We start from the raw sequence: 72089 nt of genomic DNA on the forward strand, positions 1-72089 counted from the left end.
TTATAGGTCTAAAAGCAAAAAAAAATCAATATTGTACCGATATCAGCAAAATATTTTGTAACGACCAAAAAATTGGTATTTGTACTCATCTAAAATGTACTAGATAAAATATTGGATTGTACCAACCTATACAAGTAATTTTTTAGGAGTTTTGGCCAAATAACTCACATTCATGAATTTGGGCTTATAAAATATGTGAATTTAAATAATATTTTTATAAAAAAAAGATATATATATATATATATAATACACACACATTAGTATATAAATACAAGTAATCCTGAAATATTGATCAACTGATACCGAAATATTTCATTCTTCTAACCAAACCTTAATGGACTCCTTTATAAATTTGACCCTATTGTCTAAAAGGCCATCTAATTCTAATTGTAGTTTTAAAATTTTCAAATTAAATCATTAAATTTAAGATTGTTATACAAATCAAACCTTGTAAATTTGATAGTTTCAAATTAAATCCTAAACTTTTAAAATCATATCAATTTAAACCCTAAATTTTTTGGGTTGGTTTGGGAGGGGGCTTTTAAATTGATATGATGTTTAAAATTGTGTTTGATTTAAAACTAGCAAATTATATGGTATAATCTATAAATTTTTTGAACTTCAGGATTTGATCTGAAACTTTGAAATCACCCCGAAAGTATAAAGTTTAAAATATAATTTGATTTTGTGAGGGGAGAGGGATTGATTTACCTATGTGGAATGTCTTTATAACTATTGTCATTTTGGTACTGTTAATCTATATATATATATATATATTTTGGGGGGGGGGGGGTTTAGTATGGACATATCTCCAATCACTCTAATTTTTCCATCTTGCATACTTTAATTATGCATTCATAAATAAAACCAAAGGAAAAAAGACATTGACATACGAAAATTTATCCGTATAAGCTACAAAATTCTGTACCATTTGTAAGCCAATAAAAAATTATTTATGGGACTTTTAGGCATGAAAATTTTGGGGGGAAAGAATGATTCATGTTACTTTTAGGCATAAAAATTTTGGGGGAAAGAAGATGTGACCTCATAATAAAAAATAAATTGAAATGAGTTTCATGAAAGTGAAGTTTAAAACTTTTACTGCATATTTTAGAGGTTGAAAGAAATCGATAAAAGAATAGGGCTTTGGCCTTACAAAGGTTCAGATAACACCAAAAACCATTTTCATTTTCAAAGCACTAACCAATCACCAAGAGCTTCTATGGATGCATCAATCTTTCTCTTGAAAGATACCCAAATAGTTTATCAGAATCTTTTTTGTCGTCAGTTTCTATTTACTAAGTTATATGCTGGATGTGAAGAAAGAGTGAGAAAGCACTCATGGTCATGGGCTACCAAGTGAAAGTTGATTTTCCTATTTTTATCTTACTTTTACACACACAACCGATGATTTTAATCAACAAATTAATCAACAAATTTCCTTTGTTTTATCTCAAAAAAAATTATCGCGATATTTGAGTATGGGTGTCATTTTCTTTCATTGCACTTGATAAGACACAGCTAAGTTTATTCCATGTCCTTGAAGTCACACAAAGTCACAAATTGACAATATAAGGCTACCTCACAGATGGCTTTCTTTGTTGCAGACTTTATAGGGCCATTCTCACTATCATCTAAAGGAATCATTATCTTAAAACCACACAAATTAAATGGCCTTAAATCACATTCCTTTCTTAGGAAAGAGTACAAACAACTTTATAAAAATTTCTCATCATAAGTGCTTAGTTTTGGAATAGATATTGAAGCGATGAAATGCGTTATTATTTCAATCCACTTTAAAGATGGTGCTTTAAACAAACACTAGAAAGCTATACAAATCTACTTAAATTTGAAAGATATCTGTTTTTGCTTGTCTATCAAGATACCTATACAATTATACACGTAGGGATATACAAAATACGTATACTCAACCAAAACAAAAAAAAGTAAATGCAAAAATACAAAAATACAAAAAAAAAAAAAAAAAACATTTAGAAATTTAGAATTGGCTCACTACTTCCTAATTCAATTATGCGCTTCTCTTTCATACCTAGAGGATTATAAAACAAAAACAATTTGAATAATTATTAACGAGAGAGAGAGAGAAAGAGATAGAGAGAGATTTGATGGATTAATTTCATTATAGTAATTGAATCAGTTTTAAAATCCTCAATAAAAGAAACTCCTGTTCATGCTAGGAGAGCTTTCGTTTTCATCAATTAATTAAGTTACACAAAAAATGGCGTATTCATTGATGAGCTCCTCTCCAGCCAACTAAAATTTAAAAGAAAATAGGGTCCCCTAAAAATTGAATTGAAAAGGAGTCGAGAAGCATAAGGGTCTAATTTGAGACTGACCCACGAATTGACGGTTGCTAATTAATAAAGCAGATGCAGGTATATACAACAGTCAACACTCAACAGTAAACGTTTCCGACACAAGGGGCTCGGAACCCACATTAATAATAGCATCTGTCAGTGCATTGTATAAATTATAAAATTTAGGGCAAATTTCATTCATATATCGTCGGGTTTAGACTAATGTCAATCAAGTTCAAATTTTTTTTAATTTAATTTTTCAAATTAACCAATTTGGTTCTTAAAGCTAACTTAATTCATAAATATTTAATTATTTTTCTCAACTGTTTTAGAGACTAAATTAACTTTAAGGATCAAATTTGTTAGTTTTGAAAAGTCTTGGACATAGTTGGTATTAGCCTAAACTATAAAAGTGTGAATGAAATTTACCCAAAAATTTAAAACCTAAATAAATAAATAATAAATAATAAATAATTTAAGACTCTGATCCTTTTAACGTGTTTCAAATTTTAATGCATCTCCTCAATAAGTCCTTTTTTTTAATATATAATTTGATAACTACCAAGGAATAATATTTAAACTTCAAATATCTTTGTTAGAAACATTAAGAGGTGTCTCCCATATCCATTTGGATTATTTGGATAACTAGAAACATGCTTGTCATAAAAAATAAAGCCTTTATCACAAATGAAATCTTGAAAAGGATCCAATTCCTCTCCGCGGAACTCTTCTTCTGCTTATAAATCAATGAGAAAATGCCCTTCAGTGACAGTATCCACATCAATTGAAGCTTCGAATTTCTTTAAACTCAGCACTTATGGTTCTGTGCATGGTAATCCGAGTAAAGCTAGTGCAGGTGGTCTCATTAGAAATTCTATGGGCTTGTGGGTTGGAGGTTTCTCTAGAAGTATAAGGATCACTCATTCTATGGCTGCTAAGCTTTGGGGCTAGGGCCTTCGAAATGGTCTTGTGTTAGCAAAGAATCTGAATATCATAAAACTCTACATTGAGCTTGATGCAAAAGTTGTTGTCACAATTCTCACATCACATAATGTCTTATCTAATTCATCTTACCCTTGTAGTACCTTGATTTCTACTTGTAAGTCTCCTTCCAGTTTTTTGAGATAGCCTACATCCATCACATTTACCGCGAAGGGAGTCAATGTGCAGACTTTTTGGCAAAAGATGGATCTCCTAGTAGTGATAGTTTTATTTTGTATTCACAGCCCCTTGCCTCTATTTTGTACTAGTTATTTTCAGATGCTAAGGGTATTTCATGCCCGAGACTTTGGAATCCTTAGTTTTGTTGACTTAAATTTTCATTTACCAGAAAAAAAATTAAGAGATATCATTATTTTGAACTGCAATAAATTACTCATAACTAAAAGTGGTTAAAATTCTCTATTATAAAAATAAATAAATAAATAAGTAAAAAGTTGTTAAAACTCAAATGAAAAATGTTCATAAGACTTATCTAAATGCTATGGGTACCTAATGACAGGTCACATAAATACTACACAGTATTTTAATTATTAAAAATAAAACCCATAAAGTGATCACAACTTCATTAATTTTTTATTAGGGACTTTACCGTTGTTTCGATAATTAATTCACACTAAGGGAGTTTTTTTTTTTTTGGCATCCAAATAATTTATAACTAAAAAGTTCATAATTTTTTTTAGAAAAACAAATTTCATAAATTTTTGTTAAAGAGATTTACTAAAGGCCTATATTGCGATGATTTTAAAATTATAGTATTAATTAATGAGATTGATACAGTTGAAACTATATCGTTCAATTTAAATATAAGGCCAGAATTTGCAGATTGGTAAAAAAAAGGGTCAAATCTAGGGAAAGCAGTTTATGACTTGAAGGCTTAGCTGCAGCAGCAGCAAGTCGGCAATGGGTTGAGATTAGGAACTGGAATTGTGAGCAGGCCCAATTAGGGCCCAATAAATCATTTCTTCGATCTTGAGCAGGCGATAGATCATTTCTTTGCTACACTCTTATTATTATTATTATTTTAAGTATATAGGATTCCTTTGCTACTCTTGTTTCTTTTTTTTGAGAAACAAACATATTCACAAGGGAGATGGGATGAATCTACTGTATTTTTTGAAATATGGCACACCATAAACTTCACTGTATTTTTTGAACTGTGGCAAAATAATATTATTCCAAAACTATATTTTATAAATTCCCAAAACAATGCAAATCCGTAGAGGATGAACCCAGTGTCAGCACGAGATATATAAATTCCCTTTCTTCATCTCTTTATTTAGCTCTAAAACACACAAAAATCACAAACATGTGAAGAGCTTTATAGTTTAATAGCATTATTTAGTGCTTCCTATGGCAACATCTAAAGTTTGAATTATCCATCTCCCACTTACAATATATACACACAATCACATGCGCGTAGAACGGAAAGGAGAAAATAGCTCCATTCAGCTAGTGTTAAAATCCCAGCTGAAAGAAAGAGAACCTTATTTCAAAGATGTAGCTACCATATATGCTCTCCACCATTAGCAAACCTGTTAAATTTTTGTGTATGAATGGAGCCAAATCTTCCATAGCCACTCTTCATCTTGGCAAATGGTTTCAATTAGACAATCACTATAGGCCCCGTTCTTTAAATTGTCAAACCTAAAGAGACCTAAATGCAAGTGCCTCGATGACCTATATATATATTGCGTTTAACTTCTAAAGCTTATTAGTTGAACAGGTTTGTGGGTGTTGAGTTAGGATCTTAGTGTATTGGCATACTCCATGTCAAATCTATATGTATTCTTGAGTTCTTAATTTCATTGTATCATGTTCAATTTTGGGTTATTTTGTAATTGGCTGAAGAGGCCAAGAGCTGAAGCTGAACTGTAATCTAAAAAATCACAGTCAAGCCAATTTACATGGGTCATGTCAAGTGATATGTTAAGCGAGTTACATAGTTTGAAAAAAAATTAGCATCAATATCGCCTCTCACCTCGATTGAGCTAAATTGTCAAAACCTAACACAAAATTGTTATTCCTTTTATCTATAGTACCTATCCATAAACCTCTCTACATAGCCCTCATTTCCCACCATATTCAATAGTGAATTCCTATAATGAAGAGCTAGAGGCCAACCATAAACCCTAGAGAAAAATTGGCTTTGTTCTCTCTACCTCCATGCTCTCTATTTCCAAATTCAATGAAAGGAAATTCAATACCACACACATTGAAACCTTGAGTGTTCTAAAGTGTTGTTGGTTCTGGGAATCAATTGAGCAGTCCCAAATCTTCAAGATGCCTTAGAGTAGCCAATGAGACTTACATTTTAGATTTAGTTCAATTCTCAAATTTGGTAACTAACAAAAAGAAAAGATTCTAGAGTTAGTTGCTAGTAAGAGTTGGAAGCTCAAGTACTCAGTCGTTACTCGGAGGGTTTTGTAAGAAAATCAGGTTTTGTAAGAAAATCATAATACAGCTATTCTTATTAGTTTTTTTTTGCTTAATTTTTGGGCTTTTCTCTCCTTGAACATTTCCGGTGGTCTTGTGGGTGTGATTAATTGTGAGGTATTTTCTGTTTTGATTATCTATTCATGCAAACATTAATTGACTAATTTTATGAATAATTGAACTCAATCTGATAATTAACTTTAAATTGACAGCCATAAAATTGGAGTCTAAATTAGTAACTGTCATTATGAACACTGAATATTATTGCAGCTGTACTATGAAACAATTTTCTTGTCTTCATTTAAGTGCATTAATTTTGTTGTTCTTCTGTTTGGATGATAGTTAATGATGCAACATAGACAATCCTTAACAGCCTAATATATGATGGTGATTGGTGATTCCTCTGTTTGTGAAGCCTATTTTTAAGCTTGTCACAAGCTCAAACTTTTGATTTTTTCCTAACGAGCTAAGCTTGAACATACATTACTCGACAAAGCTCAGTTCGTTTACAACCCTATATGGCATCCATTTATTAAGGTTTTTTTCTTTTTTTTGCAACATCCAAAATATATTACTTATGCGACTGCAATCTTGTTAATGTCTTATAAATGGGTTGTACACAAGCAATTTGGTAAAAATTATAAAATCATGACTTGGTCAGTGGGTTGGGCAGATTGAACCATTGACTCGGTCTTTATTTTCTAACCCAAAAACAAAATATTGGTCTTTGATTAGACCCTTGATCTTTTCTGGTTTATAATCAAATTGAACAATGTTTGACTACGAATCAAATTCTTAGATCGGCCTTGTGAACCGGCCAATGCCATTTTGTCGGATTTGAAAAGGTTTTATATATATTCTGTGTAAGGTGTCTGACGTTGTTCATTCTATCCATGAAATATACGATATATAAACGATGAAAAAAAAAATTCTTTATATTAGATATCCTATATTGCAACTATGGAAAGATAATTATATTTTTGAAAAACAATTAGTCTAAGGATAAAACGGTCATTTCACATAAATGCCACATTGCGATAATTTGACAGTTGGATAATTTGAATTCTACATCATAGTGGGTCATCATGAAATTTAAGGGATTATCGGTCTTTTTAGATTAGATCAATGTTTTGATTAAATGAGATAAAGGAACAATTTTCATTGGTAGCAAAGGTGATTTTTTTTTTTTTTTTTTATTTGAGATAGGTAGATAAATAGTGGAGGGGGGGGGGGGGAGAGAGAGGTGGTTCAAGTCATGTACAAATGACAGCACAAAAAATGTGCACTACAAAGTTTAAAAAGTACATATTTCTTATTTGTAAAATAGTTATACTAAGGAATTCAAAGGACCACCACGGACCCTTGGTGCAATAGTCACTCTACAAGTATAAGTATTTGAGGGATATGTGGAATAAGAGCTAGGATTCAAGTTTTTAGAAGAGAACTTCACACATATATACACTTAAATTATACTAAAGTAAAATTCTATCTCAAACAATCTCTTTGAGTTCTTTGGTATAACCATTCTACGAGTAGGAGTCATATGTACTTTATAGACATATAGTTCTTCTTATTTTCTCCTTTTCTTCTATTAATAAATTACTTTTAGAATTTCTTTGTTGCAAATTTGGCATTCATGTAAATGGCATGCCCAAGGTGTTCTACATGATTGTTAGGTTAAAATAAATTGATTCCGGTTAATTAATTAAAATACCCAAGTTGATTAATTAGGTCAAATTACATGCAAATCATAGAGGCACCAACAAATTACTAAATAACTAATATGCAGTGAAAAATAAATAACTCGGTGATTTGTTGACAAATGGAGAAAGTCTCTTGCAAGGCAAAAACTCCATCAAGTGAATTTAAGGCCACCACTCCCAAGAATCCATTAATCAATAATTAAGCAATTACAAGTATGAAAAATCTTACCATTGCCCTAGCTTATCCCAAAATACCAACTTACAGTTTAACCTTCATTTCAATACCCAATTGAACTTAGTCTTGTAGCAGACTTCTTTACTTTGCACAAACCTTCAATCTGTGACTAACTTCTTTGCACAGATCTTAATACGTGACTGACTCTAACAACTTAATTGATTGTTCTTAGCTGCAAAGTTGTTCACTTCATAAATGGTGAAGATTAGAAAGCACTTGGTTACAAAACCCTAAAGCATACAAACATAGTAGCTTTACACAGAGTATATGAGTTCTAGGTCTCTGTTTTCGTATTTGATGACTTTTAAAATAAGCCTCATATATGACTAGGAATGTAGAGAGAGAAACCCTATAATCATTCAAGTCACCATGGGTCAAAATTCAGATTTGAGAATTTTGAATTTGTAATTCTTGACAAATCAAGCTTGTGTCGAACTTCTCCACACACACACACTCAAAATTGACGAAGAAGCATTTTCTCCCTTTATGTTTGGAGTAGTTCATTCCCCCCTAAACTAAAGTTGAATTATTTCATCTTTTTTATTTTGTAAATGAGCATATATCCCTATCGTTACTCTCTTAGTTTAACCATAACAAAATCTTGTAATCTCTAAAATATTCCATTGTGCAATGTCTAAAATGCTCCTGCAAAATTTTAATGTCCCAAATAAATTTTTCTTTTATTTTGAATTTTATGTGGTAGACTGGTAGTTATGTTTGGAAAGTTAGAATGATGATATATAGTATTCTATTTGTTACTTAGAGAAAACTAATTTATTAGATTTAGATCTTCTAGACTTATAATATTATCTAATGGAAACTTTGATGACAGATGTCTTTTGTTACCTTATTCTTTTTTAATTTCTTTTCCTGTTTAAAGGGGTATTCATTAAAAATAAGTAAGCTAAACATCGTAGTTAAGCTCATACAACAAGATGATAAAAAAGGAAGCATGACTAATTTGATGAAGAGCTTCAAATTGTAGCATATATCATTATTTTATTGCAAAAATTTAAATATTGTGAAAAAATAATGACATTTATTATCATTCTTAGTAGCATTTTTTAGTGAATAGATATTACATTTAGTAAATAGGTTTTAAGAAATTATCATAATAAATAACTATTTTATATTTAAATACATAACTTCGTACTTCTTCCATAAAAACAATCTATTTTAATTTTATCACAGGCAGCACGAGCCTCGCACGTGCAACCAAAAGTGGAGATACTTGTTGGGAAAAAACCAAACATGGGGTTACGTGGAGACCAAGTCAGGAATTGCGGCTGCCATTCAAACTTCAAAGGGCCTGGAAAGTGGAAAACAGTGTTAGTGGCTGGTGCTAGGTAGTATCTTTCCACATTCCAAGTCTAGAATTGGTCAAACACTCCACGCCGACCTAACCTTTCTAAAGTCTGAACACTCAGACAAAGTCTTCCACTAACCCCTCCCTCTCTCTCTCTAAGTCAATTCTCTCATATCATTCATTTGCATCATTCAACCCTTTAAAATGTATATGCCACCACTCACCCACTCCATATCTGAAGAATCTCAAAGTCTCAACCAATTTTCATCTCAACCCAGCAGCAGCAGCCCGCACTCAAAAATAAAAAAACTCTATTCTTATTAGTTGATTACTTCTACAATATGCAAAGGATTCCTCACAAATCACTAGCTGCACAAAGGCTACAAGTACCAGCCGGGAGGTCATCACTCAATAGAGACGCCATGGAAGGACATCGAGGGCTACGAAAGAATAACAATTATGCCGTATCATCATCTCCTAGGCCTCGGCCGGTTTGCACTTGCTCGAACCATCCGGGGGCGGTCAAGTGTACCCGTCACGGCTATGCAGTGCCTCATGCGGAGACATTGAAGAAGCGTAGTGCAAGAAAAGAGGTATTGAGGAGAGCATTGACACCACCACCACGCAGGTTGAGCCTCCGGTGGTTTAATTTCAGGCCAACACCAAGTCGACTCTCGAACATGTCTGTGGCTAATTAACATTTTTTGTTTTTGTAGTTATTTGTTTGGTTAATTAGTCCGGGTATCATCAAGTATATATGGCTGCAAATCTATTTCATATTGTTACCAAAACAGCAACGATTAAGGGATTGGATATTGAGAGTGCTGTCCTACACTTTTTCTTTGTAATCCCTACACTTTTTCTTTGTAATTACCAAAAAGGAAAAAAATTTAGGCTCCTATTTTTTATTCTCTTTTTCTTTGTGTGTGTAAAAATTATCACCTTCAAACAACCCGCTTTCCTTCTGCAAAAGGGGGTAGCTAGAAATAATTACTTGGGAGTCGGGTTGTAGTAGAGATATACTAAAATATAATTCAACCAATTTTCATGTGATTCAAACCACGAAAATTGAAAACTACGACGATAATTTTTCGGTCCTTTGTATGGATACTTTATATTTTTAGGTTAATATGGACCTGTTATAAGATAAGCAAGTTGAATTTCATCTTGTTCGTTGATAGGGAATTCATATATTTATTTACGTGATCCTGGATCATGGTCTATCCCTTTAGATTGAATTCTTGAACATTTAGAAGGATGCTCATCAGACATTGAAGTATCAACATTTGTTTCTACAGATTACTTAAGTTTTGAATGACATACAACTTTTTCTTAAAAAATGCATTAATTGTTTGTCATTTCTCATTATTTGGCACCTAATTTCAATGCCAAAAAAAAAAAAATCAATTCAAAAAATGATAAACTAACTTGGAAGAGAGATATAATAAATTATCATATAAAATTCATTCTTACACAGTCTCTTGGCCCTCACCCCACTTGGACCCACTCAAGAGACAAACAACACAAAAGCCAAAAAGGTTGAGACATAGAGTCAATGGGTCAAGAATAAAGAATCCAATAACAATAAACACAAAAAGATAAAATCAAATAAATATAAATTGCTTTACTGGCAAAAAATATCACACACACATACTTGATATTTCTATTACGCTATTTAGTATTTAGTTCAGTTCTAGAGAAAAAAAGAGAGAACTGAGATGAGAATGACTGAATAAGATACCTTGAGGAATTGAGGTAAGGGCCTTAGGATTTGAGGTTGAGCAATGAAGACTAGGTCAGGTCAGTTGCTAGTGAAGCTATAGCGTCACGACGAGCTGGAGAGGTGTGCCGCATGATGTGAGGACTGGGAATTCAAGCAGCATGAACTAAGGTCGTCAAGCAGAGCGTAGAGGCGTGACTACGTGAAGACTAGGAATTTAGGCAAAAGTGTGAGGTGATGATTAAAGAGTTTGTTTCGTTTGATTAGGATTAGGGATTTCAGATTTGGGGTTGGGCTGGGCTGGAAGTGCCTTTAGTTTAGAGAAGAAGAATTTTGTATGATTAAGGATTTTGGGCTGGCTAAATATGGACAAATATTTTTGTTTTATTTGAAGTTGTATTGGACTGGTTGTTGAAAATAATTTTGGGGGGTGGGGGGGGGGGGTTGGATTTAATTCTTGGAGGGGCCCATGTCTTTTTTTTTATATACTCTAATGGAAATTTTAAAAATTTGGGGGGGGGGGGGAGGGGGGGGGCCCAAGTAGCTTTGCCCTTGCTTCCGCAATTAAGTTATTAATACCTGATCATTTCTATGCAGCTAAGTGATTACAACTTACAAAAATATGGATGACTATATCGACGGTAATTTCTATTAGAGTTCTATTAGTGACATCAAAAAATTCTGTCCACTCACTCTTTTTGAATCCACCACAAACCTAATAAAGATGATTGGGTGTGAAAATTTTCGGGAAATTATCTTATATCTCTTGACTTTTCCTTAATAATAAGACACACCCTACACACGTGGCAAAATCTAACAACTCAATAGATGGCATCCTATTGAGGTGTCATGCTCTAGAGTTAACAAGTGGACTTATGTAGAATAGACCTTCATGGCTTTCTTGGACTCTCATACGTGCCTGAAATCATTGCGCAAGGTAAAAAGGCACTAATAGAAATCATGGGCCTCGAAGTTGGAATCACATGAAATTTGGCAAGCTAAAGTGAAACGGCCTCTTGAGTAATAGTCATTGTCTTGCTATAAGGTACCCCTAAAAATGGCGAATTCCTTCATTGAGGCCCCAAAAACTGTGATTTTGCCGTTTATAGTAATTTCTACTTCTTTAATAACTTTTTACTCAAAAGTCAAATTAAGATCCTGCTTGTTTTAAGACAACACTTAAGGTCAATAGTTTATGATTCTGCATTTAACTCAATTTTTCCATTTTTGGTAAATTTTGGTATTTTGTCACCTAATCACATAATTAGTGCGAATTAGGCTTCTAGACGTTTTTCTCAATATTTATATGTTTTGTAGTCGTCAGAGGCAAAATGGGCTATTATCAATAAACATAGACTTTTGTCAAATTCTTTCTCTGGTGGATTTTAGTCTATCTACTTGTGGATTCAGGAAAACCCCTCGTGGATTCGAGATTTATTGTAACTTCCAAAAATCATAAATAATAAAAGTCTATTCAATTTAAATAATTCATAAAAAAAAATATTAAATAAAAGCAACCAGCAACCTAAAATCTCATTACAAATGTCAGAGCTCTAATCCACCAAAGATAAAGCATGCTTCAAATAATTCTTCAGTACAATATTTAATACCATAAAAATAATAATAAAATCCTTAGTTCCACAGAATAATTCTTAACTGTTGTCTTCCAAGAATCTCTATTCCAATAATCCTTCTAATGTATTTGTACGTGGAAATAAAAGAAGGGGGGGGGGGAGATAACTCAATAAGTAGAATTCACTAACATTGGACTGTGAGAACAAACCTTTCAAATAAATAATTCTTACAACAAATTCATAACTTGTAACTTATCAATATTTTATCATCAAATATTTCATATAAAAAAATATCTTTATATTGTGAGCCATCATAACATATATATATCCATACCATCATATAAACAATTTCTTCGGCTTTTCTCGTGATCAATGTTTACGCCCCATTGACAGAGTTGTGTTGTCCCCTTTTAAGACTAGAACCTTCGTTTCATCCCTTTTCTTAAGGATGGCTCCTTTGAAACCTAAAGGTGCACTCCCTTGCTAAGGAGCTTCCTTTTTGGATCCTTAATAGTATACTCCCTTACTAAGGAGCTATCAAATGTGCACTGTCCCCTTTTTGGGACCATCCCTTACTAAAGACTAAATGCTGTATGATTGTCCCCTGTTAGGAACTAAATACAATATTGAGCTTTTAATCACGATTGGCCATAGGTTTTCAAAACATATTCAATATGCTCACAAAAATAATCCATTCATAATTCTAAAAAATATAAAGATATATTCACACATACAAGTTTAAATAAATTCAGGTTGTCCCACAAGTTTTTTATAAAACAAATAGTCAATGTGCACATCAAACATTTGTAAAATATCAATTTATATATAGGATATCAACATATTTCTTTGATATAAAATAGTTTAATAGTCAACACTATTTTGGGAAAACCTCTAAAATTAGTAAACACCACTTACCACTTAGTTGCAAAAATATGAAACCAACCTCCCTTGAATCACAACAAACCCGTAGAATTAGAACCTCGCAAAACCAAAGATAGGTCCATCAATACACAATTTCCCACTTAGAATCAATTTTCACACTTAAAAAAATTTTATCCTATACCACACTGATATATCCAAAATTCTCTATTTATTCACTTTCAGCTTTGATCAGATTTTTGGACTTATATTGCTGCCTAATTAGATTTTCCATTAACGTAATCATAAGTATTCATGAAACTTCAATATGGGCAAATAATGAATATCTGATCAACTTGAATGTAATAGCCATATAACTTATTCATATCTATCCACCCTAACATTATATCTATCCAATCTAATATTGGAAGCCACGTATAGTATTCTTAATTTATCAATCCAGTTGCCTATTATTCCCTTGATGCCGCTGGACATGAGGACATTACTGGATACGAATATGGACAATGACAATGGCGGTGAATTAGTGAGACTATAAACAATTATATATAAACCACAAAGCACCCTCGTTCTAATATAATAATCCTAGCTTTAGATCCATAACAGCAGGCCCTATTTTTTTTCTATTAGGTACGCTAATAATAGATGCTATAAGAGTGGGAACAAAAGCTAGCCATTGAGTATTTCAACCTTCCTAAGTTTAGAGCAGAAGAGAGCCGTACTTGCAGTCTCCACTCACAACCATAGTGAAGCAAAGCAAGGTTCAATAGTGTGCTGCCGCTGAAGCAAAAGGAAGCCCCATTAGCAAATACACGTGTAGCTTAAGAAGTAAAAGACTAGAGTTTTTTTTTTTTTTTAAAGCTTATCAAAGCCCATATATTTTCTTACGACACCTCACTTGGGCTTCATATTTCATAGTATTTATCTTACTTTTAATATCTTAGGCCAAAATCAATTAAATCCATTTGATTGTGTGCCTTCTTTTATTTACATGTAAGAATTAAATTAGTAATAAAATCATGGGGTGTTACATTTACTACCAAAAGCTAATAGCTTAGTTTCTGTTCCATGAAGAGAATATCGTATATGCTTTCTTCAGGCTTCCGCGACATCATGGATGACCATGGATAACATGGTAGATGCGGTGGCTAGGCATGTGTGCCACGTGTTGCGGATGCCAATGTATAAGTAAAGTTGTGCTTGATGCATTAGACAATAAGGGATGTGTTCATCACTTTAGGCAATGTGTCCAACTATTTTGGGTTTCTCAATTGGCTATCAACAGATTTTTTAGAAATCTATCAAGGGGTTACAAAAATGGAGGTTTTGGGGCTACAATCTAAGAGAAAGTGTTATGAAAATGCTAGGATGGTGGTTGATTGGGTCTAATCCCAATAAAGGCAGCAATGCTAGTTTGAACAATCATAAGCGATTATTGAGTCAAAGGATGGTTGATAATAGATTGTTTGAACCCTATTGAAGGCCACAAAAAAGTAGCTCTTATCCCATGTTAAAATCTAACAAATAAAAAATAATGATGTATATTGTGGATTAAAAAAAGTGTGAAAGCAAGAGAAAATGAGAACACATTACTAATGTGGTTTGACCTAACAACATGCATCTACATTGTTTTGTACTTATCTTGAACTTGATATGGATATTGATGTGGTCATTTGTTGTGTTGAGTTAGTAGCAATTGTGTTCAAATTTAGCACTTGTGAATTGCTTGATATGGATAATGCCATAATGGTGTGAATTATGATATGTAAAATTAGTAGTACTTGTTATTGAGACGTTTTGTACTTATCTTGAACTTGATATGGATATTGATGTAGTCATTTGTTGTGTTGAGTTAATAGCAATTGTGTTCAAATTTTGCACTTATGAATTTCTTGATATGGATAATGGTGTGGACTATGACATTAAGTTAGTGGCAATTGTACTTATCTTTCATGTCAATACATAGTTTCAAAAAATACCCAAAAAAGCCAAATACACTCATAATATACCGAGGTATGAGATGGCAAGATTGGATAGAATGAGGCAAAATTAAGAGAGAATTGATACTTTGGAATTGAAGAACATCTCAACTTCTCTAAAGGATTCTGCTAGTGTTATGGTAGATGATGATTATGTACCACTTATTAGTGACAATGACAATGATGATGAGTCATCTAATTTTGTAATCCATAAGGTACAATATATGTTCCATATGGTACAATAGATGATAATAACTTTGTTGTTCTATTATTTGTAATGACTTTATTCTTCCATTATATGTATGTTTGTTAGTTACAGATGGCACCAAGACGACTTACACGCTCACGAGATGAGGCATCTATCCTGGTGGTCCAATCTACAGTCCAATCTATGAAAACACCTCCTGAAGCAAATCCTCCCACCCAAAGTTCTTTTAGTGTTGAGGCGCAGACTACCGACACATTAACTAGCACGACTAGTAATTACATAGAACATAATTACTTACAACTGCACCCTGTTTTTACTATTGAGATTATACTTCACTTAATTTAGCTATAATATACATGGAATGTATAATTTTTTATCATTAATATTGTTTAAATATAATCTACTAGCAGAAATACCCGTGGAACAACATGTGGTATAACAATACAGGCACTTGTTGAAAAAAGTGGTAAGTTGCCAGTACATATTGCTGCAAAGTATGATGCTCCTGTTGGGAAGAATGCGTGCAAGCTTGTCAATCAAATTGGCATACAAGTGTAAAGTAATTTGTTCTATTACAACGTGCAAAATTGGAAAAGTGTTGATGTTGCTACTACAGATGTGATGCTTCAAAATATCACAGTAAATTTACATTGATAACGTCTAACTCATCTTTGTTGTCACTAAGCATATTAAATTCATGTAATAATATTTTTATAATACATATACACTTCATTTTACAGGATCAGTTTGAGCAATAAGGAGATTCCAACTTGGTAACGAAAACATTAAATATAAAATGTGTAAGATTATTGAGTTGCAACTCCAACAAGTTGCATCAGGCTCATAAAAAGCTCGTACAATCTCATGGTGCTGACTATGCAAGAAGCCACCCGCAAAAGAATGCCACACTTGAACAGTGGACTAAACTCATTGATGGGAGATGGACCAATGAGGAATGGTTGGTAAATTATTTATGCATATATTATTATTATCTAATGTTTGCTATATTATGTTGTCAACTGATTAGATTAATACTTAGATAAAGTAAATGTATACTGTTTTATTCATGATCTAATAAATATCTTGAATGTTGTTTATTAGAAAAAATTAAGAAAGAACTTTGAAAATAGGAAGAAAACTTTAGGCAAACATAGATGCGAGACAGAGGCACTTGCTGTTAGGTTGATGAGGAGGTGCGTGTTTTTTCATTTTCTTAAACCTTAGTATATTACTTATTGTGATTAATTAACTATATCTATCTAACACTCGAATGTTAATTAATCAGACAAATAATAATGACGATCAAGTTCCTGAATTGGCAAAAATCTTCAAAGATATTTATTTCAATCCAAATACAAATATGTGGATACACCATGAGGATGAAGCGATGTATGTATGTGTATCATTCCATTCCTATCATTTTTGTAAAGCTATAACATATATAGTATTAATGTTGTGATTGTTTGTTTCTTTCTCTCTTTCAAATTATAGGAAAATATTCTTAAAGTGCAAGAGGATCATTGTCAAGATCCTAATGCAATTCCCCTTACACAAGAAGAGATCTCAAAATTAGTTTTTAAGAAGAAGTCTGGTATTGTAAAAGGACTTGGCATGAGACCTTCCTTTTCTCTAGTAACCACCGCCTCATCTAATTCCTCAGTGAAGTATATCCAATGGCTAGAAAATGAGATAATTGAGCTCAAAGAGGCAAGAGTTAGGGACCAAGAGGAGCGAGCTAGGGACCAAGAGGCACAAGCTAAGCAAGAAGAGGTCCAAAAGAATATTCTTAACTTTTTGAGGAGCAAGGGTTATGATGACGTTCTTACCTATGGGGGTGATTCATCTTCAAGTTAAAATACTTATTGGTTAGTACTTTATTTTAGCAATTGACCTACACTACATGGTGTGACTACTTTTTTTTGATGTATTATTTGAAACTAATTGTATTATATTACACTTGAAAATATCTATATCTGCTTTCTACAACTTATACATTAGAAGTTGTAAAGGGATAATTACAATTTGCCCACCTGTGGTTTGACCCGATTTCTATGTGCCTACCCGTGGTTTAAATTTTGACACTTTACCCACCTGTGATTTCCTCCGTTAAGGCTCTGTTACCCACCTCTGTTAAAAAGAAGGCTAAATATGTATTTTTGCACAATTTTTATGTCTCTCTCCTCCCAAAACATAAAACTCATAAAAATTCAAGAGAAAACAAGATCAAAATGTGCTATTGGTAAAAAATATTATGCAATTTCTTAGAACTTCAACTTGTATTTAAACTTATCATCTCAACTACAAATAAACTAATTATACGTCTGAAAGCATAATATTATGCCAAGCCGTACAAGAAAAATTAGATAAAAATTAAAACTCCTAATCTAACTCAACAATGTTCAAATAAATCAAATCAAATCTCTTGCTACTCATGTCCAAAAACTAGACACCTAGAAAAGTAGAAAACCCAGAAAATTTTCTTGAAGGTCCCCATCTCTTGCAGCCGAAACTAAGCGCTCCCCAGATGCTGAGCATCCGAATGAATTCCCCACAATGCTAAGAAGCCTCATGACCCTCCCTCAAGGATTATTGAATCAAACAAACAAACTTGCTTCCTAGCACAACATGTTCCCTACTTTTTACAAATGGAACAATACAAACGACAGTTCTTTGAAAACTTACTTACGCACAGAAGCAAATTCTTAATCTCTCTCTACAGAACCACTTAGGCCTACCAAACTAATAACAACCCGGAACTAAGTCTCTCAAAACACATTCAGAAAAAAGTTGGTTGTAACGGTCAGAATCCCACTAAACTTAGATGTTCAGGGAGAGAGAGAAACAGAGAATTTTGTGCAAATAAAAAACAACCCACTCTGAAACTACCATTAGAAAAAAATGACCAAGATGTGATTGTTTATAGATTAGTTATCAGGTCCTCGTAAACTTCAAAGAAACCCAACAAAATCCTATATTACTGGATATTGTTAAATTAATCCATCCAAAAACAAAAACAAAGAAAGTCCTATATTCTTTCACCCTAAATGGTCAGAGTCACGAATGAATATCCTCCAAAGAATCCTAATCTCTGATACCCACTTCTACATAATCCTAAAAGAATCAAAATCTCCACTACCCACTTTCAAATTCTGAAAATATAAAAATTCCCCAACACCCACTTCCAAATTCTCACTCAAAAAAAGAAACAATATACCAACAGACCCAATATCCAATTCCAGGATCCTCAAAGAGGAAAAAAAAGAAATTAAAAAGATAAAAACTTTACAAAACCCATATCACATATCACCTTTGGGCTTTGTTGGAGAGAGAGATTGATCAAACTCCTGGCGGAGAATCGAGCAAAGGAAATATGTAGTGCATGATATATGTAAAATATTTGTTAACTGAAATTTGCCTAAAATAAAAATAGAAAGATGAGAAAGTAAATATGGGCCGGTAAAGTGGGGAATGTTTCATTTGGGACAGGCAGTTTTGTGGAGAAGGTGTTTGAAATTTTCAAAGGGACACCCAGAAAAGTAGAAAACCCAGAAAATTTTCTGGGTTTTCTACTTTTCTGGGTTTCTAGTTCTTGGACATGAGGAGTAGGAGATTTGATTTGATTTATTTGAACGTTGTTGAGTTAGATTAGGAGTTTTAATTTTTATCTAATTTTTCTCGTACGTCTTGGCTTTATTATGCTTTCAGACGTATAATTAGTTTATTTGTAGTTGAGATGATAAGTTCAAATACAAGTTGAAGTTCTAAGAAATTGCATAATATTTTTTACCAATAGCACATTTTGATCTTGTTTTCTCTTGAATTTTTATGTGTTTTATGTTTTGGGAGGAGAGAGACATAAAAATTGTGCAAAAATACATATTTAGCCTTCTTTTTAACAGAGGTGGGTAACAGAGCCTTAACGGAGGAAATCACAGGTGGGTAAAGTGTCAAAATTTAAACCACGGGTAGGCACATAGAAATCGGGTCAAACCACAGGTGGGCAAATTGTAATTATCCCTAATTTTAATTTGTTGGTGTGGCTACTCTTAATGCATTGTCTTTATAACATAGTTAATGTTTTTACTTTACGATTTTAGGGGATTTACTTTTGGCATCACTTGAAGACATATGAGAACATCTTCTGTTAGTTCTAATTATATTATGCTACACCTTTTGTCTACTAACTATATAAAAAGTGTGAATGCCTCTACAGTGAATTTTTGGTTTCGTCAATCACTACCCAAGACTCTCCGTTTCATCTCATTCCTCTATCTACATTGTATTGCTTTATCTTTATCTTATCATTGTTTTATTTGGGCTTATATGGGCTTAAAAGAAAAGCTTTCATCTTACTATTTTTTTTTCTCTATATCTTATTATTGTTTTATTTGGGCTTATATGGTTTAATATAAATTTTTAAAACAAAAGCACATAACCCACGGCCACATCTCTTATCTCTTATAGTTCACCAAATGTTTTTGCGTGAGATAGAAAAGCAAGTCTGGCAGGCAAAAGTGGAAGAAATATGTTCTTCTTCTAGCAGACTCTGACAAAGAAATAAGCTTAGCAGAGTATGTGTGTGGTGCCATTGCAATCCATACATATTTGGGGAGATAAGGCTCAAAGACAAAGGGCTATAGGTTTGTAGGAGTAAAAGGTTGTGTGGTTTAAAGAATGGTCGTGGGTTATGTGCTTTTCTTGGAAGTTAAGATTGTTGGTGGAGATTGTGGGTGGGTATGGGTTTCTTGGAAGTTGAGAGAGAGAAGTAGAGGATCAGATAAAACTTTTTGCTGTTTTGTGGTTCGGCATTCTCAGCTAATCACAATACAAGTATCTCTCTCTAAAGTTCTCTTCTCTATGGCTTGATTGATTTTTTTAAGACTGATTTATCATTCTTTTTTAGTTCTGTTCTCTTCTCTATTGGTTGATTGATTTCTTAAAGACTGATTTATCATTCTCTTTTAGTTTCATTGCTTCATTTTTTATTAAATATTTGATAAAGAAATATGGAGTCTATGGGTTGATGATTTTTTGAAGATTGATTATCACTCTATTTTAGTTCCGTTAAACATTTGATGAAGAAATATGGAGTGGTTGTTGAATATTTATTTTTATACATGCATGTTATTAAGGTCAGCTTTGTTTTCTGATAGTGTTTGCTTTGGAATTTGGGATGTAGAGTAACCAAATTGAGATGAGTAAAACCAATAGTATATATTCATCATACTTTATTTTCCCCTTCTTCTATTAATCTGGGGTCTACAACATATTAATTCATTTTTTAACAATATTTAAAAATTAGTGACCTTTGGTATTTTATATCTCTCTTCGGTTTAATTTTGTTTTCAATTGGTGATTTTTTTTTTAAACAAATATTTTTTATTATTGTTTCATATTTTTTTTTATCTAGTATGACAACTAGCTAAAGGATCTCAGTCTAATTGGAGCTCAGCCTGCTAAATTAGGAAATCTTGCTCATTTGTGAAAAATGTAAGAGAAATATGCATGTTTTACTCAATTATAGAAGTCATTTCAACTCATCATGTTATTATTTTGCCCAATAGTTCTTAGAGATTATTAATTTTTGACAGTTGTTAATGAGAAATCCATACAAATTCCATTGTTTAAGTCTATGAAAATTGTCTATACATATGATTTGTGTGTGATAGTTTTCTATTGTGTGTAAGTTCTATAAACAGCTTTCTACAATTGTTATTGTATTATTGGTGTTAATTGTATAGTGTGTGAGATTAGTCTTTGTTATGACCTTAATTTGGCCGAACTTTGGCTGTATGTGTATTTCTTGGTTTGTCTTAATTGCAAGTATTTTGATTCATAATTTTTTTTAAATGCCAAACCAGTAGCATTCTTTGTGAAATAGGCAATGTATATGGAGAATGATGATTTAATATATCAAGAAAACAACCTATGACACAATAGAAATATTTAACCATAAATTACAAAAAAAAAAAAAAAAAAAACTCTTTCATTTGCGTTTTGTATGGCTAATTTTAGAGGTTTGATTGTTTTAGTTTGTAAATTATGGAATATTGTTTTTCTATTGTTCTTGTGAATTTTTTGGAGTTTTCAGAGGTAATGAAGTTAAATTGTTCAATTCTTATTTATATTTTCAAGATTTTTTTTAATAAATATAATTTTGCCAAGTGTCTAATTTTTATGCTTTGTATCGCTTATTGGTTCATTCTAGATCTTTGTATGATTATTATTATTATTTTTCCTTTGTGGATTTGTAGAAGGTTTAATTCTTGATGTGTATAATATAGATTAACTACCTGTCGAATTTTCAATACAATTTGTGATAATATTGTTGTGCTTTCACTTGCTATTCCTTGTAAACAAGGTACATAATTGGCTATAATTTAGAAATTTAATGGGAACGTTAATAATAATTGTATGGAGTTATAAAATTATTTATTTTTTTGGCTTAAGCTCAAATGGTCAATGTTAATGTATTTATCAATATAGAAAATAAGTTTTGATTATGCCGTTTGCAATCTAATTCATGAAATTTGACTACCTTCTTAATTTCACCATTAGCGATCTTGTTAAAACTGTTTCAAAATGCTCTACTCACTACACAAAAGACAAAGTATATCTTCAGCTTATGTTTTATAAAGATAGAGAATCAAGAAACTTTGAATCATTTATTTTTGCTTGTTCAATTTTCAATTGCCAGAGCAATGTAGTTTGCTTGTAGCATCAAGGTTTGATTTGTTGCAACCTCAATAATTTTTTTAGCGATTATCAATTATTTTGAACATGATTTTGATAATTTCTTGCCTGTAGTTTTGATGAAAGGTGTCTTATTCCTTGCCTTATTTTGATTATTTGTTTTTTTTAGAAACAAAGTTGTGTTTGAAAGATAGTCTATATTACCTAAAGAGATGGTTAAATATGGCATATGGTAGACTTATACATGTAAAGGAATGCTTGTTGCTAAAGTTAATCTAAGAAATGATGTAAGCCTTTTGTGAAGAGATATAATTAGTTTTTAGATGATGCATTTTTGTGGTTGTTATGTTTTGTTTATCCTTTGTTTATGTGTGTGTGTGCATTCTTTTTATTTTATTTGTAAGTTCATGGTGTTATCTTCATAAATGTTGTCTTTTTTGTTGCAGTTCATCTGAGACTTTACTCTCTAGATTGTGATAGTACTTGATCTCCAAAGCAACAAGTAAGTACAATAAAGGCTCCAAATTACATGAAATTGTTCTCAATTTGTGAACTTTTTCTTTGGAATGTATAATGATTCTATTGCTTATCGTTTACAATTATATGTTATTTTTTTCTTTTTGTATATTGCTTTTTTGTTTTCTAATTCTAAATTTGTGGATATTTGTTTTATCTTTCTCATTGATTTCATTGTTCTTGTTTGTTCCCAACTTTGTTATCATTTACTGCCCTCTTAATTTCCACGTTTTTTTTTTTTTAATCAAAACATGGTAGCCTAGAATTACATGGAGAGTGAAGATTTAGATGATACCTCAATTAAGAGGAATTCCTATTGTTCTAGCCAAAAAAGGAAAAGCAAATCAACATATAATGAAGTGATACACTATAATAATAATGATACAATCATTACAAATCCAGCAGATCCCTTAGTTACTACTTCAAAAGAAAAAGCTAAGTTTAAGTATATGAAAACAATAGTCTTTTAGATTGAATTTTAAAGATGGTGCCAATTTTTTGTTGCCTTTAATAAATATAAAGGTAGTAGAAAAGATCATAAGAGAACAAAATATTGGTATGGTACATTACCTAACGAACAAAAAAAAGATTTTAACAAGAAAAGGAGAGAAGCATATGCACAAAAGAAAGCTCTTGCAAAAGAAGCACTCATAAACTATCAATGTAAGTTTATATATGTAAAACAGTACACTTTTCATCTAATCTAGACATGTGGTGTTAATTTGCTGTTACCTAATATGAATAAAGGTGTTAGAGGACAACAAAAGAGAGCAGAGCATTAGTATTTGTATATTGCATTATCTGAGGAGAGAAAAAGAGATATTTGCAAGATAAGGAGGGAAGCATATGCACAAAGAACAGCTCTTGCAAAAGAAGCTATTAAGAATGCTTAAATCAATTCGATTGCAAGTATGGAAACTTTTAAAGAGATTGATGGTCCTAGAATGCACATTTTAGTAGAAGAAGATATCAGTAAATGGGGATGTGGGACGAAAAGAAAGCAATTTGTTGCAACAGTTGATGATAGAAATGAACAAATGCTTAAGAAAAAATCTACGATATGTGCTACTGAAAGTCATAGTGGTAGAAAGTTTGTTCCAGTTAGCAGCCATGGTATACTGATCAATAAAGATCCTCAAATGAATATAGGTAAGAATTGACTACTAAAAATATTATTCTACCATCGCGCACCCTTGGTGTGATTGCCACTCCACAAGTATAAGTACTTGTGGGGTGTGGGGGGCAAGGCGAGGGTTCAAGTCTCTAGGAGGTAGCTTCACACACATATATACTTAGATTAGGCTAGAGTAGAATTCTATCTTATATAATATATATATATATATATATTATTCTAGCCTCAAATATGGCATCTTAATATCCTGAAATACCAACTATTACCCTTATTTGAACTTTTAGAAAACCGACACTGTCACATGATGATGCTAAATTTATCTAATAGAGGAAAGAAGCAAATTAGTGAGTACAACATCTTTGAAGTTGGTAAGTGTTAGTCAAATAGTTTAAGTCTTCCATATTTCTATGAGATTTGCATTAAAGTTTTGAATAATGAAATGCCATTCAAAATAGGATCATGTTCCACTGGAGTAACCAGTTTGATTCCAACAAAATTAGGGCAAAGCTGTACAGGTACAGTACCTCATAGATAAAAAAGACTACCCCTACTAGGCTATACGTTTTAGATACTTGTCCTTCTAAAGATTTTAGATTTCTTTTAGTTTACAGCTAAACTTAAATTAATAGGTTCTTGTTACTCTTGGTGTCTATCTTCTTTGTTCTACAGTCAGAAAAATTCTAAAGTGCAAAAATCTTAGATCTGTCTTACAAAGTATACCTTTTGAAGCAAATACTTTGTTACCAATATCGGCATGTATATATTATCAAGCAAAAAGTTCTATCATTAGCCTAAAGGATTTTGCTGTTCTGATGGAGAGATTTGCTTGGTCTCCAATGGTGTTCCCAATGATCTTTATAGGCTGTTCACTTTTAAGTCAAAAGAATCAATAGAGTTCCTCAAATATATTCACACTTATAATAACACATTTGCATGCACATCCTTTGGTGACAAATATGACCAAAATTTTTGTAACTGAAACAAGGGCATATACACATTTAGGGTTCAAGGCCAAGTGTACCATTATATAAATGACTTGCTGCCATTAGATGATCATCCTTCATATTTGCAACTATATTTCTATGATACTAAACATGAAGTACAAAACAGACTATATAATTCAGATTGATTAAACCCATCCATTCTAACCTAAATAATTGATATATTAAAACTAAACCCATATTTTGCATTCTTTCATTCTCTTAAGAATATACCAACTTTGAAAGATCTCTGTATTCATATAAAATCAGATGCTGCATTAGACCAACGTGTCTATAATACTCCTTCAGCTTTCACAAGTAGCTACAATATGGGTTGAAGATGATAGTTCAAGAGACTATAGTAGTTGAGACATTATTGTTTATAGTCATTCTGGGGGTAGTCATAGGGTACAATACTACTTTGGTTGTTATGACCCTTTACAATATCCTTTGTTATTCCTCTATGGAGATACTGGTTGGCATCAAGGAATACAAAGAGTTGAAAAGGGAAAGAAATATTTGCCTTCTCAAGTTGAAGTATTAATTAATCCATGTGAATCAAGCTCTACAACAGAACTAATTAACAAGGAAATGAAAGATAAACATTATCTTAAATATTAGTGTTGTTGCTTATAACGTAACATATAGGATTATTTAGCTTCTAACATTATGCAACTATATTTTTAGTACTAGAGAAGAAGAAGAAAAGAGGTGTGGTCTCGTGCTGTGAATATAATTGCTATAAATTACAAATAAGAGTTTTTATCAATTCAATCTTGTTGCATTCAAGTTGGCTCTTTCAACAATATGTTGTTGACATGTATATCAAAATTGAAATAACTAGATTAGATTATTTTTGAAACAAGCAAGATGAGATTCAAGCTGAGGCCTATCAAGGCATTATTGATAGCATTCATATGGGTGAAACGCGTGGTTCCAAAGTTGGACGTAGAATAATTTTGCCAGCTTCATTCATAGGTGGAACAAGGGATATGCGAAAGAGGTACATGGATGCAATGGCATTGGTGCAGCGCTTTGGAAAACCAGATATTTTTCTCACTATGACATGCAACCCAAATTGGCCAAAAATTAAACAAGAGTTACAATTAGGAGAAGAAGCACAAAATCGGCATGATTTGATTGCCTGGGTCTTTAGAGCAAAGTTAGAGGAGCTGAAAATTGAATTATTTAAGAAACAAGTATTTGGAGTAGTTGTTGCATATGTATATGTAATTGAGAATCCAAAAAGAGGACTTCCACATGCATATTTCTTAATCATATTAAAGAAAGATTGGAAAATTATTGTGCCTAAAACATTTGATGATATTGTATCAGCAAAACTTCCAAACAAAGATAAAAACCCACACATATATTCAACTGTTGTGAAGCACATGATGGATGGTCCTTGTGGTGCTCTTAATCTGAAGAACATATGTATGGAAAGAACTGGTTGGTGCAAGAACCATTATCCAAGAGATTTTTGTGAGCAAACTACTGTAGGCAATGATTCATTCCCCAAATATAGACGCCGAGATGATGGTACAAGCGTTAAGGTTAGGGAAAAAGATTTAGATAACCGTTAGGTTGTACCATATAGCTTACCTGCTTGCAAAATTTGATTGTCATACAAATGTAGAGATATGTTCAACAATCAAAGCGGTTATATATATATATATATACATAAGGGGCATGATCATGTTGCTTTCCATGTTACTCTAGAAGATAATTCACAAGATATAGATGAAATTGAAAGATTTCAATCAGCATGTTGGATAACTCCTCCTGAAGCAATGTGGAGAATTTATGGTTTCGCATTAAATGAGATGTATCCATCAGTCTATATTTTACAATTACATCTTGAAGACCAACACTCTATTACTTTTAGAAAATATGATGATCTTAGCTGTGTTTTGAGAGATAATTCATCTTCAAGATCAATGCTGACTTAATTTTTTTTGTAGAAATAAGATGGATGAAAATGCACGTAAGCTATTGTATAAAGAATTTCCTAAGCAGTTTGTATGGAATCAACAAGATAAAATATGGACTCTAAGAAAAAAGAAAAACGTGATTGCTAGAATTGTTGCAGCAAATCCTATTGAGGGTGAAAGATATTATTTGCAATTGTTGTTGAATCATGTGAAGGACCAACATCATTTGAAGACTTAAACACTATTGGTGGTGTCGTAGCTTCAACATTTCGTGAAGTTGCTTTGCTATGTGGACTGCTAGACGCTGACAATAGTTTAGACAAGTGCTTGGAAGAAGCATCTATGTATCAAATGCCATATAGTTTGAGGCATTTGTTTGCTTTAATATTAGTCTACTGTAATCCTAGCAAGCCCAAATTATTATGGAACAAGTTTGAACAAGTGATGTTTGAGGACTTTAGACAACTTAATGGTGTTGTACTCAATGTTAGAACAAGAGTCTTGCAAAGTATTGCTTACACACTTGAATCAATGGGAAAAGATATAAATAGTAATAACTTGGTTGATTTTAAGGTTACTGTTGATGAAGATCAAACAGGATCAAGGGAGATTCATGATGAACTAAAGATATCAATTTCAGAAGAAGATCTACTTGCAACTGAATCACTAAATGCAAAACAGAAATATGCATAAGAAAGAATATTAGAAAAGATTTTCTCAAATACACCTGGGGCATTTTTCATTGATGGACCTAGTGGAACAGGAAAGACTTTTCTTTACAAAACTCTTCTTGCCACAATCATATCAAAACACCTTGTGGCTCTTATAACTACATCATCAGGTGTGGCTGCTTCCATACTACCTGGGGGTTAAACAGCACATTCACGATTTAAGATTCCTCTCAATGTTGAGAACAGTATAACCTGTTGTGTTAGCAAGCAAAATGGACTAGCCAAACTTCTACAAGTTTCAAAGTTAATTATATGGGATCAAGCACCAATGTCAAGAAGGCAAACAATAGAAGCTTTAGATAAGATGCTACAAGATATAAATGAATCTGAGTTACCATTTGGGGGGCAAAGTAGTTGTATTTAGAGGTGACTTCTATCAAGTCTTACCTCCAAAAGCATCAAGACAAGAAACAATTGCTACTAGCTTAGTCAAGTCATATTTATGGCCTACAATAGAAAAAATCAAATTAACTAAAAACATGAGAGCACAGTTAGATCCTACCTTTTAGATTACTTGTTACGAGTAGGAAATGGAACAGAACAAATAGTTACTAATGATACAATAAATCTCCCAACTACCATGATTATACCATACATAGATGACATGACCTCTTTAACTGCTTTGATAGATGCTATATTTTTAAATATAAATGATTATCCAAGAAATTTACACCTTATCATTAATAGAGCTATTTTAATACTTAAAAATGATTGTGTTGATGAGATAAATAACTTGCTTACAAAAAAGTTTTTGAGTGAGGTTACCCAATATTATAGCTTTGATGAGACCATAAATAGAACTGAACAAGGTCTACAAGAAGATTTCTTAAATAGATTAATACCAAATGGACTCCCTCCACATGAATTAATGCTTAAACCAAATTGCCCTTTCATATTGCTTAGAAACATTGATCCCTCTCAAGGATTATGCAATGGAACACGATTGATTTGTCGTCATTTTAAACCAAATGTAATTGATGCAGAAATTGCTTTAGGTCATTATCATGGTAAAAGAGTTTTTCTGTCAAGGATTCCATTTTGCCTCTTTAAAATGAAAAGCAACCATTTCCATTCAAAAGAACCCAGTTTCCCATTAGACTAAGTTTTGCTATGACAATAAATAAAGCCCAGGGACAAACGCTAAATTATGTGGGAATATATTTACCTCAACCAGTTTTTTCTCATGGACAACTCTATGTAGCATTATTTAGAGCAAAAACTGCAAATTCTGTTAGAGTTCTTATTTGACCAACTTCTATTGATGATTCTAAGGACAGTTTCACAAAGAACATTGTCTATAGAGAACTATTAGTGCTAGTAAATTGATTTTCAACCAAGTAATTTGCTTAGCCTCTCTCTCTCTCTCTCTCTCTCTCTCTCTCTCTCTCTCTCTCTCTCTCTCTCTCTCTCTCTCTCTCTCTACTTAATTTGCTTTTATTACAATTGCATCTCTTTATATGCTTTTGCTTAGTACTTATCATTTTAATCAACATCCAGATCATTCTTATTAAATATTGTACTATTAACTATAGCTAATGGTTGTTTTTCTTATTTCCATTGTTAACTCAATAGGATGCACAAACTATATAATTCTAGGCGAAAAGCCATTTTTAGTCCTACATTTTTAGGCAATTCCCATTTTAGTCCCTACATTTTTTTTTCTGCTTTTAGTCCCTATCTTGAAAAATGCTTCCCATTTTAGTCCCTGCCGTTACATTAGAAACGGAGATAGTTGACGTGGCAAATGGCAAGAATAAATAATACTAATTTAATGTCCATGTGGCCTAAATTAATAATAAAAAAATATTTTTTGGCATTAAAAAATGCCACGTCAGCATATAAATTAAAAAAAAATTAATTTATTAATTTTAACTAAATAAAAAAAATTAAAAACAGAATCAAAAATTAAAAATCATATGAATTGAGATCCAAGCGTGTCTTGAACAAGAACAACAAGAACACAAACTCAAATCCAAGTACACAAACCCAAAAAATAAAAAATCAAAATCAAAATCAAAAAACCAAAGCTTGAGATCAAAGTATATCTTGAACAAGACCCAAAAGAACATAATTCCAGATCCAAGAACAAAGAAAGAAAAAACACTCACATACACCCATAACTATGTCTTCGCCAAGCAACCCATGTTCTCCTTTTGAGGAATAGGCATCATCTCTATCCTCGTAGAGTGGGTTAGAGCTGCATCGGCACTATCTTGTGTCGCTAACGAGTCCTCGGCCTGAGACCCATAAAAAACAAGGCACTGGGTCACCGCCGATGACTTCGCGGGTCGACCCATCTTCTCGGTGTGACTAGCCGAGGTCTCACAAACAATTGAGCTCATCGCCTTCGTCGAGGAGTGGTTTCGCTCTATATCGGCCTCAGCCATTGGCACCGGTGACTCCTTGGTGTGAAGTCCACAACCACCTATGATGTCAACCTCCCTCGTAAACTCAGCATGTCAACCTATTTCCTCATTTTGAGCAACAGAAGCTTCACGAGATGAGTTGGGCTTCACAAAGCCTTGTTACCCATTTTAACTTTACTTGGCCTCAACCCACAATTAAGAGTGGGTAGTATGGTCAAAAAGAAGTGCAATAAAATGACTAAAATCTAGTCCTTAAATGGTCAATAAGAGTGTGTATGTGTGTATTTTTTCTTTCTTTGTTCTTGGATCTGGAATTATGTTCTTTTTGGTCTTCTTCAAGATATACTTTGATCTCAAGTTTTGGTTTTTTTTTTTTGGATTTGAGTTTGTGTTTTCGTTGTTCTTGTTCAAGACATAGTTAGATCTCAATTCATATGATTTTTAATTTTTAATTCTGTTTTTAATTTTTTTTTATTTAGTTAAAAATTAATAAATTAATTTTTTTTTTTAATTTATATGCTGACGTGGCATTTTTTAATGCCAAAAAAATATTTTTTATTATTAATTTAGGCAACGTGGACATTAAATTAGTATTATTTATTCCTGTCGTTTACCACGTTAACTTTCTCCGTTTCTGATGTAACAGCAAGGACCAAAATGTGAAGCGTTTTTCAAGATAGAGACTAAAAGCGGTAAAAATAAAATGTAGAGACTAAAATGGGAATTGCTTGAAAATGTAAGGACTAAAAGTGGCTTTTCGCCATAATTCTATTAAAGACATTAATCCAAAAATTAGAAATTGAAAGGTGAAGGTTGTTGTTGCTAAAAAGACAATGACACGTACATCACAACAAAGCCCAACCAAATATATAAGGATTGGCTGATAGCCAGGTAAATTAACAATCTATTTTTTAAATTTTATGTAATAGTGCTTGTAAGATAAATGCCGATTTTCACCCTCTCACATCTAACAATTCTACTTATATAGGGAAATAAAGTACAAGATGTTATCTTTAATCAACATGAGATTGACATGTTTGACCATCATAATGCAATCGTCAAACCAATCAAACTAGAGGATCGAATTGTTGATAATGTTTATCAATGGACAATCAATCCAACTATGTTGATTGAAGAAATATCAAATGATGATTCATCACTTCCTGCACCTTACTTTAGCTTTGTTCCTTTTACCAAGTTCCATAAACATATGGATTACTTTGCACTTGTCGGTAAGAATTGGAATATTAATTTAATTTACTTATCAAAAAAATTAATTGCAGGATTAATTCTCATACCTCTTCTTTAGTTTAATATTAACCAACAATAATATGACATTTATTTATTTTAGATGTTATTGCTGTTGCAATTGATGTGTGCCTAGCTCGACAACTACAAACTAGAAATGGCTCATCAATGATCCAAGAAGTCATTCTAATTGACCAATTGTAAGATTTAATAATTTTTCTATCTTTTCTCACAATGGATTTCTTTTTGGTTCAATTCTTTATACCTAGCCAATCTAAATCAGCTACTATTGTTATTAATAAAAAAGACATGTATAAACCAGCACTTTTGAACTGTTCTTTCACATAATAACAAAATAAAATGCATTCAAGAACTTTAAATTTATTTTGAGGGTTTTAATATACCTATGGTTAAGGAATTTATCAAAAAAAAAAAAAAAACATACATATATATATACCTCTGGTTTAAGTTTGAGACATTCTTCTTGTGTATGTGTCCACCAAGCATTTGTGGAAATGTTTTGCTATCACAGTTTGCTTGGGAATTAGTATTTTCAAAATGTGTTTACTGAGTACTCACTGGTCTTCTGTATTTGCAGTGTGGAATACCATTATTTTTATGCTATAACTTTTAAATCAAAGTACTTATTAATATGAAACAAAAGAAAACAAAAACTTATAATCACAAATTTTTCAAAAGTGTGTGCCTTTTGTACTCCATGGGTTATGATAATGCCAAAAATCGTCAGTAAGTCACACGATTCTCACGTGTTCAGGACAATACCTGCACAACACAGAACAAGAAGAACTTAGGAGAGTACCGGTGTGGTACCAGCCAAAGACCCTCCGAAGGTTAAGTCAGAAAGCTTCTCACAACTCTAGAGTGCCAGAGCTGGGATGAATTATGCGTACCTTGGCTTGTGAGGGTCTTGGGGTATCTATAGTAGCATGGGGTTGATATTCGTTCTTTGGCTTAGGAGATCTTTCCTTGTGGGAGAGATCTTCTTTAATTCGCCTATCTTATGGGATTCTTTCCTTATAGGACTCCCCTTGATTAGGGTTAATCGTGGGATGCAAGATATTTCCTTATATACTTGTGCATGGAGGCCATGTAAGGCCATGTCAAAATAGTCAAAGGTTTGCTTATTCCCTACAACTTCCTTCCGTTAACTTCTTATCCCGTCTATATGATCTAGTCGTCTCGTCCACATGTTTGTTGGCCTCAAGGTGTGGTCGTCAGCTTCGAGGTGGAACCATCACCTCTATACTTGATTGTTTATGAATGCAAGGCCGACGAGTTCATCAAGGCCGTCTTCTTAAACTAATATGGATGAGTTTATCAATATTATAAATTTGCCCTTATTAGGTTATGTAAGATGCTAAATTAGAGAGTTCATTAATGACATATGACGGTTTAGGTGTGAGTTGGAAAGGGCAACTAAAATGTACGTACTTTTCTTTTTGATAAGTAACTAAAAGCCAAAGTACTTTCTTATTTGAAAATTATGAACTACATGCATAATCTTATTTCATTGGTAAGAAAACCATGACATTGTTAGAATTTATTCTCCTTTTTGGTGGACATTGTTTGTGTGGAGATTTATGTTGTTTGGGTTTTCCAACAATTGCAATATATGCAGTCTCAAACAATGTTATTTATGCTAATACATAGTTTTTTTAGGGGAACGTGGGTGACAACAAAAAATTATTTTATATGAAAATATACAAATTAATTAAGACTCAGATTGATAAATGGAGGATTGCTTGTGGGTTTTTTCAAGATTGATAAATGGGGGAATAAGGAATTTTCTCACTGAACACAGTAGAGGATAAAAGGGAATCCTAGAAAGGTTTATCATGATGTGAATAAAGAAAATAACAGAAGTTTCATTTCAGTTGCATGCAACATGGTTTGCTAATGTAACACTACTTCTACCAAATTATCTACATACAAACACACACACAAAGGAAAGATAAGGAAAGAATAAGTTTTAGATAGAGCCACAAAGTAGATTCACGATTCAAAGATGAAGCCTTTTTTACAGCATATATACTGAGCTTTATGATGTACCTTTCAAAGAAAATGTATGCATTTGAACTATAAGGATGCAAATGATAGCTCAATGGTAATAATATATTTTGTATTGATTTTGTCTATGGTTCAAAACTTACCTTCTCCTCTCTCCCTATCTATCTATTAAAAAAAGTATATATTTGAAATACATTATAATGTTCGTATTATATCAATTCAAATATTCTGTCTCACTTTTTATTTGCATTTTATACTCCACTAATCATGGTATGTCATGTGTATAATTTTATTCCATTTAAAATTTTGATTATTTTATAAGGAAAAAGAAAATTTTGACTGCTATCAGTTGGTTTTATACAATACAAGCTGAAACCAATAATTCTAACAATGTCGGATCAATTTGTTACCACTGAATCAGCTACCATTGCATAGATTATCACTACTAGACCTATTATTATGGCAATTAGATTAAAAGTTGTTTCCCACAATGGTAAAGTCTTTTCAAAAAAGAAGAAAATATTGGCTTAGTAATTGCTCATTACCCTAACATTTTTATCTACTTCATATAAATGATTAGTATCCACTTTTAAAGCATTCGGCAAAATAACTTCAATTCAATTTATAAATGCATTAGTCTTAACAGACTTTAGGACTCATGTGCATCAACAATCTACTAAAATAAATAGACTCCTTTTTTCCCTTTTTATTTTTTTACCTCTATACACAACTAAACACCTTGTGTATATCACACTTTTAAAAATATCCTACTAATTGAAAATCATCATCCGATTATGTTATATGTTGGCTTTACTTTATCTATTTATTTGCATTTACAAACCTATCTTTAGCCATTCCTAATTTTATAATGTTGCTCTGACTTCACGTGACAGTTAAAGGCTATGAGGCTTATCTGTGATACTAATGGAAACCTTCTATATAAAAATATTAATCTATATAAAAATTTTATATTGTGAATTTTTTGGAGTTTTCAGAGGTAATGAAGTTGAATTGTTCAATTCTGATTTATATTTTGAAGATTTTTTTTTTAATAAATACAATTTTGCCAAGTGTCTAATTTTTATGTTTTGTATCACTTATTGGTTCATTCTAGATCTTTATATGATTATTTATTTATTTTTTTTCTTTGTGGATTTGTAGAAAGTTTAATTCTTGATGTGTATAATATAGATTAGCTACCAGTCAAATTTTCAATACAATTTGTGATAATATTGTTATGCTTTCACCTTCTATGCCTTGTAAACAAGGTACATAATTGGCTATACCTTAGAAATTTAATAGGAACGTTAATAATAATTGTTTGGAGTTATAAAATTTTTTTTTTTTTTTTTGGCTTAAGTTCAAATGGCCAATGTTAATGTATTTATCAGTATAGAAAATAAGTTTTGATTATGTCGTTTGCAATCTAATTCATGAAATTTGACTACCTTCTCAATTTCACCATTAGCGGTCTTGTTGAAACTAATTCAAAATGCTCTACTCACTACACAAAAGACAAAGTATATCTTCAGCTTGTGTTTTATAGAGATAGAGAATCAAGAAACTTTGTATCATTTATTTTTGCTTGTTCAATTTTCAATTGCCAGAGCAATGTGGTTTGCTTGTAGCATCAAGGTTTGATTTGTTGCAACTTCAATAACTTTTTAGCGATTACCAATTATTTTGAACATGATTTTGATAATTTTTTGCCTGTAGTTTTGATGAAAGGTGTCTTATTTCTTGCCTTATTTTGATTATTTGGTTTCTTAAAAACAAAGTTGTGTTTGAAAGATAGTCTATATTTCCTAAAGAGATGGTTAAATATGGCATATGGTGGACTTATACATGTAAAGGAATGCTTGTTGTTGGAATTAATCTAAAAAATGATGCAAGCCTTTTGTGAAGAAATACAATCAGTTTTTAGATGATGCATTTTTGTGGTTGTTGTGCTTTGTTTATCCTTTGTTTATGTGTGTGTGCATTCTTTTTTGTTTTATTTTATATTTTATTTGTAAGTTCACAGTGTTATCTTCATAAACATTGCCTCTTGTGTTGCAGTTCATATGATTACAACTTTTTCCTCTATATAGAATACAATGAAAATTAATATCACAATTTAAAACATTTTAGTCATTGGAACAGTACTATTCGTTCACTGTTATAATCCTTGCAATATATGTATTTTTATTTTTGATAGGACTACTAAAAAGGAAAAGTAGCTAAATGAGATAATCACTGAAAAGCTCTATCTCACAACTTCATCAAGCTCCTTGGCACCAATAATAGAAAATGTTATCAAGATTGCTTTAAGAGCAACTTTGGTTCAAATGGTGATATCTATTTCTACCTTTTATTATAGTTTCTTTCATCTAGGTTATAATAAAAAAAAATTAAAAAAAAATAAAAAAATAAAAAAAAAAAAACAATGGAAATGTGTAACAATCAATTGATGCAGCGATCCAATTTCTGGATAAATGCAACTATATGCATTACAAAGTTGGACCAATATTTTTGGTACATGGCTTGCAGTAAGTGTCACAAAGCCACTAGTGTAGACTATAATGAAGAATTTTCATGCTTATATTGCAAGGAAAAGGCTGTTGCAAATCCACAATATGTACACTACTAAAAACCCCTTTGTAGTACTAATGATATGGATAAAAAAAAAAAAATCAGTTGATCTTAAATTTATCTTTGTATCCAATTGATTATTAATTTCATTGTCCAACTTCTAGATGTCAAGTTGAAGTAAAGTTGGACAATACAACTGGACATTTAATGGCAACTCTATTTGGAGATGTGACTGAAAAGTTTTTATCATGCTCAGCAATTAAGCTAATGAAGGAGACTACAGAGGTATTAAACAATCATAACTAATCTTTAAATAAATAGTTTATTCACTTTCACATAAAAACATGACAGAAAATTTAAAAGCTAAATTTTTTTTTTACTTTTTATAACAAAATATGGGAAACTTCGTATTTTTCATGTATGATCTGACCTTTTGGCTCTTAATGAGAATAATAAGTTTACGGACTAAGGGAATCATATTTAATTTGGCCTTTTGGATTTGTGTCAAAATAAGGAGTTTTTTTGGGAGATTTATTGATTAGAGGAGTTTCTTGGAGAATTGTGATTTTTGTCTCCTTCGAGATTTTTGTGGTTCTCTAAATGTGTCTTGAAGCTTTTCCACCAGTATTTAGTGGATGAAAATCTTTTGAATTCTTAGTTATTATTAGAACTAATATTACAAAATGATATTATGATGCTTCACTTCCCTCACCTTGTCAATTTAAGTTTGATCAAATCCTTATTTTAGTTAAATTAAGTGTACTTATTTGGTTATAGGATGGAATAAAAAATATTGAAAGCTTTGTCAAGCTCTCCTCTAATAAGAACTTTCTCATCCAAGTGAGAGCAGTAAAGTTGGACATCCCCACTAAACCGCACTATAAGTTCAACATTGTTGCCATTCATGATCTGCCTCAAGAAAATCCATGAAAATGAAGTTCAAAAAGAACTATATAATGCAAGACATCTCCTTTTGGAACTATGTTAAAAAAATAGGCACATACAAAAGACAAATAGATACATTATTCCTATATAATGTATCACTTTGTCTTTGCATATAACTAAATGAAGTGACCAAAACATTGCCTCATTTTTGTTACTCCATTATGTGCCTATTATTAGAAATCAACATTTTGGGGTTCTTTTTGCGCATCATATATACTTATCATATGGTGCTTTTCAAAGCACATGTATATATTTGAAGTATGTAAATCATATATACTTATGATATCATCCACATGTATATATTTGAAGCATGAACATCCTATATACTTATACTCATGGTTTTTAAACCCAGACTGGACCGTACGGTCCGACCGGGAAACCCGTGAACCGTTCATATTCACGGTCCATTTAAGGTTACGAACCGTTCCATGCGAAAAAAGCATGGAACCGTCCGAACCACGGTCCGACCGGCCGGTTCTCACGGTTCAAACGGGTGAGCTGTTTTAGCCTAAAACGGCGTTGTTTAGTCCTCTTTTTTTTTTTTCCCTAATACGGCGTCGTTTTGGGCATTCTGATTTAATGACCCTGGCTAAAACGAAACCTAATCTCTCAAATCTCTCTGCCTTTTCCTCACTCTCTCAATCACTCTCTCGTTTCTGCCTCTCCGTCGTCGCCGCTGCGATCCTCGTCGCCGTTGCAGCTCACGTTCGCCGCTCTCGCTGTCGCAACTCACGCATCCCAGATCGCAGCTCAGCCTTGCAACCCAAATCGCAGCTTATGCATCCCGCTCAACCATCGCAGCTCCCTCATTTCTCTCACGATCATTGCAGCTAACGCTCATCGTTCAGCCGTCGCAGCTCTCCCTCTCATCGTCGTTTGGTACTTTTTTTTTATTTTGTTTTTAGCTTTCTTTTTTGAATTATGTGTTGGATATTTCTCTTAGGTTGATCTGTATTTATCAGGAAAAAGATGTTAATTTTTATATATTTGTATGCAAAATGTTTTAGAGCTTATAGAAAGCTTTGGATTTAGGTAATGAAATTTCCTATATTTTGTTTTATGTTGTGTTCTGGAGGTACAAGCTGTAGATTTTGATTGGATTGTGTATGTACTTTGATTGTTTTTTAAGGTTGTTTTTTGTACACTCAATTTTGTTACTTTAAATTGTGCTTGGTTTTTTAATGTGATTGGATTTAAGAATTTATGGTTAGAGCAAAACAAGAAAGGAAAAGGAAATTATAGAAAATTATGAGAACTTTAGTGTGAATTCAGCTTGATCAACTATAGAAAGGGAATTGTAGGGATATGTATTTAAGCTTACTGAGATTTATCCGTGGATTTGATTATATTCTTTAAGTGTACTTGTTTATTTGATTATATTCTTAGCTCGGTTTAGGTGTTTGTTGATGAATTTGGGTTTAATGCTGAGTTCCCTTGAATGCTATATTATTGATTGTGGCTACATTGTACACTGTAATTGTTTCTTTTTAATGCTAAGTTCCCTTGTAATTCTTTGACTCTATGACTTTGTGTATATTAGTTTGTTCATTTGACTGTGTATGAAGTTGTGATTCTTTGACTATCTGTATTTCAAAAATTGATGGCTCTATGCGTGTTTGATTGGTTGTTTAGTCTTTTAGATTAAAATGGAAACAGAGACTGGGTCTACTCCATCACATGAAGTTGATTCCAATGTAGTGGAGTCTAGCTTAAGAGTAAGGGAAAAAGTTGATCCGGCTTAAGAACATTTTAGCCTTGGTAAGGATGAGAAGGGATGGAATACTTTTACATGTGTGTATTGTAGGCAAACATATAAAGGTGGGGGTATTAATAGGATGAAACGACACCTTGCGGGGATAAAAGGTGATATTGGATCGTGTAAAAAGGTTTCTCATGATGTGAGATACCAAATGTTGGAATATTTGAAGGAGTTTGAGTTGAAGAAAAAAGCTGAGAAACAACGTCAAGAAGAAATGTTTAGTGTGGCTTCCACAAATAGTGATATACAAGAAGATGAAGATGTTCAAGAAGTATTTAGTAGTGGGTTGCCTAAAAAACCTGTTTTAGGTAAAAGAAAGGGTACAAGCCCAGTAGATAATTACTTTGCTCCAAGAACTACTCCAGGAGCTCAACCTGGTCTTAAAAGTGTATTCCAAAGCAAAGAAAGGGTGAGGCAAGCTGATATGGCTATTGCAAGGTTTTTGTATGACAATTGCCTTTCTTTTAATGTAGTGAATTCAGTGTACTACCAAAGGATGATTGATGCCATAGCTGCTGCTGGTCCTGGTTACAAATGTCCATCTTATCATGTTGTACGGGTCCTTTGTTGAGGGATCAAAAGAAAGAGGTTCAGTTGTTGGTTGAGTCACAACGTAGGCATTGGGCAGAAGTTGGATGTACACTTATGGCTGATGGTTGGACAGATACTAGACATAGGTCATTGTTTAATTTTCTTATTTATTGTCCTAGGGGATGGTATTTGTAAAATCAGTTGATGCCTCAGATATTGTGAAGAGTACTAGAAACTTGTTTAAATTGTTTGATGAAGTAGTTACATGGGTTGGTCCTAAAAACATAGTTCACATGGTTACTGATAATGCTTCCAATTATGTATCTGCTGGTAAATTGTTGTGTGAAAAGTATAAAACTATTAGTTGGTCTCCTTGTGTAGCACATTACCTGAATCTTGTGCAGCACATTACCTGAATCTTGTGCTGCAGGATATGGGAGACATGCCTCATGTGGAGAGACTCAAAAGCCGTGTAACCAAAGTTACAGTTTTTGTTTATAATCATGTGGCTTTGATTGCTTGGTTGAGGAAGAGACCTGGTTGGATAGATATTGTACGCATAAGAGCAACAAGATTTCTACTACTTTCCTTTCATTTGGAAGCCTTCATGTGCATAAGCATGACTTGCAAACCTTAGTGACCAGCAAGTTCTTTGTGAACAATAGATTGGCAAGAGAGTCAAAGGCAAAAGAAGTAGTTTCTATCATTTTGGATAATTCTTTTTGGGATGATATTAATGTTCTTGTCAAGATTTCATCGCCACTTATCTGTTTGTTACGAATTGTTGATTCTGATCAAAGGCCTGCAATAGGATATGTGTATGAAGGCATGCATAGAGCACGGTTGGGAATCAAGAAGATCTTCCAAATGAAGAAGCACTTGTACAAGCCATACACCTCAATTATAAAAAACCGTTGGGACAAACATTTGCGTAAAGATCTTTATGCTGCTGCATATTGGTTAAATCCCGCTTTTCAATATGATGAGGAGAATTTTTGTCGGAAACTAGCAGTAAATATGGCTGTTTTGGACTACATTGGGACAAAATATGATGGTGACAAAGAAAAGGTAATTAAGGAAACTCAATATTTTCGAGACCGTATTGGGAGCTTTGATAGAGATCTCGCATTGTCAACAAGCACGACCACTCATCCAGGTAAGAAGTAATTAGTTTACTTTAATACTATAAACAAATCTTAGTTTTTTTTGTTCATGTTGAAAGTTAGTTTTGTCACTATAGTTAGAAACTTAGAATAACTGAAGTGATTATTTAATTGAAAGTTTGTTTGTTTATGTTGATTAATATTAGATTACGTTATTTTATGAAAATCAGATGAATGCTGGAAGTTGTGGGGTGCTAATGCTCCAAACTTGCAAAAATTGGCAATTAGAATCCTTAGCCAAACTTCCGCCTCTTCTGGATGTGAGCGTTGTTGGAGTTTATTTGACCAAATACATTATAAGAGGAGAAATAGGTTGGAGCATCAAAGGCTCAATGATCTTGTGTTTGTTCATCATAACTTGCGATTGAAACATAGGTAACTAAATGTTATATCTTGTCATTATATTAATTTTTAAGAAGTCATTTATATAATGTAATTGTTAGTTAGTAATTATGTTCAAATTCCAATAATGAGCATGACATTTTATGATGCAAGCTTTACAACAAAAAGTTTAATTTGACCCCATTGATTATGCAAGTATCGACAAAACTGATTTTTGGGTATATGTGGAAGAGGAAGACCCATATCTTAATTATGAAGAGTTGGAGAATGCAATTTATGAAGATGGTGCATATCCAGCAAAGCCTTCTTCTAATATTGAAGGTTAGTTTATATGTAAACAATTTGATAACCTATAATGATTTTTCTTTTATTTTTTTCAAACTTGTGTAAACATTATAATGATTTTTCTTTTTATTGTGTTCAAACTTGTGTATAGAATCTGTAGATGATAGCAGTGAGGTTGAAGGAATTGAGTTGGGAACATTTGGACAACCTATTGGCCCTCCTCCTGGATTTTCAGGGAATGATGATGATCATGCTAACTTTCATGACATTGATGATTTATCATCATAATAATTCTGTTTGAACTTTGAAGTTCTATTTTGTATTTTAGAGATAATTTCTATGTCTTTTTGTGAGACACAGTGTGTAACTTGGAGTTTGAAGTTTTATTGTTGTTTTTTAGATATAAGTTTTATGTATTTTTGTAAGAAACAATGTGTAGTTGTGTACTGTAACTTGTAGGCTTGTTTATGTATTTTTATCTTGTACTTTTAAGTTTTATGGATTACATTTACTTTTAGGTCTTCTTGTGCTTTTGTAATAGAAGCAGTAATAAATACTTCAAACTAGCTAGGGCTATAGAACAATGCCTCAGAACATCAGCAGTTGCCTATATAATGCAGTGTTCTTTAAATGGTTATCTTCTGTGTTAAGCAGCCTGTCTTTTTCTTTGGAGAACTCATTTTAGTTTTGACGAGTCTGCAAATATTTTGGAAGTTTTAAACTTCCTGTAATGATGATGAATAATGTATCTTTATTAATACTGCTTCCTTTCAATGTATATTTTTTATACACATATATATACATAGTTTTATCTTCACCATAGTAACATGCCATGAAATTCAAAAGATCTTTGGGGCAACTAGTAATTTACTAAGTCTTGCCTTTTTCTCAGCTTGTGAATGCATTTGTGTATGTGTGTTGCCTGTCTTGAAAGTAAATTAGACTATTTTAGTTAATTTTTCTCCTTTTTATTAATTTAATGTTTTTATATATATTTAAAATAATTATTAAATTAATTATGACGTCGTCACGGTTTGACCCCGGTTCGACCTCGGTTCGACCTTAAAAACCTTGAATCTCTCCCTTTTACGGTTCAATGAACGGTTTGGGTCTGAAAACCATGCTTATACTATGGTGCATTTCAAAGCACATGTATATATTTGAACTTTGTTAATATATTATGTTGTGATGTATTATGTTAGTTAGTATAATCTTTGTATTTCTTTCGGATGCGATCAATTTAATGTCTCTTTTGATGGTAAAATACATATGCACTTTAAAAATTACTTTAAAAATCAATTGATTTATATTTTGCCTTCATGTTAAAAATATAATTTAAATTTAAACTTAATTAATTTTTTTTTTTTACTAAAGCCAGCACGTACCTTGCATGTGCGGCCCTACCTATTATTGTTATAAAACATTTTGAGTTATTGTGTGCGTTGCAAACAATTATTGTATGGATGGAGTTTGAATTGGATACTTGTTTTATTTTTTACTTGTGGAATGTATGAATCTTTTTTTATAAATGTGTTGTTGAAATAAATGTATTATTCAAATGTGAGGTTTTAACAATGTAATGACAGGTTACAGGTTAATATCAAAGCCATGAAAAAAATAAAAATAGAAAATAAGTTTTAGCGACGAATTTTTTTGTCACAAATATAGCAACAAAAATTTTATTTAGTGATGAAATATTTAGTCGCTAAATGTAGCAAAATTTTGTAAGAAATAGTTTTAGTGACGAAAATTTTCGTCACTGTATGTGCCTAGATTTTCTTAAAAATAGTTTTAGTGACGAACTTTTTCGTCACTATATGTACCCAAAAATAGTTTTAGTGACGAAATTATTCATCACTAAATATGATTTAATAAACTAAAGTGTTTTTAGTGACGAAATATTTTCGTTATTGAATAGTGTTTTTAGTGAGGAAAACATTTAGCGACGAAACGTTTTCATTGCTAAAAGTTTTTTTTTTTTTTTAAACAAATCGGACTTTCAGTGACCAAATTTTTCGCCACTAGGACTTTTAGCGATGGGGTTTCAACGACGAAATGAGTTTCATCGCTAATTAGTAGATTTTATTGCTAAAGGTCCTTAGTGACAAAAAACTAGACTTTTAATGACGAATTTATTCATCACTGAAAATACATTTTATTGTAGTGCAAGTAAAATGAAAATCATACCTATGTAAGAGAAAGAACGGAGGAAAAACTAGCCAACTCCACACAATGAGCTCATTTAGACTCATAAACATTAGCCACATGAAATATGAGCCAATTCAAGTGCATGATCAAGGGAGGATTTTTTTTAAAAACGAAAGACGTTTTCTACTCTAGAGCTAAAGTTTCTGTTGACTATAAATGAGTGCCACGAAAAAAAAAATTAAAATATCCGGCAATTATTTGGTTGGACTTTAGAGAGAGGGAGAGAACTTCACTTGAAATAACTTGAGTTAGAGGAGAACTTCACTTGCAATAACTTGAGATTTTACCACGTGCTATACTCTTTAAAAAGAAAATAAGAATGCTTGAGTTTGTATCAGTATTTCATAAACGTATGCATTCTTTTAACTGGCATGTTCCCAATTTAGTTGGCCCAATCAATTGGTCTGATCGGATTATATGACTCAGTTGACTGTCTTCTTGACAATATTCACTATTCAGAGCTTCTATAGCTCAGAAAATAGAAAACTAGTTCACTCTCTCTTGAATTTTCTCCTTTCATTCATTAATAGTAAAAAAGTTACCAATGAGCTTGATGCTTGACAATACGAGATGGACATATCACATACGTAATGTTGAAAGAAAATAAAGCAAGAATTTAAAGATAGGAATAGGAATTTGAGTAATAGCCCAGTGGTATCGCCCTATAGCGCCAATGTCTGGGGTTCAAACCTAACCCCCCCTTTGAAATAGTGGTATTGCCCATACTATAGTGGTACCTTCTGCAGATTGTTGGTCACAATACAGACCTAAGCTTTTAGGATAGCACCATGCTCATTTCTGGCAACCACAACTAGTAGGTGAACTCTTTGGCCACAACTGCATCCACACTAAGCTTAATAAAGCATGTGGAGGGACATTGCCATTGGGAAGGGTTGGTTTGCCTTTGGTTCACTACAGATTCCTCCATAACTGTATGCTCCCTAAATCGAGCGCACAATGAATGAATGATTTTGCTTAGGTTGGCTTCAGATTCTCTGTTATTACGAGCTATGTTATTCCTCAAATTCCAAATAGATTCCAAGGTTAAGGCAAATTGAAGAGCCACTTGGTGATGGAGAGATATAAGGTTTTGTTTGTGGCTTGTACCTGGGCAGGAGGGTCAGTGATGGTGTTGATGATGTCTTCACTATTGGAAATGTGGAGCCAATCAAGTCTTAGGCCCCAAGTTCCAAACCATGCAACTCTAGCCACTGATCACTCAAAGAAGATATGAATGGAGGTCTCATTTGCTTCCTTACAGGTACAGTGATTATCATCAGATTCTAGCCTTTGAGCTAGATTATCTTTTGCAGGAAGCGATTCTGAACCAACTCTATAAAAGCATTTTTAATCTGTCATGGATTTTCAGTCACCATAATTTCTGCCAGTCAATGCCACTATTGTTGCCATCAAAGTGCACTTGATTGAAAGGGAAGCCAACAGTGTGTGGCTCACGCCCTTGCAAAATGTGGCTTTGGTAAATTTTTTATATATTGTAATATTGAGACTCTTCTTGGTACTGTTCAGGATGCCTGGAAGAGAAACTCTAATTCTTTCAGGTTGAATGAAAGTCTATGTTTATAAAATAAATAAATAACAGTTGTAAATAAAAGACCATATCAAACATTTTTACAAAGTTTGAGGACCAAATTAACAAAAGCAAAATTCGAGGAACCAGAATAACAATCCCCAAAACTTATGCGGGTGCAATTTTGAAGTTTAGCCATAAATTTGTTCAATCATAACCCTACTTTTCAAAAACTGGATTGCAGCATATTCTGCAACCAAACTAGTCCAATAATGGGACAAGTTTTCATCTGCCTTTAAAGAGCAATTTCTGTAGCCTGTAGAGAATTGTAGACCAGTTGTTGTTACTTCTATAGTGAACAGTTAGATGGTTTCAAAAATACAAGTAGAAGCTTAATGTATTCACATGAAAAGGGAGAAGGGGAGAAGGGGTTATGTCTTATACACATGCAAGTTTCTAAGATGTCTGCACTATATACGATAATCAGTTCTGCCAGCCATTATCCAGATTGCTTTGTATACTTCGAATCACAATCCATCAGAAAGTTGATTTACTCTTTCAACTTCACAATTGAGAGTAAACTCCTCTTCTTTAATATCCAGCTTTTGGTTGTTTACATTTTGCTCATTCCTGATACAAGGAAAAGAAAACAACAACAAAATGAGTGCACATTAGAATATTTCTATGCAGCTCTTACATGACCATAAAAATTGAACAAAGCAGCAAATAAGAAGATTTGTCATAGCATCAAAAAGCTACTTTATGTACCAGAGGAGTATCTATGTTTGGGGAACTGGAGTTGGGTTCTACCGGTGCCTCAGAGATTCTTGCTTCTGATTTTTCATTTGAATAACTGGGAAAGAGAAAATCAACCAGCGTAAGAGATAGAATGTAGTGAAAACATAAAACCAGGAGAATTCTAATGATTGAATGTTTTGCCTCAAATGCACACCCACAGCGAAGAACACAAAGATGCTTTAGATCTGCCGACTGAAAATCTTAGAATCAGTCAAATTTAAGCCACGTGTACTCACATAAATACACCTAATATATGCTAATTCTTGAAAGTATTTTTTAGCACTTGAAATACTTAGGACTCGGGACAATTCAAAATGAATGCAACCATGCAGCTCCAGCTTTGAACAGTAGATGAGTAGCCCTACCCAAAAGAGACTTTTAGGTTCCTTAACATCCTATCTCTATGCACGTCATGTAAACCTCAAATAAGCCAGAAAAACTAAGCATATATCTATTGTTCTTAAGCAGTATTTAAGGTAAGATGGATCACTTAGAATGGGTTCATCTTTCAGCTCGTTTTCCATATCTTTTTCTAGGAGAAAATATATCATGGATAACAAAGTTCTTCACTCCTCAGCCCTTAGCATATGTCTATACAACAGTTCAAAATAAACCATATTAAATACTCACGTTGAGAGTATTGTCACCCAGATAAGCTCTACACAGTCCACCCAAAGAAGTCTTTGTTCTACTGGGATCACACCATAGGTAATAAGATGAGCAAATGGCCAAAGCTTCCACCCTGCCTGCATATTCAACGAACAACAAGGTTTAATGGAAGATGACTTTACATAAGCATAGATCAACTCATATGATGATAACAACAATAGTTCTTTGATCTGGATTACAGCATAGGCTGCCTGAATTATGGTCAATCATATACTTTAGCTTGTAGTAAACAGATAAAAATATTGCAATTTCGCAATACTCAACCATGTTTAACAAAAATTCTACCAACTACTGATAGTATCTAGTTTTTTATTAACTTTCTGCAAGTGGAAAAATCTGAGGTTTCTCCAGAACCAAAAGAACTAAAATCAAAATCTTGAAGGCAATGCAAATATGTTTTGACTTAGACAACACATCTTTGTACTTGATCAAGATAATCTTATTTAGAAGTCAAAAACATTGTTATTATTATTATTATTATTATTATTATTTGAGAATCTATTAAAACAAGTCACAAGTGTTAACTAGTTAAAAATCAGACAATTAATGATGACAGACAGGAGCAGTTCACACTGAACATGTGCCAACGCATACACGAGGAGTTTATGATTGACACAAAAACTGTACCAATCACCATTGGCAGAGGGGCAAAGAGAAGTCAGTCAGCACTGACTTTTGGCTCAACAAGAATGCAAAGATACAGTAAGAGCAGAATGTTCACTTACAGTCAGCATGGGCCAGAACGTTGCCTTCAATTCATTAAAAATACTAACTGGGGAATCAAGTCGCAAAAATCCCAAGACAGTAAAATAAATGCTGTTCCAAATTGCCGCCCATAAAGTTTGGTCAAAGATTACTTTGACAGGAACCACCCACCAGTCCTGGAAAGGAAAAAGTTCCTGGAAAAAGAGAGGAAGCTGTTATGGTAAACCAAGCAACTGAAATATGAAATCCAAGTACAAGAAAAAAAAAAAACATAATGTTCACCTCGCAGAACTGGTAATAATAATGAGAAAGGGAACCATGTAAAGTAAAGCCAACAAGGCCTGATCTGAACATCCGTATTCTATCAAACTCAAAGAGAGGTTTTCCTTCAAAGCACTGCAGAATTCAAGGATATAAATTAAAAAAGAAAAAACTTGAACATATCATGTAAAGGCCAATATGTGATAGCAAAAAACAAGATATAGGGCTTATTTCGCAACTTGGACTAACCTGAGCAATCCAATCCCCTACAGAGTACACCACTCCACTAATAACCATTTTTGCTAAAACTGGGTTTCTCTTAAGAGCTTCCTCATAGGCAGTCCAGTTGTGTTGAGGTGCATATCTCACTATCTCATAAATTGTCCACCCCTATCACAAAAATAAATAAATAAATAATAAAATCAAGTCATAGAAGATAGAATGGATTAAAGCTCCCTTTAAAATCCAAGCTGCATATCATAAAGTTGCTATGGAGTATAAAACAATCCCACTCAAGCAATCACAATTTATAAAAAAACTTTACTAGAGAAACTAATTGGGAGAGGATTTCAGATATTTTTTAGCACTAGTCTACTCAATCTCAGGCTACCACATCTCTTAAGCCATAAGTGCACAGATATATTTCCTCTAACATACATTTCAGCTCCACATCTTTTCTAGCATTTTGCTTGTCCCAATAAATCCTTGAACTTCCATTGAATCTGAATCATTTTGCAAGCCTGCAATATCAGATTGCACTTTCCTTATCTTGCCTTGCAATTCATTCATCCACATGAGCTCATTCCAGACAAGCTCGCTCAATGCAGTTGTTGCTTCTCAGCTGTCCATCTTGTAGTGTGGTCCAAACTTAGGCTAGTTCTCTTCCTGTGAAACTATTTGCTTCAATTCAACAAAGCTCAAATCAATCACGAACCCTTCAAAATCAATTCCCCAATCCATTTATGCTGCTTTAGCTGTATACAAAGCACCATTTCACTCTTACAACTTTATGGATGATCAATCTGATATAACAGCATAACAGTTAGCACCAATGCATCCTGGTTCATCACGCATCAATCCACTGCAAAGCATCTAAATACAATTCAAACTATATTTTCCCCCAACTAATTCTTTTCAGCAGAAACCAGAGAAGCACATCTATATGCACAGTTAACTTGACACAAGTATATTCCCTACAAACACCTTGACTATATCTATTAACCTCAATAAATTAGAAACTCAACAAAAAAGAATAAAGTAAATTTAACATAAACACAAGAAGAGGATGAACTGCTACACACCAAGAATGAAATTTTCAAAAACAGAATTGTTGCGTTTGGAAATGAGAATTTAAATTCAGGGGATTCAAAGAATAATTGCTTGTATAAATTACTTGATATTAATTCAACAACACATGATAACGTGAATTTTTCCATTTTTTTAAAACAAAAACACTTGTGATATTATTGATTCGAAAGGGCATCTTACTCATAGTCATTTCAAATCCACACTCTAGTAAAGCTCAAATCCTTTTATAAATTTCCACCAACAGGAAAAAAATATTCTTTTATTTCATATCCTATTCAAGTCATTTAAACTAAACATTGAAATACAAATCATTCTATAATTTCCTTTAACCAAACGAACCAAAAAAGATTTGGTCAGTTTTTTTTTTTTTTTTTAAATGAAAGAAATCCTTCAACCAAACGAACCAAAAAAGATTTGGTCAGTTTTTTTTTTTTTTTAAATGAAAGAAAAAAAAATGTTAATTCAATCATTAAACTTTCAGAGAAAAGCAACAAATTGTGTACAATTAAATCAAAAACCATTTCCAATAGCATCTTTGGCATCGAATCATCAACTTCTCACATACACAACTCATCTAACAATAATAATCCAAACACATATCATAAACTTATAACTTTAACACAAACACAAAAACAAAAGCAAGATTGAGATAAAATTGCAAAGTGACTCACATGCCAGTAGTCCTGGTCAATGGTGAGCAACTTGGTGATGGCAAAAGTACCCGCAGCCAAAACTATGGTAGCGTTGATGGTCCTATCAATCAGTCTCTCTATCTCCTCATTCTCTCTCTTCCCTACTCCATCACCAACCGAACCCGAAGAAGAAAACCCGGCGCCTTCGAAGGATAGCCTGCCCTCGTGACTAGCTCCGAACCCACTCACCAACTCGGTCTCTAAACCAGTACCTTCACTCGCCACCCTACTCACCACCACGCCCTCTTGCTGGTCCGTACTGTCCGCACTCTGTACTGGGATCACGTCCAGCTCTTCCACCATGGACTTCACTATCACTACCAAACTCGACTTCTTCGTTTTCTGTTTGTTTCTCGAGAAAAGTGGGGTGGTCTGGGAAAACTTCGAGATGGGTTTGGACCTGGGTTTTAGTTTTGATAGGGGAAGCAAGCTCTGAGGTGATATGGAAGGTACGGACGCCATGTCTGAAGCTGAGTTAAGATGGGAGGAACTGAGCTGTGTTTTGACAGTGTTTCTCTCCGAGTTGGAAGTTGGAACACGGTGAAATAGTTCTGGTTTTGTAAAGGGGAGGGCTGGATTCGATACTTCAACGTGTAAGGTATTACGTTGCACCTGAATTTTTTCCCTTTTTCCTTTTACTCTAGGACAAAGTTTCCACTTCACCTCTCTCGTTCGCACTTTTTAAAAAATTGACATACTACGAAACTACGGATAAATATTTTGTTCAATTGTTATATAATAATAGGATAAAATTCAACTTCAACTCTCTAGACGCAGTTTTTGACGAAACTATGCATGAATGTTCTGTTCAATTGTTATATAATAAGTTAAAATAAAATAGTTTCAAACATATTTAAAGCGTTAATAGGTGTTGTTTCAATTAGTAAAAACTTAAACGTTTCACCCTAAAGGCCTAAGTTTGAGTCCTACTACCAGCAATACTCTTAGAGTCAAACTTTTTTATAATATAATACACATCCATGTAATAGGTGGAAGGTGGCTTGGAAGAAAATTTTGTTATTTTTTATATATAAATAAGTTTTCTTGCCCACAATAATGCACAATTTTTCTAATAGAATGAGTTTGGAAGCACTAATTGATTATTTGCTAAAGAAAAGAGTTTGATTCCAAACTAGTTAAGAACTATCTCGGTCAACTTATAATGTGATGATTTAAGAGACTATGTATAGTTTTCATCACATAATTTTAATAAGTCATATGACTTATTTAATAATATACATGAATTGTCTTATAAAATATCATATGATGAGTTGGAAGAAATAACTTTAAATCAATTTAGAATCAAACTTTGTCAGGAAAAGTAGAGAAAAATGATAAGATCTCTTCTTAATGAATCGTCTTATTTCCTCCAAATAAACTCAATTTATGATATGAACACCATTACCTTAAGGCCATTAATGGTAGGTGATAGGGAAGAGAGACAATGAGGAAATGGTCTGGTGATATTAATGTTCATGAGATATAAAGATGGTATTTTTTTTTTTTTTTTTAAGATTATAGTTAGTTTAATTTTTTAAGTTAATTTGTGTACATTTCTTAAAATCTCATTCTTTTATGCGTATATATAATTATATTCTCTTCAACATCGGATCCTTTAATTTTGGCTCAAGGTAAAATTATATTTTCTAGGTTTAACAGAAAATAAATCGCCACATTATTACACATTAAGATTTGTAAAATTTGAACTATGAAATAAAATAGAATAGATCATTTTATAATCTCATCTAGTGTTTTTTTTTTTTTTAAGTCAAATAAAGCAATAGATTTAAACAATCTTGAGCTAAAACTAAATTTATTAACTTTTGTTTAACTTAAAAAATAAATTGAAAAAAAGTAGGGAGAGAGAGATGTGAAAGATCTCTACTCTACATAAGTTATTTTAAAGAATAAACCAATTTATAATCTTAAATTAACAAATCTTTTAGTGAGAAGACATCTCAATAAATTATGAAAAATGCTGTGATTTGTATATTTGCTATTGTTATCTTTTTCTTTCGTTGTTTTTTGGGATAATGGTGATGATGTGTAGGATTTGGAGGGGGAATATGTTGGCAGGATTGGGAATTAGTGATTGGTCAGAACGGTGGGGCTGTAGGATGTTTTGGTGAATTGTGATGCAGAAGATTCCTTCACTTCCCGAAGATGAAATTTTGGATGATGAACGTGGTCCACATGAGAATGGTGGCTATAAAAAATTTAAAAGTAGATACTCCTTAAGAAAATCCCATCCAAATAAAATGTTGTCTTTTCTCAAAAAAAATTAAATTAAATTAAAAATAAAATAAAATGTTGTCCTATAAGGCTATAAATATGTAATTGAGTTTCTCAAAAAATATAAATATGTAATTGAAGTTGACTTCTTAAACCAAAACGACGTCTTTTTTAGTTTAAATCATCCGTCCACCGACAAGGTGGTGCCATTGTTTTATTTTTTTTAATGTTTCTAAAAAAAAAAAAAAAAAAAAAGATAGGGGTTAACTAAATTACGCCAGCCCCAGGCAAGGCGCAAAACCTATGAGCCAATCCGTGTGGATGCCCACCAACAGACTTCTGCTAACAGTTAAACTCGATCCTAGGTGGATTATAAGAAATGTCCGAACCTTACCAGCTGAGCCAAGCCCCTATTGGCTCTTGAATTTAAATGTGAATGTATAAAATGTTGGCTTAAAAGAATGAGATCTATGAGGTTAGAGCATTCCCATCAAACCTTTTAAAAAAATTTAGCATTTAGTATCTCAAAAAGTCACTTTATCAATTTTAACAACTCATTTTATAATACAACAAACATCAAATGTTCTATTTTTTTACCATTTTGTTTAAAATAATATAAACTACTTATTAAAATAATAAAAAACAACTATACAAACAACCTTTTCCACCACAAGCAGTAAAATAATAATATTTTTTTTTTAAGAGTGGAGCTATAATGAGCTTTCAAAGATGAAAGCTCATTGTAGATCAGTTGCTATTTTTATTTGTTTATTTAAGTTTAACATATTTGTTATAGCTTACTTTTTAGTGCTTTTACAAACTTGATATTAAAATTTAGCATTTATAGCATTGAGCATTCTTAATGAGAATGCTCTAGGTTTAAAAGGTGTAGTCATTATTTCGCAGTCATCTAGAGCCTTAAGGAATTCCCCTCTATATTATCTGATCTGTATACATAGGGGACTACACACCCAAGAGAATGATTAAGTATTTGATGAGCCTTTGACACCCTTATTATAAAGTAAATTTTATAGTTGTGAAAATAACAAATTCAATTCTAGTTTAGAGAGTATAACAAATTAATTAGGAAAATGCAAAAATTACAAACTATTTTACAATATTTTTTATAAGTGAAGAGTGGTTGTTGGTAAGTGAAAAAGTTATGTTAGTGACGAACCTAGATGAAAACCAATAAAAATTGACCGTAATAACAGTTTGAAAAAATATTATAAAATAGTTTGTGCATACAACATTACTCAACAAATTATAATATGTAATTTTGAAAGTTACAAATTAAACCTTGAGGTTTTAAAAAATAATAAATTAAACGCTATAGTTCTAAAACAATAAATTAAATCATGATATTTCAAAAAATAACATATTAAACCTTGCCTCAATTTAAGTGGAATGACATATCTAAGGCTTAATGTAAGACAAGGGTTTAGTTTGTTACTTTTTGAAACCTAGATTTAAATTGTAACTGTTAACGTGTAATAGGCTATGGGTCCTAAGCCCACCTTATTTATCTTTTATACCACACATACTTATACTATATACTCTGCCTCCTTTATAAAGGCACTCGTGTATAGTTTATTACTTAAGAACTACAATACACTCATTTAGTATTTTGAGCATGGTATCAGAGCCACCGTCTTATGGCCATGGTTTTTAGTCCTTACAATGTGTTTAAAAGCAATATTTGTCTTCCTCAGTGTTTCTTCGCTACATTCATCTTGTTTGGCTTTCCACTGCTGTCGTCAAAACTCTCCAGTATAGTCAAGCCACCATTAGAAGTTGCATCAACACTGCAAAACCATTACCTTCCTCAATCCTCAAACCACCGTCACAGAGCCAAGCTTTATTCAAGAGATTTTCTCAACCTTATCAAATCTCAAGGTTTCATTAATCTTCCATCTTGAGTTTAAAAGGGGGTGTTAAAGATATATTAACCCATTAGCATAGACCTAAGCCTAATTCTACTTTATGTGCAAGCCAAATCTCCTACTCGTACTAGAATTCTATTAGTCTACTATGTATACCTATGTTATAGTTCATTATAATACAAGTTTTGTATTACACTCTTATATAATAAATGTAGGAACACCTTTTGCAGCCCAAGCCCAAGATATATGGGATCTTGGCCCAGTGAGCCCAGTATAACAAATTTGTAGAGAATAGGTTGGAGAATTAGGCCCTAATGAATTTGACAAAGGTTAGTATGGATTTAAAAGATGATCAAGCAAGAACAAGAAAAGTAGAGCTAAATGAATTCACTGTTCGAGAAGATATTTTTTTCATATAAATCAATAACAGTTGGGTATGAGTACAATTTTGATTGCTACAGTATTCTTTTTCTATTTTTCCGATCCCTTTCTTATGGAGGGTCTCTTACATTATATAGTCCCCTTGGATCATCTTGATCCTACACTTGTTGATCATTTGAGCCCTTACTTGAGTGTCCATCCCATCAGACACCCTCTTTGGCTTTCTGTGAGTTGTGGTAGCTAAGGTAACACTGTTCAAAGGTCTTCTCCACATAAATGCGGTTAGGAAAGTAGTTGCAATGCATTTAATGTGATTAAAAAAGTAGTTACAGTGCATTTAATGCGGTTATAGCAACTTTTCCTTAGATATTTTTGGATTCCCTTCCTTCTTGTATGTTCATAAGGCACGTCCCTATCACTAGGGCTTCTATGAAGGTTACATTCATCATTGGAATACACATTTGGGCGATATCTATCATATTCGAGGAGGAATTCCTCATCGGACTGCCTTCCACTCATTTCTTATTTATGAGACTCTGAACTAGAATCTCTCATAACTATTTATCCCTCCTCAGACTTGTCAATGCCCTCGAACAAAACCCAAGGCCCAATGTATGATCTTGGGCCCTTATCCCTACAATAGCCCCTCAAAACTCCGGTTTTTCCCTCTCATCTAAGGAGAAAAAGTGGGGTTTTGATTTTTAAGAGACAAGACTATTTATTTCTTTGGTTTACACATGTGAAATTACCATTTTGTGCTCCCATGATTGCTATTGACACTTCAAAGTTCGCGAGATGCCACTAATTACTCCAGGCGGCACCTTGTTCCCTAGATCTAACGGCTGAGGCACAAATCCAACGGCTGATCTTTCTCTTGGTATTTTGAGCCAGATAACTCCCACTCATTTTTACTCTCTATATAAAGCCTTGAGGGAGATCATTCTCCCTTTACTTTAAGAATTTTCAAGTTCTTAAGAGATCTCAAGCACTCCAACTCACTAAACTCCTGAGTTTCCTAAACTCTTTTCCTTAAGAAATTTCCAAAATATTTTCCTAAAGGTTCAAGATCTAATACACTCACTTGCTTTTGTAAGTATCTATCTCTTCAAAATTTCTTTTTCTCCTCAGGCTTCCTCCTCGACCTTCTTTCTTTTTTAGAAAACTTCCTTTGCGTCACCTACATTTACCTAGATGGGTAGATTCAAGCACTTAGTAGACTCTCTGGCAAGTATGAAGGGTTTTAAGGCCAAATACCATATCCCATAGGGAGTAGGCCTACAATATTGCACCCCGGATGAAATATACACAAATAGAGGGTAGGGCGAATTTGTCATGCTAATGATTGCCTTTATAAAGGGAGGAATGACCCTTCCCATGGGTAGGATTACCAGAGACTACCTACTCAATCACAAGTAATGTCTCCATCAGTGCACTCCTAACCTGTTTAGAGTCCTAAGGAGTGTAAATGCTCTAAACGATCAGATGAACTTAGGGCTTACAGGGCACGATGTCTTTCATATGTACGAGTGTCATTCCCTTGCTAGCGCGAGATATTACTTCAAGTCCCGGTCCGATGTCATTAGGTTGATATCATGCCTTCCTAAGTCTAACAAGGGCTTGAAGGATGACTATTTAGTCACCTCCGGGGAGTGGCACGGCAATCTTCCCTACCCAACTCGACCAGGAGAGACAGGTGGGGTACCCTAGGATCAGTTCCTTTGGACAAGGGGTTTAGCCCTTTCACTTCTAACACTTCATCTTATTTTGATGGTAATTCTCATTGGTCTGACCATGATTTCCTTCTCAGATGTTTTTGCAGATAAAAGCCACATTGCTCCAAGGATCAGTTTGGCCAACGTTTTGACTCTCAATTACCTACTAAGTTCAGAGATATTCGTAAGCGAAGACGGATAGTTGCAGGCCGCTCACCTAATTTTGAATTACGTGCCCCTGTCTCGTATGTTCCAAGACACAAGCCAGGCAATAAGGGCTGGAAGCTCTAGACTAGCTTGGATAGACATCTCCAAGCCGGGGTTTTTGGCTCGAAGAGATCTTCCTCCTGTTCAATTGCCTCTTCAACGCGTTCCTCAACAGGTAGCTGCTTTGAGAGAGGGGTCAGCCTCTTCTCGCCACTCTCTTAATATCGAGATTAACCAGTTCCACTTTGAGGAGGAGGGTGAAGTGCCTAAAAGGCCGATAAATCTCTCAGACTCTGAACTTGGCCACCCAGAAACAGCTAGTTCTGGATCTTAGGGTCGAGCTGTAAAAAGTCAAAGACACAGCTAAAGAGGCAGCTCGGGTGGCCAAGGAAACCATCGGAGCTGCGGTGAAAGCATCCTACGAATGTAGGGTGGAGAAGACAGAAAAAAGGCTAGCTGAGGAGGTAGCCGAAGTGTGCAGGGATTACTGCGCTGAGACTTGGATAGAGGTGCTTAACAGTGTGGGGGTCCCTGCTTACTCCGAGCTAAAGAAAGCTGAGAAGATATTCTTTCCTAAACATATCCGAAAGACTCCAGTAGACCTTCCTCCTACTACTCTGTCCCTCCCTCTCCCTGAGCAGGTCTCTAGTGTCCAAGATCTTACTCTTGATGCTGAAGTACCAACAGGGGCAAGTAGGGGTAAAGAGGTCCTACCCTCAGCCAAAGACACTCATTCCAAGGATATCCTCATGATTAAGGATGTGGTCTCCCAGGCTAGGGAAGCTAAGTCCAAGTCTAGAGCCGAGGATGCTGAGCTTAGGGCAGTTGATTCCAAAGAGAGCCCTCAACCAATAGCAAAGTAGTTGTAGGATTTTTCTTTATTTATACATTTTTGTCATTTTCTCTTCTTGTGGATTCTGCCACCGTTTGTAATGCATCTTCTTTTAATTAATGAATAGACTTCTCTTTCTACCCTTTGTGTCACTACTTCGTATGCTTTCAAGCTTGATATTATAGCGAATAAAATTGAACTGTTGCCACCCTAACTTTAATAAAAACCAAAAACAACACCTTGCTGCCAATTTAAGTAATTTAACTAAGTATCAACAACAAAGACATTTACCTCATATTTGTACCTTGAATTGACCCTTCTGCAATGAAGGTTGAATCTAATAAAGATAAGTAATAAACTTTGTAAAAAATGAAAAAATGGGGAGATATTCTTGATTCCTCCCAACACTTGGATAAATGATCAAGGACTTTAACTTGCTCAAGGCCACTAGTCCAAGGAGTTGGTTATGACCTTAGATTTGTTTTGACACTTGATGAAAAACAAATAGATATCACAGAATGTGGGTTTTCCCTGAAGTTTGTGTTCTGAGGAGATATGCATAATTAAGATTCTGTTTAATCACTTGTAAAGATATCACAGAGTGTTAATTTTCCCAAAGCATCCGGTCCAAGGACTCAGGCATGACTAAGGTTCTATTTAACACTTGTAAAGATGTCATAGAGTGTTAATTTCTCCAAAGCATCTAATCTAAGGATTCAAGCATGACTAAGGTTCTGTTTAACACTTACAAAGACGTCGTAGAGTGTTAATTTCCCCAAAACATCTGATCCGAGGACTCAGGTATGATTAAGCTTTTGTTTAACACTCACAAAGATGTCATAGAGTGTTAATTTTCCCAAAGCATTTGGTCCAAGAACTCAGGCATGACTAAGGTTCTGTTTAACACTTGGAAAGAAAGAATAACAGGGAATATAATGCCTTTATACAACAAATGAACATATTGATAAAGGAAACTTTTATTAATAATAATACCTCTTCAAGTTGTTTAAATTCCAAGGGCGTGGTATTACATGCTCATCTAAATCTTCTAGGAAATATGCTCTTATACAAACCACCGAGGTGATATGATATGGTCCTTCCTAATTGGGCCCTATCTTTTCCCACACTAGATGCTTTGCAGTACCTAGAACTTTTCTCAATACCAAGTCACCTGTCATTAATGACCTCAACTTTACACTAGCATCATAACCTTGCTTAAGTTTGAGTTGATAGTATACCAATTGAACCATTGCATTTTCTCTTCTTTTCTCAATAAAGTGTAAGCTCTTTTCTAACAGCTCATTATTACTGCTCAGATTGAATGAGTTAGTCCTTAACGTTGGGAAGCCAGTCTCTAAAGTAATAACAACCTTAGTCCCATTAGTCATTAAAAAAGGGGTCTCATCGGTTGACCTGCAATGCATGGTTTGATATGTCCAGAGGACATGTGACAGCTCTTCTACCCACTTTCCCTTCGCATCATCCAACCTTTTCTTGAGTCCATTAATTATGACCTTATTAACAGTCTCGGCTTGTCCATTTCCTTGGGGATAGGCTGGGGTAGAATATCTATTTGTAATTCCTAAGTCACAACAGTATCTTTTGAAAGATTTGCTATCAAAATGAAAGTCGTTGTCTAAGATAAGGATACGAGGGACTCCGAATCGTGTGACAATGTTCTTCCATACAAACTTCTTGGCATCCACGTCTCTAATATTTGCTAAGGACTCAATTTCGACCCACTCAATGAAGTAGTCTGTGCCGACTAGTAGATATCTATTGTTTTCTGCTGCCTTGGGGAAATGGCCCACAATGTCTAAGCTCCATTGAGCAAATGGCCAAAGGCTGGACAGAGGATTGAGGACTCCTCCTGGTTGGTGTATGTTTGATTGCTTTGACACTGGTCGCACTTCTTTACATATTCTTGTGCTTCCCTTTGCATATTTGACCACCAATAGCCTTGAGTGATGGCTTTGTGCGCCAAAGATCTGCCTCTAGTGTGACTTCCATAAATTCCTTCATGCAACTCCTTAAGGAGTAACTCCGTTGTTTCGGGGTGTATGCATAACAAGTATGGTCCAGAAAAGGAGCATTTGTATAATTTCTGATCCTCGAATAGTTAGAATCAAGGAGCTTTTCTTTGTACTTTGTCAGATCTGCCCTTTCCTAAGGTAGGATATCCTCTCTCAAGAATAGTACAATGGGGTCCATCCAGCTAGACCCCACTCTAACGTGGTGAACATGAACCACCTCTCTGTTCACCTCTGTAGGCTTGCATAAGTCTTCCACAAGGATGACTTAGGGTAAGTTTTGTGCCGATGAGGTTGCAAGTATGGCTAGAGAATCAGCATGTGTGTTTTTGCTTCTAGGGACATGCAACAGGTTGAAAGATTCAAAGTTTGACTGCAAACATCTAACCTGACTTAAGTACCCTTGCATTCTCTTATCTTTGGCTTCAAACTCCCCTTTTACCTAACTGACGACCAATCTTGAGTCTGAGAACACCTCTACAGCCCTTCCGCCCATTTTTTGAACCATGATCATTCCCATCAGCAGAGCCTCGTATTTAGCTTCATTATTTGTGGCCAAGAATCCCAATCTTAGTGATTTCTCAATGGTAATTATCTCGGGTGAGACCAGAACTCGCCTTACTCTGGACCCCTTCTGATTTGCTGCACCATCAACGTATACTTTCCAAGATAAAGAACCTTGTTAGGAGATCATGCAAACCGATTTTCCATCCATGTTTTGATTATCTCTTTCTACGTCCAACGGGGATTCAATAAACTCAGCTACCATATCTATGAGGACTTGACCCTTAACAGAGGTGTGTGGCATGTATTTGATGTCAAAAGCCCTTAAGATCGTGCCCCATTTAGTGATCCTCCCCGTGTAATCAACACTTCGAAGCAAAGTTCAAAACAGGAGCTGGGTTAGGATAATTATCTAAGGATGGCAACTTAAATCCGACCCATGGATACCCGGCCCAGCCCGACCCTAATGGGCCATATTTTACCCGGTTCAATAAAGAATAAGGTTGGGTATGGGTTTTAAAAAAAAAAAAAAAAAAAAACCGAAACGGGTCCGGGTCTGAGTCGGGTTCGAGTTCGGGTTTTTCAAAAAAATCCGAAACCCAACCTGGATATGACCCGGTTACCCTAAAATTATAAAAAAAAAAACCCCTTATATATATAGTTGTAATGTAAACCCTGTGTCCCTAACCCAGTCGTCTCTCATAATTTGATCTTATTTCAATTTACGCCCTCAGCCTCACGCCTCAACCTTACATCTCTAGGTCACTCACTCTGTCTCAGCTTTCTCACTCACTATCTCACACAGTCACAAGCCCACAAGCAGTCAAGCACAAGTAGTCGCCGTCGCCGATCTCATATTGTTACCACACGATCACAAGCCTACAGCTCTCAACTCTGTTTCGTCCTCACCATTGGCGATCTCACACTGTCACACAGCCCTCTGCCCCTCTCATCTTCCTCACCCATGGCCTCACAACCTCGTTACACCTCGATCTCCATTTTTTTTTTCTTTTTTTTCTTTCTGGGTTCAGTTCGTCTCAATGTGAGTTTGTGTTTGTGATTTTGAAAGGGAAAATCATAGATCTAAAATTTATGTTTGGTTTGTGAGTTTGAAAGGGAAATCCATAGATCTGACATTTGTGTTTAGGATTTCTGTGTTTATGTTTGGGATTGTGTTTGGATTTGTGTTTGTGTTTGTGATTTTGGACCGAAAAATCGTAAATTAAAGTTTGTGTTTCTGATTTTGGGCTTGGCTAGGCATGAGGGGACGGGGCCCGCGGGGCCTGTAAAGGCCCGACGAGGCGGGTTTAGGGTTAAGAGAAAAACCCATTTAACAAACGGGACAGGTCTGGGTTTCTGGGGCAAACTCGTGGGTCAGGTCCGGGTATGGAAAAACCCGACCAGATTCTGACCCATTGTCATTCCTACAATTACCATTTGTGCCTGGAAGTAATGAGAGAGTTTGCGTGTAGCATGTACTACCACCAAAATGGCTTTCTTTAGTGGCAGATAACGGACTTTGGCCTCATGTAGTGACTTGCTCACATAATAAACTGGCCTTTGTATGATACTATCAACTCATATCAGGACCAAGTTTACAACATGAAGGGCCACAGCAATATAGGCAAATAAGACCTCATCCATCTCTGAACTGGACATAATGGATGGCCGAGAAAGATAATCTTTAAGCTGCTGGAAGGCTAAGGCACACTCATCAATCCACTCAAACCCCTTCCACTTATTCATCAGTAGGAAGAAGGGTCTGCACCTGTTCGCTGACTGAGAGATAAACCGGCTCAAGGCAATAGTCATTCTAGTTAGTCTCTGGACTTCCTTGGGATTCCCAGGTGGTTGTAAACTATTAATTGCTTTAATCTGGTCAGGGTTAACCTCAATTCCTCACTGAGTTACCATATAGCCTAGAAATTTTCCTGATCCCACGCCAAAAGAGCATTTAGAAGCATTAAGGTGCAGGTTGTGCTTCCTTAGAATTTCAAAAATGTTCCCGAGATCTCCCATATGCTCGGACACTACCTTACTTTTCACCACCATGTTGTTTATAAAGACCTTGATGTTCTTGCCTAACTGTAGTTCAAACATTCTAGTCATCATCCTTTGATAGGTAGATCTTGCATTTTTCAAACCAAAGGGCGTCACCTTGTAGTGATAGTTCCTAATGGGGGGTGACAAAAACTGTTTTTTCCTTATCATCCAGGGCTAATGGTATCTAGTGGTGCCCTTGAAAGGTATTTAAAAAGCTCATCCGAGGATGGCCTACAGTTGCATCCACCAGCTGGTCTGTCCTAGGCATAGGGAATGGATCTTTTATGAAGTCTACACACACTCACCATTTCTCATTCTTCTTCTTCACCACCACAGTGTTGGCTAACCATTCAGGGTAAAATACCTCTTTGATAGCCCCTGTCTGCTTAAGCTTCATCACCTCATCTCTAACAGCATCGAAATGATCCTTGGATGAGCGCCAAGGTGGTTGCCTTTTGGGGGTAACAGAGGAGTTAACGTTTAAATGATGACAGATGAAGCTTAGATCTAGCCCTGGCGCCTCGTAAGCATTCCATGCGAACATGTCAACATTTTTTCTAAGAAACTCTATCAGCTCTTCCTTTTCTAAAGGAGGTAGCTGAGCCCCGATCTAAAAGAACTTCTCCGAATCATCACCAACCATGACCGTTTCCAAATCTTCACATTTCACCTCTGTGGCTGATCCGTTAACAGGCAACACCGGAGCTCTTAACTACTATAAGCCCCTTTCAGTAGAGGTTGAAGACTCAGTTTCAGGCTGATGTAAGATGGCAGCCACCAAGCACTGCCTGGCCATGGATTAACTTCCCAGGATCTCCTTAACCTGGCTCTTGAACGGATATTTTACCTTCTGGTGCAGAGTGGAAGAGACGGCTTCCAAGGTATGAAGCCAAGGTTTGGCCACAATGGCTGTCTAGGGTGAGTAAGCGTATATCACGATAAAATTCACCTCCACCATTTCCAAATTAGTCTGTACGAGTAGTCTAATCTGGCCCTTTGGGGTACATAATTTTAACACCACTACCCTGGTCTACCAATACTCTCTTCACATTGTACCCCCTAATCGTGAGTGTGACTACCAAAGCATCATCATGGGGTTAGATGGTTCTGATTTTATCCTCGTCTGAGAAACCCAAAACCGGTTGGATTTCTACTTTAGCCCTCTTCGACTCTAGATTAACGCCCTCGGCAGATAGCCGAGCCACAGACATCACTCTAAAAAAGCTAGAACCGGTCCTCCCTAGAGCAGCAAAGATGACATTTATCGTTCCCAAAGGCGGTCTTGAAGAGTCATCCCTCTGGGGTTATGAGTGTGTCTAGCCTCCCTGGCCACTAAAGTGATGCAAGAGTTGCTTTAACTTTCCTTCACGAATGAGCTAGTCCAGATGGTCCTACAAACTTTTACAATCTTCCGTGGTGTGTCCATAGTCTTGGTGGTATTTGCAATAAAGGATTTTATTATGCCTTGCGGGGTTTCCTACCATCTTATTTGGCCATTTAAAGAATGGCTCATTCCTAATCTTCTCCAAAACCTGATGCACTGATTCTCGAAGCACAGCATTGACTGTCTAAGTACTGGCAGATCCTGACTGCCCAGCAAAATCTCTTCGTGGTCGATTGTTATTGTATCGGTCCGACCTAAAATCCCTCATCTCCTGAGAGATAACCTTATCTTTTCATTTCCCCTGCTGCTGATCTTCCTCAATCCTTTTATACTTATCAATCCGGTCTATGAGTTGGCGCACAATGGTGACAGGCTTGCCAATCAAAAATTTCCTCAAATTGTGCTCGACTAGGAGGCAGATCTTAAAAGTACTGACGGCCACATCATCAAAGTCACCATCTATTTCGTTGAACGTCTCCCAGTATCTATTTGAGTACGTGTTCAGGGTCTCTCCCTTTCGCATGCTTAAGGACAGTAGGGATGCCAAGGGCCGAGGAACCCTGCTACAAGTGACGAATCGGGAACCAAATACCTAGGTGATCTCCTTAAAGGAACTTATGGAATCTACCCTCAGGCTATCGAACCATCTCATTGCGATGGGTTCCAGACTGGATGGGAAAACCTTGTACATCAAGGCTTCATCCTTGGAATGGACAGCCATTCTCTGATTGAAGTGGCTCAAATGCTCCACAGGGTCTGTTCTACCATTGTACATGGTGAAAGCGAGCTAAGTGAATCTTCAAGGAAGTTTCGCCCCCTCGATTCTGCGCGTGAAGGGTGACTTGGAGATTTGGTTCAAGGCCCTACTAATAGCATCATTTCCCACGCCTTTACGAGGCAGGCTTCTGATTCTCCATTCGCGATAGTGTTCCTCCTCGTAGGAGAAAGATTCTCTGGGTAGGGTTCAAGACCTTCGCTAGTAACTGACGTCCCTTTCGTTATCAGAAGAAACATTAGAGTTGTTGGGGGTTCGCCTTCGTCGTGCATAGTGCAACTTCCTCTTCAACTGGTCAATCTCCAATTGCATGCCCTTGTTACTCTTTGAATGGGAGATATGGTTTCCACCTTGTGGTTGACTCCTATTAGTATATGTGGTGTGCACACTTCCTTCACAGTCATCTCTCCGTTCAAGGTTGACAAAAGGGTTGCCATGTTGGGATCCCAAAGACTCTGTCTGGTGTGGTACTGATCCTACCATAGTTAGGCGTTGCACTCACTATCGCACCAGTTCTTTCCATAGACAGCGCCAATTATAAGGACACCTTTTGCAGCCCAAGCCCAAGATGTATGGGATCTTGGTCCAGTGAGCCCAGTACAATAAATTTGTAGAGAGTGAGTTGGAAAACTAGGTCCTAATAAATTTGACAACGGCTAATATGGATTTGAAAGATAATCAAGCAAGAACGAGAAAAATAAAGCTGAATGAATTCACTGTCTGAGAAGGTATTTTTCATATAAATCAATAACAGTTGGGTACGAGTACAATTTTGATTGCTACAGTATTCTTTCCATATTTTTCCAATCCCCTCCTTATGGAGAGTTTCTTACATTATATAGTCCCCTTGGATCATCCTGATCCTACACTTGTTGATCATTTGAGTCCTTACTTGAGTGTCTGTCCCATTAAACACCCTCTTTGGCTTTCTGTGAGTTGTGGTAGCCAAGGCAACATACTTCAAGGGTTTTCTCCACATAAATACGGCTAAAAAAGTAGCTGCAGTGCATTTAATGCGGTGGTAGCAGCTTTTCCTTAGATATTTTTAGATTCTCTTCCTTCTTGTATGTTCATGAGGCACGTCCCTATCACTGGGGCTTCTATGAAGGTTACCTTCATCGTTGGAATACACATTTGGACAATATCTATCATATTCGAGGAGGAATTCCTCCTCAGACTGCCTTCCACTCATTTCTTATTTATGAGACTCTGAACTAGAATCCCTCATAACTATTTATCTCTCCTCGGATCTATCAATGTCCTCAGATAAAACCCAAGGTCCAATGTATGATCTTGGACCCTTATCCCTACAATAAAGATGTAGCCCTTAAGAGTTTCCTCTGTGGACGTAAGCTATAAAGCTGAACCATGTAACCCTAGTGTTTTTGTGTTCCTATTTTATGCTTCTTTTTTCTACATCCATTCATATTTAATATGGAATATATCATAACTAATATTTAACAATAACTTTTAAAGAAACCATAGGGTTTAATTTGTTATATTTTATTCAAGATTTAATTTGTTAATTTTGAAACTATATTTTCAAGTACTAATGCAAGTGCTCTAATATGAAGATTAAATGAGACATTCTATTTATTTAAGTATTTTAAATATTACTTAAATAATTTTTTTTATTAAAATCTATCCTTCTCATTTTTTTTAGATAAAAAATTACTAATTAAATTTTTTTAGTTAAGTTCCTCTAACATTTCTTTTTCAATAGATGATGGCCAATCCACTTAATCTTTTTTGTAATATTGTCAATCTTATATATGATTTTATCCCTTTTAATCTTCAAAAACTTCTTTCTATTGAACCAACTATAATAGACATTGTTAATAAAATTCTATAACTTATTCATGCATTTAGAAAAGAATCTAACTTTTTTTTCTTCTTTTGTTAACAACTAGTGTGTATTTTATGTGTGTGTGTGTATATCAACAAAGTAAATGAGTATTATATTATTTAAAAAAGAAAGAGAAATATAAAACGATAAAGGCATAAACCCCCCACCTACATATTTCACTTAAACCAAAAAAATAAAAATAAAAAAGGGTTAGGATGTGGTGAATCGTGTAATGCGTCTGGACCACATATTCATTCCTTATTAGATAAAGACATAAAGTAATGGTAATGAGACCTTCTCCCCTCTCTCCATGTTTGTGTATTAAAAATACTTAGTATTCTAAAAATAAAATAAAGTAATGATAGTGCAAATACTCTAACACTGGTAAAGTAAGAAATAAGAAAACAAGTTAAAAGCACAGTAGTAAACACATATTTGAAAGAACTTTTCAAGGCAATCCTCAAACCTAAAAGGGAATGGTTGGATCCAAGAGTGACGCACAGCAGAATCAGTAGATAAAAAGAAATATTTTTTAAAAGAAATGTTTGAGCTTTTTTTTTTTTCTTTTTTTTTCTTTTTTTTGGATTTTTATGTTTTGTTTTGTTTTATTAAGAGAAAGAGAGAGATTTCAGCTTTTGAGTCTCAAAGAGAACTAATCTTTTCATATATATATATATATATATATATATATATATATTTTTTTATAATCTATGTTGATATTTTGGGGGTAATATAGTACTCCTCCTTTGGGCCACTCTTTCCTGAATTGTTTTCTTTTATTTATTTTTTCTTATATATTGGTTATAATTTGGGGTTTAATTTATACATTTTACTAAACTTTTTTTTTTAGTCAAAGAACTAATCTCATTAGTTAAAATTTAGAGGCTTTCTTCTATTTGGAGGTTTTAGGCAGTCGCGTAACTCACTTAAAGCAAGAGCCACCCTTGAGGTTATAGGTTTGAAAAATGTAGCCAGTATATTGGGGTCACCCTAAACTTCAAGAAATTATTCTCTATAATTACTTGATGTGTATGTGATAAGGAAACTACACACATGAGAGAATAGTCAAGTATTCGAAAAACTTTTGTCACTTATTATAAAATAAATCTTATAGTTTTGAAAGTAACAAAGTAAATTTTATAGTTTTGAGTGTATAATAAATTATAAACTTTAATTTTGAAAGTTACAAATTAAATCTTGAGGTTTAAAAAAATAATAAATTAAACCCTATAGTTTTAAATAACAAATTAAATCTCAAGGTTTTAAAAAATAACAAATTAAACCTCACACCCATTCAAGAGGAATGACTTTATGTTTAAGGTTTAATGTAAGGCAAGGATTTAGTTTGTTACTTTTTGAAACCTTAAAGTTTAAATGGTAACTTTTAAAACTATAAGATTTATTTTGATATATTTTAAAAAAAAAATTAATTTGCTAATTTTCGAACTATAATGTTTAATCTGTTATAACCTTAAATAGGGTTTAGAATATAATTTTTGTTTCAAAATAAAGTCAGAAAATTGTGACACTAATTTTGAGACAATGCTTCACGTAGAACTAGAAACCTTGTCGGAGACGAACTTGTTACTTCAGTAGAGAGTGTAGAGACCTTTTCGGAGACCAACTCGGAATCCAAAAAAAAAACCCAACCTAGATTCAGCCCATGTCCCATTAGCTGTCTGACAGTGGTATCTTGATCGGAGAGGACCCCATAATGATCTAAAACTACCATCCCAAGCCCACAAGTTATCCACAAATTTTGGGTCTGAGGGCCCATGACACGTACTCCCTAGGCAAGTTGAGCATGAAAATTAACGCATCTGAAATTTTCTCTACCAACCGATTCCAGTCCAGATAAGTTTGTGACTCAATTATTTTTATGGCTCAAACTTTTGTAAGCCACTCATTTTTTCAAGGTCATGCAAGAAGTGTATACGGATTTCTTGAAAATCATTGGAACTTTAATGAATGGAAGGTAGTGGTTCTCGATTTTTATACATTTTGTGGTCGAGGTAAAACACTACTGAAGCTTAGAGTGGAGGGAAAGAAAACCCAAGTGCCGTGTTTAATTTGTTCATAAAAAGAAGAAAAACAATCACAGCCTAGCTAACAAGTAACAAGTGCCAAAATGAATTGGTTAACGTTAAGTTTTGTATTGTAATCAATCAGCTTCTTTTTTTGGATTCAGTTAAATGAGTTTTTTTTTTTTTTTTTTCTTTTTCTTTTTTGCTATTTCTCAATAAAGTAAGACTCGTTCAACTCCTCTTTAACAAGTGCAATCGTGTACTAATTAACGTATCTTAAATTATACAAGAAAAACAATGATTTCCTTTGGAGAACGAAGCAATTTTTTCATTTATTTTTGCTCAATATACATTGCAGTATTGTTTTTCTTTTTTGAAGAATTGAGAAAGAAATTTATTACGATGACCTGAAGAAGAAGAAAAATTAAAGGCACACTAATTTTAGCTCCACCATTGCATAGCTGCAATTCACATCCAAGTCCGACAACTCAAACATGTTCATTCTACACACTAATCGTGGTATTATCCTAATCTTATTGTATGTTGATGACATGTTCATTCAGAAGACAGAAGCTTAAGCACTTCCTTGGACAACAGTTCAAGATTAAAGACCTAAAGCCCCTCAACTACTCCTTCGCCTTGATGTTTCCTCATCGTTTGAAGGCTATTGTCTCACTCAGGCAGAGCTGGCTCTAGATATTTTGGGGTCCTACAATTAAAACAGGCCTTTTTTCCCATTAAAAAAATAAATAAATAAACAAACAAACAAATAATATACCTTTTTTATATTTTTATATTAATAAAATTAATATATTTATATCATAATATATTTTATTAAATTTTGATGCAAACTATCGAATTAAAATTTTATATTCAAGTTCTCTAACATCTCTTTTTTAACATGCAAACTGACCTTTTTTTTTTTTAGTTTTTTTTTTTTGATAAACCTTTAGTATTATATTTCATTTTGTAAAAAATAAAATAATGCAAACTGACCTTTTTTTTTTTTAGTTTTTTTTTTTTGATAAACCTTTAGTATTATATTTCATTTTGTAAAAAATAAAATAAAACGCATGATTAAAAAAACATATAGTAAAACCAAAATGTCAGCCCACAAGTTTATTAACAGTGTTAACCACAACCCAGATTTAGAATACCTTATTAATTAAAAAGCAATGAACCCAAAACACAAGAGTCAAGACTAGCGGCAGTAGAGGGAGAGTGTGTCAAAGAGAGAGATATCAGATCTTAGATCAGAGAAGAGAGGAAAAGAAACTCATATTAGGGAGGAGAAGACCATACCTCAGCCGATTCTACTAGTGTGTGAGTGTGAACAATAGTCAATAGATAAGACGGAGAGGAAGTGGAGGTGCGATGCCAAACCACCAACGGAAGGGATTCAAGTTGGGTCAGTAGTGACTAGTGGAGAGGAAGAATGAGATTATGCAAATTGCTAAGGCAAAGCTAAGAGAGCAAGACAGAGAGAGAAACAATATGGGTAAAAAAATTTGGGATTTCGGGTTTTTGATTTGTAATTGTTTTAAACAAATCTTTTAGTTAATTTTATTTTGTTTAAATGATTTTATTTTTGGGACAAATAATTTTGTTTAGATCAGAAGATTTTCCTATTGTTCTAGGGTCAAAAGGATGGAGCAGATTTTATTTATTTCTTTATTTTTTACGAGATTCATTAGGGGCCAAAAATAATTTGTTGATATATTGGGGCAAAGTTTAAAGTTTTACGCTATATATGTATAGTACCCTTTTTTTTTTCCAAAATTTTGGAGCCTCCACTAAGGGGATTAGGCCATTGCCTAATGGGCCTAGTGAAAGGGCCGGCCCTGCTCAGGCCGAGTAATCTTACAACCTCATCTCTTGAGCTTGTATTACAAACTTTAAGATGGAGTACAACAGTCATTTACATGATCATGATGGAGAAATTCACGATGCTACGTACACTCTACAAGCATCTAGTTAGAAGTATTTTGTAGATCACAATCACTTAACCAGACATCTCCTATGTAATACACATTGTTAATGAATTCATGGCAGTGCCACGGCCATCTCACTATGTTGTTGTCCACACTCCACAGGATCCTTTGAAATATGAAAGTCACCTTGTTCCATGGACTTCATTTCTTCTTCTACTCATCATCAACATTCCTGGCATACAATGATGCCAAATAGGTAAGGGATCCCACTAATTGCTATTTCACCGTAGGATTTTGTTTCTTGCTTAGGGATTCCCTCATATCATAGCACAATGAAAAGCAGACTATAGTTGCATGCACTAGTACGTAAGTGGAATATCAAGCACTAACTGACACTACAACCAAACATCTGTCTTTCTAGCTCATGCAAGACATAGCACCATTGTAGCACCAGTTTATTGGGATAATCGGAGTACAATTAAAATTCCCCATAATGATGTTTTATTTTGGGTCCATATGTATTAATTTCAATAAACTGTGTCAAATTGTGAATTTTATTTTGTCTTAGAGTTGTGATTGAAGATCTAATTAAAGACACAAAGACTGTTTAAGAGCTGCTTAAGAAAATAATGTTTTTGTTACCTCAACACTAACCTTAATTCCTCACAATCAATTAAGCCTCAAAAAGTGAAGTTTAGATAACCTTGAATCCAAGCTCGATTGCAAGGTTTACTCCACCTGGATTGCAAAATCTGCAATGCAAAATACTCAATAACTTGTTTGTTTCAAGTCCAATTCGAGTCATACTTGTTGCAATATAAAAGGAACATTATAATTGTTCACCTAAGATAGATTTTTAGAGGAGAGAAAGCTCTGTTTGCAAAGCTAGAGTTATGAAACCAAGTTTTTCTCAATTTCACCATATTGAAGACATTTAATAAAATCTAAAGATTGGTTTGTGAAGAAGTTAAAGTTATAGCACCTACCACAAACTTATTGTTGTGAAGTAAACCTTCAAAAGGATATTAAAGTTAGTCATAGGTTCCAATCATGATCACAAATGCATCATCCATAGAAGCAACTCATATGATTGAAAAGTTCAAATGCTTTTGGTGCAATGAAAATTTTTCTCTATAGGTTATCAATGAGTCAATAGAGTGTAGGAAACACCGCGCACCCTTGGTGTGATGGTCACCCCACAAGTATAAGTGCTTGTGGAGTGTGGGGGGCAAAGGTTGAGGATCAAGTCTCTAGGAAGGAACTTCACACACATATACACTTAGATTAGATTAGAGTAGAATTTTTATCTTATATAAAAAATAAATAAATAAATAAATAAAAGTGTAGGAAAAAGTTTTCCCTTAACTATAAAACTTCTCTTATCATAGTAAATTTTCTTCATTAGGGAAGGTTTCCCCACTGTAGTTTTTCCCTAATAATTTTCATTTAGTTTTCCATTTTGTCACCATATCACAATCTCCATTATGATTGATTTTATGCGAATGGTGACATATTAATTTATATGCCATATATGATTTAATTATTTATGTTTGTGAGTGTTGAGAAATTTTAAAGTACTTATAAGTGTATGAACCGTACCGAAGTATAGTTTCACAAGAACGAGATCGAACACATAAGGAATTGTATAAACGTAGGAAAATTAGTTAACTCTTAACCAAATTAATCCTAATCTAGTTTAATAAAAATTGATTGTTTTGAAATTAAAATAAACTAAGAAAATAATTAAACTAAGCAAAAGATATAATATAAAGCAGTAAAGAGATTAAACAATAAGGAGAAAGGAATTAAGGTTTTGAAATCCGCCTTGTTAATTCATATCAGCATATATTTATGATCATTAATTTTTCTCAACACATTACATGATAATCTAGAAATCAATCTTGCTATATGGAAAATATTATCTATTAAAAATTATGTTTAAAAATATAAAGCATGCTCTTCTTTGCTTCCTAGGTATAAAATCAAATCATCAATTGTATCTATTGACAAACAAATTACAAGAGATATCCAATTCTAAAAATCAAGAAATAATAAACCAAGCATTCAATTAATTAAAATAAATCCTAAATCATGAGAAAAATATGATTGAACTCATATCTAGAATCTTATCTTAGTCAACAATTTAAATCATTAATGAACAAGTATTGTGGGAAAAATTAAATCACATTAATTATATTAATAATCTTTAACAAAGTTTCATCCTCAAACTTAATTATAAATTTAACTACTTATAGAAATTGAAAAAAAAAACACAAAAAAAATACTAAGAATTAAACTAAACAAATAAAATAGAGAAAAAAATAATTACAATACCGTCATGGATAAAAGCTACAAAAATGTCACATGCGACTGCCTCTCCACGCTACAACCCTAGTCTCTATTTTCTCTATACCTGTTTGCTCAATATTTATATACTTACACACCGCCTGATACTATGCATAATCCTAATACAAGTGGAACTAGAACACACGAGTTTCACAAGGCCCAAACCCGAATGGCCCAAAATTATCTCGCTATTCTAATGTGTAATTCCTTCAAGAAAGAAGCCCACTTAACAACTATGCAGAAAGACCACAAGCCCACTTGTAGACTCCACATAATTAAACTTCTATTTTTCTCTTTCTTTACTTTTCTTACTCTTTTTACTTCACGGAGACCGTGTCACCAGGTCCTTCTTCTTTTCACGTAGGCTTTTGAATCAATAGGCGTGGCCCACCTCGTATCATTGTGTCTTCTTGCGGATTGTTCTATCTTTCTGCTTAAAATAAATCTCATTAGTATGTAAATCCATTATCACCTATAAAACAAAGATGATTTATAATCAGTCACAGATTAACATAAAAATGAGACTAAATATGTAAAAATGAGGATTCTTTATTGTATATATTTTGCGCACATATGTGAGTTGCAATTTGGCATAATTGGACTAATTGAACAACTTAGTTAATTCATATAAAATTAACAACTGGGGTCTAAAACCCTAACATGTTCCATGATGTGAGAGACCATGATAATGCCCCTCAATTTCTTTAGTGGGAAGCCCACTTAAAATGTCTTTCCCTCAGATCAAGGGTGTACTTATTTTTATTTACAAGAAAAAATAAGAAAACTAAAACTAAGTTAAACATTTGAATTTTATTGAATATTTGAATAAAGATTACATATGAGAGAAATTGCAAGATTTTGAGTCCTAATTACATTCTAAATAAAATATAAGGTTTTGTGTCCTAGTTACATTCTAAAGAAAGTAAAAATTACATTGAATAAAGCACTAATCAAGAACCCAAGATCTAGGTTTGGGGACTAGGTTACAAAGTGGCACTACAACAAACTTGACATGTTTCGACCCAATTTTTTTAATGTTTCCTGAAATCATTAAACAAACATTTGTCTCTTGAAGTAAACCACACTACAAGAAAAATGTCTTTTAGCGACGAAGAATTTTTTACAGATCCAAAAAACCCTCGCAAAAAATCCTATTTTTGATGGCAAAATAAAATCCTTGCAAATACTTAGTAAAATGTAAAACATTTGTAACTA

At 33.8% G+C, this 72089-nt stretch overlaps 3 protein-coding genes and 1 long non-coding RNA gene across 4 annotated transcripts; 2 read left to right on the plus strand and 2 right to left on the minus strand.

Annotated features, from left to right (window-relative positions):
* The first annotated feature begins 9174 nt into the window (after positions 1–9174).
* LOC112030771 (uncharacterized) lies at positions 9175–9908 on the plus strand. Its single transcript, XM_024063437.2, has one exon. It carries the CDS (start codon positions 9339–9341, stop codon positions 9693–9695), a length of 357 nt encoding a protein of 118 aa, XP_023919205.1. The 5' UTR covers positions 9175–9338; the 3' UTR covers positions 9696–9908.
* A 29380-nt stretch (positions 9909–39288) lies between these two features.
* LOC112032722 (uncharacterized) lies at positions 39289–40327 on the plus strand. Its single transcript, XM_065766455.1, has 2 exons — positions 39289–39941; positions 40119–40327. Exons 1-2 carry the CDS (start codon positions 39614–39616, stop codon positions 40325–40327), a joined length of 537 nt encoding a protein of 178 aa, XP_065622527.1. The 5' UTR covers positions 39289–39613.
* A 4303-nt stretch (positions 40328–44630) lies between these two features.
* On the minus strand, positions 44631–49294 carry LOC112032723 (uncharacterized). The gene is made up of 7 exons (XM_024065483.2): positions 48724–49294; positions 46994–47134; positions 46766–46879; positions 46504–46677; positions 45740–45855; positions 45080–45164; positions 44631–44941 (listed from the first exon to the last, which is right to left on the minus strand). Exons 1-7 carry the CDS (start codon positions 49204–49206, stop codon positions 44936–44938), a joined length of 1119 nt encoding a protein of 372 aa, XP_023921251.2. The 5' UTR covers positions 49207–49294; the 3' UTR covers positions 44631–44935.
* A 19175-nt stretch (positions 49295–68469) lies between these two features.
* LOC136064550 (uncharacterized) lies at positions 68470–70913 on the minus strand. The gene is made up of 3 exons (XR_010626191.1): positions 70863–70913; positions 69183–69280; positions 68470–68760 (listed from the first exon to the last, which is right to left on the minus strand). It is a non-coding gene; the product is annotated as an uncharacterized LOC136064550 (long non-coding RNA).
* Between the last annotated feature and the right edge of the window lie 1176 nt (positions 70914–72089).

Source organism: Quercus suber, unplaced genomic scaffold, assembly GCF_002906115.3.
Source record: "Quercus suber isolate HL8 unplaced genomic scaffold, Cork oak 2.0 scaffold_706, whole genome shotgun sequence".
Taxonomy (NCBI): Eukaryota; Viridiplantae; Streptophyta; class Magnoliopsida; order Fagales; family Fagaceae; genus Quercus; species Quercus suber.

Coding starts and splice junctions, on each gene's coding strand:
- LOC112030771 (XM_024063437.2), top strand. CDS start 9,339: ATGCAAAGGATTCCTCACAAATCACTAGCTGCACAAAGGCTACAAGTA.
- LOC112032723 (XM_024065483.2), bottom strand. CDS start 49,206: ATGGCGTCCGTACCTTCCATATCACCTCAGAGCTTGCTTCCCCTATCA. Junction 47,135..48,723: donor TTGACCAGGACTACTGGCAT/GTGAGTCACTTT, acceptor TTTTTGTGATAG/GGGTGGACAATTTATGAGAT. Junction 45,856..46,503: donor CGTTCTGGCCCATGCTGACT/GTAAGTGAACAT, acceptor TTGAATATGCAG/GCAGGGTGGAAGCTTTGGCC.
- LOC112032722 (XM_065766455.1), top strand. CDS start 39,614: ATGCATAGAGCACGGTTGGGAATCAAGAAGATCTTCCAAATGAAGAAG. Junction 39,942..40,118: donor AAGCACGACCACTCATCCAG/GTAAGAAGTAAT, acceptor TATGAAAATCAG/ATGAATGCTGGAAGTTGTGG.